General features: G+C 42.6%; 1 protein-coding gene across 2 annotated transcripts; it reads right to left on the bottom strand.

The window, feature by feature from the left end:
• Positions 1–15,669: 15,669 nt before the first annotated feature.
• LOC104911805 (semaphorin-5B-like) lies at positions 15,670–44,391 on the bottom strand. 2 transcript variants are annotated; one of them, XM_019617235.2, is made up of 3 exons: positions 44,189–44,391; positions 30,727–30,826; positions 15,670–15,772 (listed from the first exon to the last, which is right to left on the bottom strand). In XM_019617235.2, the coding sequence occupies exons 1-3, from the start codon at positions 44,340–44,342 to the stop codon at positions 15,685–15,687; spliced, it is 342 nt and encodes a 113-aa protein (XP_019472780.1). In that variant the 5' UTR covers positions 44,343–44,391; the 3' UTR covers positions 15,670–15,684. The 2 variants fall into 2 exon arrangements, with proteins under 2 accessions (XP_019472780.1, XP_031410092.1); XM_031554232.1 differs by lacking the exon at positions 15,670–15,772 and adding an exon at positions 27,885–28,405.
• Positions 44,392–72,089: the final 27,698 nt, after the last annotated feature.

Genomic DNA, 72,089 nt, shown 5'->3' on the forward strand with positions numbered 1-72,089 from the left:
ATAATGAAAGAAAACTGCCTGAAGTTCCAGTAAACATTTCATACCAAGTACTAAAATGGAAATATATTTTGCAAGATAAACAACAAATACAGTCACATCCAGGTTTCAACCTGCTGTTTGCAGCCTTTTGTGAATATTAGTGTACAAAGGACAGCTTATAACAGAGCAGCCATCTCAACCCTGGGAAGGTACAGTCACATTCAAACTCATGTTTGAAGCAAGCGGATTGACTGTCCGGTGCTTTAAGCATAGTTTCAGCAACCCTAGTTTAAAACATTTGTAACTGAATGCTGAATCCCTCCCCAGAGGAGACTTTGAGATTTTTTTAGATTTGCCATCTACATTTGCAGTTTTCAGAGTAGTTGGTAAGTGCCTAAGCCTCCATCGAAGCTCAGGACTCCCTGTGTTAGCCTGTGTATAGCTACAGCATAATCTTGCCAAAATGTGTTATAAGCATAATGAGAGGCATTACGCAGCAGTGGACAACAGTGCACAAAAGTGGACAGGAGAGACAATGGAGCATGACCACACAACAGGGAAAGATTTGAGGTTTTTGTAACCATTTCATTTATCAAGGATGAGATTCTTCCTAGACACAAAGGGAACACTTGGGAGAAAGCAAGATGAGAAGACATGTAACCGAGGGGAGGAGAGACGCTGGCTTCATGAGCTAATTCAAAGTGAGGTTAGCCTCTTATAGGAAGTGATAAGCAGACCTGTGAAATGCCCGTTAATTTAATACAAACATTAAAACAGCACACCAAGGATACAGTCTAAAGAAAGGGGAATCAGCATAAGGTGCAAAGACACTGGTGACCTAGTGACACCAGTTGCTAACAGTGTGAGTTAAAAGATGCTACACCTAGACCAAAAGGCTCAAGGAAGCAAGGAATGATGCCCTGATTACAGGTTTTAGCAACAGATTAGATAGCAGTACTGTCCATAGCAGTAAAGAAAGAAGAAATACATGCTCTGCTGTGGCTGTGTGCTGAGCTTATGCTGACAACTACATATTTATGTAACAATGTTAGATGAACATGCCAAGATCTTATCAAGAAAGATACAGCTATGGAGAACAGAGATAAAAATGGCACTGGATTTCTGTTTCCACTATCTATCTAGTTGTTTATATTTTATCATTCCATGTAAAGAAAAATGTCAGTCTGTGGCAATGATTTCATTTTGCTGATGATCTACTTCACATTGCTTGAAGGTGCTTAACATGGCAGTGATGTATTGCAAGTACAGCATGGGAATACTCACCTTCTCTTTTGAAAACTTAATCCATTGGATATTACTTTTACCTTTAAGCATGCAAAATTATGGATAGGGTCAAATGCAAGCAGACAGTCTTAATTAATTGGGACATTTGGCATGGAAAGTGGAAAAAAAGACCTAAAAGCTCTCATCTGTGGCCAGTCTAAAATGAATGACAACACTCAGAACTGGAGAGCAGCACAGAGGATGTTAGGGAAGGATGGCTTACATTGTTTCCTATTACTGGAGATCAAAAGCATACAGAAACTGAGACAAGACTTTTAGTATACTGAGTAATTAACATTCACAGTGGAATTTGGTTTCTTGCTATGTCACATTCAGTTTATCACTTATGACAACAAACATTTACTAAATATACTGGAGAATACGAAGACATAAGATTACAAGATAAATCAATAAAATAACTAAATAAAGAAGTTAACAATATACTCAGACAAAAACATTTAAAGGAAAATTCCACCACAGACAAGCACAAGTCAGGAGTATATATACAGCCAATGCACATGCAGGTGTGGTTGGACTGGCCAGGTGGGCACTACACAGCACTCCTTCTTACATCTCCAGCACTATTCTGTAAATAGGCTTTTCTATTTTTTCTATTTTTTTTCCTTTCAGTAGCCACCAACAAGGTAGAAGATATTTCTAAGAAACCAGCAAACGAACAGAGTCACAGCAATGGTCGCCCTCGGTAAAATGAAGGCAATTCTTCCTTTGAGGCCCCTCTACTGCCAAAAGATGTCCATCCCCACCCCTTTATGTTCTTTGGCAGAGTCGCCATTCAGAACTAAATCCCTCCTTCCTTTTTGTGGGCTCCACTGATGGATGTGACAAGACTTCTAAGCAGACCCCTCTTAATGTTTTGCACAATGATTTCTGGAATACAGGGTTCAAAAACCCTTCCAATGGACCAGCCCATATTCAGTACAAAATCAATTTACCATGGCTATAGCCTTCTTTGTGCTTCTCCATCAAGCAAGGCAATCTTATTCTCCTTCATTTTTCTGCTCTGGATTTCCTTACCATTGTGTCTCTTTGAGGCTCACTGCTATGTAGAGATGTTAAGGGTTCTCCAATACACAAGCTCTTATTTTTTTCTGCTTCTGAGACAGACTGGACAAATCCTGTACAGTCAACAAAGTGCATTTTCATACATCCACATTAAGAGTTCAACTATGAGAGGTAATCTCCCTATATATGCTTCTAATAAAAAACATAATCATTTAAAGCAGAAATGAAACCTATCTGCATTATCAGCTTTCTCAAATAAGTTGGGAAGTCTTGCATTCTTTATTCCTCTCCAGGTTACTGAACATCTTGTCACTGAATATACTTGTTCAGCATTTACTCCTCAGCTTTGAGTAGGAGAAAAATAAGTTTGAGGAAATGACCCAGCTGGATCTGATTTTCCCCAGAATTATGCTGAGATTCAGGAATCAAAATCAGCACACTGTGCAGTATTTAAGAGACTAATGAAGAACTAAGGAATACCATTTTCACTGTTCTGTGCCTCTGGATTTTCTTTAGATAATCACATCTATTGCATTAGGGGAGGTCTAATACTCTTTCACATAACAAACATTGCAATATATTCTCATTAAAATCGTATAAGAGGTTGAGCACAGGTTGAGTCCTGTCTTGGCCTGAAAAAAGGGGGCAGTGTGCAATTAAACAAATAAAATGTGCATGTGATTCAGCTTATCCTATCAACATTCTTTTCTGGTTGTGCACTTAAGCTTGCTGTAGTGCAACCGAAAGTGGGAGAAAAAAAGGCACTGGAAATCTTTAATTAAGTGAAAGATGCATTAAGACCAAAGGAAAGTGTTGTGATTACTATAATTAGCCAGGGCCAGTTTCATGCAAGCCAGAGAGACTGGGACAGTTTTGCAAGGTACAGAGAAAAGAGGTCCCACCTGAGCCTGAGTCGCGCGAGGATCAGAAGAGAAAACAAACTTTCCATCCTGCTCTTCTCTATTTCAAACAATAGATTCTGAACTTCAAGAATATGGAGAAAACAAATTCTAAATCCTCAGCTAAAAAAAATATAGAGGGAGTGTTTGTACTTTATTCAATTCAGCAGACATATCTGAATTTCCATTTCTTCTGCATATCTGGAGAAAGGATCTACACTACTGCTCCTAGATGGCAGGATATTGACATGCACACTGGTAGCACACAGAAAACTCAACTGCACTCCCTAAGCATTTCTGCTTGTGGTTAACTGGCAATCCTTGCCCTACTGAGCCTCAACCCTCAGGTAAGTGTGAAAGACATCAGGCAGCTGCAAAAACCAGGCAGAAAGAACAGAAGAAAGCAGTGAGATGACCGATACTTGCAGTCAGGGATCATACAAGGTACACAGGCAAGTGTGGTGTGAACTTTCCAGCAAAGGTTTTGACAACACACTTAGATTTTGACCTTTTGACTTTCTGGCTTCTGTGAGGTTTGGTGCTCACAATCACAGCCTGTCAGAAAATATCACTTTTGATAAATCAGTAATAACCAAGAATAAGTAGGAGCCTTTCAGACATTGCCAGACTGGGCTGGGAGAGGAAGCCAGTGATGAAAAGTCCCCCATGCTTCACAAAACAGATTTCAGTATCTTTTTTATTGTTCTCCATCTACACTGTGCATTACAAACCTGCTTTCCTCCACCAGGTGCCTAATGCTCTTGATAAGCTAATTACAGCCTTCTGCTTATTTCATGTCAAGCTTAACTCCCAGTCTGAGCCTAGCCTGCAGTTCTGGCATGTTTTTTCCTTAATCTAAGACCATCTGTGCTCTATCAGCACAGAACACTTAAGTACAAAGAAAGTGAAGAACCAACAGTGTTGAATTCCCCACACATTTCTCCCAACTCCTCTACTACTCAGCAATTCCAATTAATTTTGAAGCCAAAATCCATCCAATCCTAAATACACTGGAAGGCTCCAAGCAAGCTACAGTAATCTATAACTTTACCTCCATGAGATGTAGCAATCCTTTCAGTGATCAATGGGGAAATGGCAAGTCTGACAGGACCTGAAACTCTGTTTTTGTTTACATCTACATCAAAAGCTTCACATTCCAAATACCATTGTATCACTAATAGTACATGCAGCACTTGAATTCCACACTTCATCAATATAAAATCAAATACTTCTCTAGGAAACCAATTTGAATAAAAGCTATGGGATTGATTTATCAAGAGTCTAGAAGATAATTCCCAAGTTTCATCTATTGCCGTAGAATGGGAGCACAGAACGTAGGGATGATGGCTCTCCACCCCTCTCCCATCCCACCATTAAAATTCTAGGTATTTCTAGCCCCTTCCACACTGGGCTAAAAGCAGTTCCCACCTGCTGCTCCTGTAAGTGGCCAGAGCACAACTGCTGTGTGTAGCATCAATCTACCTAGCCTCCTCCAACGGCTTGGGAACAGATGCCTTCAGATTCCCTGCTTGGTCTGTCACAGTTTGCCTTGCTTTTGCCTCCTCTTCTCCAACACCAGACGTCAGCACCTGATGCTGTAGTGAGCTCTGCCAAGCTTCATCTCAACAAGGAATTTACTTGCTCCTTCTCCTGCAAAGAAGACTCTTGATGCAGTGTATTTTATCCCTCCCTCCCAGCTCCTCCACTCTGCTCTCCAGTTTGCACTCTCCTGCCAAACCAGGATTTATTTCCAATTTTCTTCACTTCAAGCCTTGCCGTCACGTTCCCTCTGCCACCTGTCTTTCCTTTCTTCACTTCTACCACGTCTGTATCTGACCTCTACCAAGGTCAAGCATTCTACAAATGAGCCTTGAGAATATAATTATGTTTATAATTAAGTTGAGGAATACCAAATGATTCCCCAACAGGTATAATGCAGCATACTTCTTTGTACCTGTTCTGTCAGACTCCTTTTTGGTAGTTTTCAATGTTTTTACATTTACGTGTTTTGAAAAAAAGGTTTTTTTGCCTTGATCTTAAATCTTGAGCAACTGATTTCATAGCAAAAGCTACTAAATTTGTAACAATTACATTAGCCACAGACATTTTTTTCTCCTGTCACTGTGTTTACCACTAGTATATTCATGAACCATTGATCATTCTTTTCTGTCCCATGCATCAAAACCATCTCTTCTTAGGCAACTGCAGTTTATCTCTTAATACTCCCAAGCTAATTTCAGAACTTTTTTTGTCATTCAGAAGAAAGCTTCTATCTTTTCTCTTTGAGCTACTCTGGAGCCTATTCAAATGGCTGCAGCCCTATTATTCCTTCGTCTTTACTTACAAGGAAATAAAACATTCAAAAACTGAAAGCCATGCCTCGTCTTCTCTCTGAAATGGTTAACTAATAATTAAAGTAATGTACTGAACTTGATCCAATTTTCTGTCAAAAGTATTTCAAATGGAAAAATATCTTTACTAATCCCCCTCCTCCCTGTTCTTTCCAAGCTGATCTCTTATTTTAAAACAAGTTTATAGAATTGTTTATATTTTAAGTATTTTTATCTGAAGGGGTAAGTTCCACAGCCCAACAATTCAATTTTTTACATTAAAAGAGTTTCCTTTAAGAAGTTTACAAAAATATAGTGAAAAATTTGTGGAGACACTCTTAAGTTGGATAATTTCTTATACTGAAAGCAAAGGTGAAGATAACAGCTGCTTAATATTACACATACCATGACACAGAATATAACAACTTTTCAGACTCACAATCAAGACAAATTCACTACATTTGCATATGCATATCACTGTGCATAATACTTAGGTGTTAAACAAAAAGCTGTGTATTTCAAAGAACTTTAAGAGGACAAGCATCATCATTTCTGCTTCAGGTGTGGAGAAAGAAAAACACAGACAGGAGGTGGCTGGAAACCACCTCACCTCACCATAGCTGTCCAAAAGTGAGTTGTTTAGTCTATGCTATCTAGATTCTCCTTATAGTGAGTGGACAGAAATGCTCAATTTTTCTGCAGATCTCCTTCCATTGACTCCCCATGCTTGGTCTCCCCTGTTTCAGAAAAAAATAGTCTCCACTTGGTCAAGCTACCAATAAAAACATACCGGATAGATATAATTACAGGGTGGTAACTTTTAGATGAAGTATTTCAGTGGCAGTAGAATACTTGACAGTATGTTGTTCCTGTGGACCATTCAAGCTGTGGTGGCACTCAGCTACTCTCTCGTACCCCACAGCCAGATTTCCTCACCTCCCCCCCCCCTCTTTTTTGGCACAACTTAACTTTTCTGTCTCACTGACAACACATTAGCAGCCAAATCACAGCAACTACTGCCTGACAGAATACCAGAATGGCTGAGGTGGGAAGGCAACTCTGAGCCTATCTGGCCCAAGCCTGCTCAAAGCAGGGCCACCAAGAGCAGGTTACACAGGCCAGTGTCCAAGCGGCTTTTGAAGCATGTGAACTTTCACTTTCCAATGTGTTGGGAGGACTTTGGCACAGTCAAGTTGGTGCCTGCTTACTCATCTGTTCTCTTAGCACATGGGTGGTGCTTCCTTGAGCTCAGCCCAGGGAAGGCAGGTGAAGCCTTCAAGGCTAAAGTTCTCTGAGGTCGTCAAAGGGCTGAGGGAAGCTGTACTGCACCAGACTTGACTTGCATCTTGTAGGAGTGATGAGCAAACCATTCCTGTCTCTGCTCCCCAGCTCTGGTTTTATGGTAACAGCTGCGCAGTCCATGTAAGTGACTCCACTGCATAGCTCCAGGCTCCAATAATCCCCACTACATTACTCATTCAAAACCATTAACGTTTAAAAGAAGCTGTAAAACAGACATCAGCTAAACTGTTACTAACAGAGAAAGTGGGATTATTTATCCAGGAGAAAAAAAAAACACATGCACTGACATGAAATGTATTTACCATAAAATAATTCTTTTTTTTTCCTTAGATGTCAATGGCTGGTTTTGAAGGAAACGTATGAGGTCATCCATGGGTCCTTTAAGAGAGGTGCAAATCAATAAATGGTGATTTTTTAACGCTCTCTTTATAAATGACTGGATGCTATCAGGGTCAAACTTAATCCTGTGCAGAGAGCCAGCTCAAGGGACATGAATCATTTAAATCTCTCTTAAGCTCTGCTTTGAGTATAAAATGTAGATATTTCCTTGCATTGTCTTGAAAAAATAAAAGGTAATGAAAAAATTGCTGTTTTGCAGTCTATGAGCCATGTGCAGCTCTACAAAGACGCAGAATTGGAGCTGACTGCGAGGTGCGAGTCAGCATGTGAAACTCAACAGATCTCTACTACCACATCCACTGCTCTTAGGCTGAGATTTCATTAAGGCATAGCCCACAGGAGCTGATTAGCCTGCAGGACCAGCCCCAGGGCTGGCTATATCATAGCAGTGGATGAAGACATGGACAGGGCAGGTACCAAAGAGCCACACAAACTCTTCGAGAGACTCCTGGGCACCAAAGGGAGAAGCAGCCCACAGTGGGGAGAAAAAAAAAAGGGAAAAAAAAGGGCAAATAGATGAGCTGAAATACATTTGGTAAAGACACAGAAGCAACACTGGTGGCAAGAAGTGAGAAGTCTGTAGTTTTGTTTGTTTGTTTGTTTTTCATTTTCCTTCTTTTACTTTTCTATATAAGGTATGATCAACGGTTCTGACTGTAAGTTGCAAGGAATAAGAACATTAGTCTTCATTTCTTACACATAAAATGCCTGACAGGGTTTTATCAAATAAAAAGCCCAATATGCCACTGTTATCAGTAAGTGACTTCAGCAGCTAATTAAATTCTCAGTTTCTGAATCCCGCATGTAATATTTGCTGACAAAGACCAAAACTCCTGCAATAACTTTGGCATTTAGGTGAGTTGAGGCAAGGAAGGAGGTAATGACAACTAACATAAATCCAGGTGACAACCCACAGCTGACAACCACATCACCTGCACCTTGTGAGCCTTCCCTGCCTCCAAACAAGCTGTTCAGCTCAACGCCAAGTATGAATGCAAACAGCTATATCTTCTGCAGCTCCTCTACATGCCATACAACCCCATTTGTACGACTCTCATGCATACATATACATGCATATGAGTACAAACATATGTAAATATATATATGTATGAGACCTTCCTAATGCCTAAATACTGACTTTAAAGAGCAATTATGTTGGCCACAACCAGGCAGTTCACTCTGAGCCAGTTTAGCAAATCTATTAATGCACATACTGAAATTATGCTCCCTCAGTGGAGCATGCAACATGTTCTTAACTTCGACAGTTCTCAGAGGAAAATAGGCATTTATTTAAAGCTAAACATGGGCTTAAAAGCTTTGCTGGATATAAACGGACTCCTGAGTTGTGTTCTCTCAGACAGAGGGGATGCTGTGTTCAAAAATCACTTGACATCACGGAGTGTGACAAGTGATAGTTTCCTCTGCTCACTGAATTTCATCTGCTGAGTAACACCGGGACAGAACCAGTCCCTGGTGGCTCATGTCAGAGCAGTCTAGAGATCATGGTTCTCTGCAGTGAGGAGCTAGAGAGGAGTGTCCTTGGAGGATGAAGCACAGCCCTCAGACATGGTCAACTCCTGGTTTTCATCACCCATCTCTCACTCCAGGTAGAAATTTCTTCCTAGATAGATCTGGGAAAGGAACACAACACCTGAAAACTGCAGTCTAGCTCTTGATCTGTCATTTTAAGGAGGGGTGTGTCTGGGGAGTAGATTTGTTTTGGGAATCTGAGACCGTAAGACTAAAAAAGCTGAATATGCCGGAAAGTTTGTTCAGCCAATATAAGCTTTATTACAGAATAGCTTTAAACCTCTAGGCTGAGAGTGAGAGGTTTTAGGTGCAGCTTTAGAAGGTGATTTATGAATAGATTTATATGTTAATCTGCTAATAAAAAATGTAGCATACTGATAAAATATGTGACAATCATAACTCAGCTATGAGCCACATATTAAAGACTGCATCTGCTCTGGTAGAGGTTTTGATTATGTTTTTAAATGAGGGAACTGTATTGGGCTAGAAATAAAGAAATGAATGTTTTATCTAGAAGTATGTACCCTATAATTCAAAGAAGTATCAGTGAATCTGCAAGAAACAAATAATAAACTGTTTTTTAAAGAAATGTCTTGTGGAAAGTGAAGTTTATTTCTGAACATCTCAAAATGGATCTCCTCTCAGGTGATACATCAAGCTACACAAAGTAGTCTCACTCTTTCCCAAAATTGCTTCCCAAACTGGATTTTAAATTGGATAATAATCTTGGCTCTTCAACTAGATTGAACAGATAAATACCTTCAGCAAACTGAGGCCTGCTTTTGAGCACTAACAGGTTTGCACTCTCATATCAACGCACGCTTTCCTCTTGATTTTTGAAAGGATATTTCAAAAAATGGAAACGCCTCTGACTCAAGGATGTGCTTGCAAGTAAATCTGAAATACATTTCCCTCTTTCTATTGACAAAATTTCCAATGCTTTACGAAGAAGCCCTAGAGTCCTTTTTCACAAGGGAACAAACAGTGCGTGGATACAAGGGCAGAGGAAGCAGCAGTGTGAATCAGGCCCTGCAAGCCCATCTGGACGGTGCCTACCCAAGATCTCCTGGGGATGTAGGATTTATCCATCATTTCTCATCATTTCTGATGAGTGCCAGGATTCTGTGAATGTGTTCTGAATCCTTTAAAATACCTAGTGAAGTATTTTCACCAGGAAAGATTACTCAAGAGACGATTTGTACTGTAAACTATATTTCTCACAGCTCCCTGTTGGTGTTGTTTATCATATTTTATTCAACTGCACAGAGAAACCCTAAGTAAAACCCTGCCACCTCTCCTCACACTTTTATACGCTTGCAGAACACTCATCAGCACAGTTTCTCATCAGCACACATAAATGTGGCACTACTGAGCCCTAAATAAGTAGAAAATAATGCATTTAATGGTTGGTTTGTTTGATTCAAAGTGCAAAATACAAAACCCATTCCATTTGTTGCTATGTGACATATTTAGGACTGAAAGGCAAGTTTTGTTATTACTAAACTACATGTTGTTGATGGGTACTGATGATTTACCAGTGATTATGCCACAGAGTTAAAGGTTCCCTGGGGAATAGCAGGGAGAGAAGTGTGACTTCAAGAGCAGCTATTCAGCTTGGGAGCCTCCTTTTCATAGCAGGGAGGTTTCTGCTTCTTAGAACGAGAGAAATAAAACTGGGGTAAATGCCCTGGATATATAGCTGCAGTTCATCTGCTACAGGACCATAAAGAAATATTTCATTCCTATTGTAAGTTGTTTGTCGTTTTATTATTATTTTTTTTAAATATCCATTGCAAAGCCCCATGATATCAACAGAATGAAGTCGACTTCAGTAAGCTTCAGATCAGACCTTCAGACCTACTGCTGCTTTGCCATGTTGCTAACTTTGAGCTTGGGTTTAAGCTTTGTGCTTTCAGTGGGACTGCCCTTGTGACTGGATACATGCAGGGCAGCACCCACAGGAATGATTGTGCTGTCAAATTAATTTGGAGATCTTTTTAACATCCTAATGGTTAGCAGTTGGGCCATCGATGTAGATGCTAACAGCTCTGCTGCTACAGAGCAGCACATAACCCTATGGTAACCCTCCCACATTCAGAGTTACTGCCATATGACATGTAAAATGCTCTCTTCTGGTCTTAGTCCTCACTCATGAGAATGAAAAATTAGATTGCTAATTAAAACATGCTTTAATCCTGAAATTCCAGTGTTGAGATTTTCAGATGAAATAAACTGACTTCCACTTAGTTTTCCAACAGGTGCACTTGTTGATTCTTCCATATTCTGTTGAAATATGGTTTATTTTTAAGAAAGGGACTGGGTAGTCATGAAGTATTTTCAATGCTATTAACCTTATTAAACATAATTTGTTGGCATACAAGCTTCACAGGGCTGGCCAGAAACTTTTTCGTTAAAGATCTCCCATTAAAAGAAATAATTTGAATGACAACATTATATGAAATCCTAACAGTTTCTATTAGAAGAGAGTCCAAAAGGGACCCTTGGGTCCAGATGAAAATTTTTAGATGCAGACTTAAAGGAAAAGAAAAAAATATGTCCCAAACAAAGTTAATCATTTGAGATGAGAGCAATGCCAATTCAAATCCTCTTTCTAGTTCCCTCAGAAAATAACCTGACTCAGAATATTTGTATCCCAAGTAAGCATGTGTCTACCTCCTTCTCTTTCAGATTTCAGAGATGTCAACAAGTCTTGTTTTTATCACAGTACAAAATACGTTGGCGTCTCCAAAAGTTTTTGGAAATGGAAAAGTCATTTCCCACTCGGTTCTATTGAGAGCTCTAGATCCCAGGTAAAATGGGAGGGATTGGGGGTAGGCACCTTGCTGAGATTTATGAATTGCCTGCCAAGCAGCCTGCTTTTAACACACACCAGAGAGTAGCATTCCTTGCTTAGAAGTCCTAATCAGCACTGTGCTTTTTAAGAAAGTTGTTCAAAGGATTATGTTTTTAAAATGACCCTTCCACCCACTCTATTAATTACAACACGCAAACTCCAGCTGAAAGCAGAATTTTCTATGGCCTCGCTGCAAAAGCTGCAGATTAGGAGCTAACCTTGTTTCAGGCCCATACATAAATTAAACAGCATATGCTCCAAGTGCACATCATTTTAAAAATGCATTCCATAAAACGTCTAATATTTACAGCTTATAAAGCATACAGAAGGGGAGTTGAAAGATGGCGATGAAACTTTACATGGATTTTGTTTAACAGAGTTGCTAAAAGATTAAGAGTGGCATCCATTTTAGAACTTTGTTTCTTTATTGCTGCAGGAATTGTATGCTATGTGCCAAACTCTCCAAACTTAACAGGTACTTTTTGGATACGCTGCCTGGGGCACGGTAAGATGCTGATTTTCAGAAATTCTCTAAAAAATGTATCTGAGTGTTGGCAAGAAAGGCTGAGACAAACAAAATCTCAAATGATCCCCAAAATACCTTGGCCCCAGTTTTCTTCTGGATGTTGACATTCAGCCAAACTTCCTTCTCACAAAAAAAAATAACTACCATCAAATTTTCTCCTGCAACTGACACTCGTTTGGTAAAAGGTTTCTCAGACACAGAATAGAATTTTTGAAACACATTTCAGAAACAAAGAGAGGAGGGAGAATCCCAGAAAATTGTTCTGCAGAGCACAAAATGAACTAGTTCTACTTCATTCCATCACCAGCTCCCAAGCAAAAGCTCAGTGCTACAGTTCTCTGCGATGCAACGTCAGCAGCACAAACAGAATATCCAAGTTGGGACCGAGCTTTGCCACACAGCAGAGTAACAGGGACAAAGCATTTGGTTCAGGAGAAGGAATCAAAAAGAAAGAGCTGGGAACTAAGAAAAGAAAAGAAACAATTCCTTCATGAAAATATAACATACGCCAAAAGCTGACATATCCTAAAATTTATCTCTCTTCTCCCCTACCCACTAATAACACTCGTTCTATAGGGTAATCTTTTTTACACAGCTCTTTTTCAGTAACTTGCCCACAGAATGCTAAATTTCACCTTTTGGGTAGAATCATAGAATGGCCTGGGTTGAAAAGGACCACAATGATCATCTAGTTTCAATCCCCCTGCTATGTGCATGGTCACCAACGACCAGACCAGGCTGCCCAGAGCCACATCTAGCCTGGCCTCGAATGCCTCCAGGGATGGGGCATCCACAGCCTCTCTGGGTAATTTGTTCCAGTACATCACCACCCTTTGAGTGAAAAACTGTTCCACTGCAGTTCCAAGACAATAACTTCCTACCCCAGCTCCAGGGAAAGGCTCCGTGGTACTGTAGAATATTCTTCTCTGTAGAGATCACAAAGCTACATTCTTATTAGTGGCAGTCCAATCTGGATTGAAAAGTAATTCCAGAACTTTAGCTTCTGAAACTAAAATGTATTTCCAGGAGTGGTGCTTTCACAAAAAGATCCTTGAACTTGATGGAGAGCTCTTGCTCATTTCATGGATTTTGCACTGGGTTTAAATGAAAGCTACCCACAGTCATTCAACAGGTTGAAGGAAAAAGCAGCCTTTTAAAGACTGGGAACTCAAAACCTTTCTAAAATCAGAGAGTAACTACACAGTTAACACTGGTCTTGCAATATACAATAGACATAAAGGAGATCATAATCCCCCCCAAAGAAGAATTTATTCCCATTGAAAAGCAATGAATAAAATAATATTGTGATGAAAAACTTTATAGCTTGCTTAATGGCAGGAAATATTCATTTTCTTGTTAAAGAAAAGATTTCTGTCAGGAAAAGCACGCATTAAGCAGAGCAAGCTAGTAAATCTACCCATTACAGAATGAGAGACAGAAGTACTGAATTTGCTATGTAAGCAGACACTGGCAAGGGGATTTTGCTCCAGCAAGATATTGTTGCCAGCCTTGCTGAAAAGCTGGTTGGGAGCCATCTACTTCATGGGAGTACTCTGGCCTCCTCTTTTTTGCAGGGCTGCTGCGGGGCTGCAATATGCCCTTGCCTTTTCCCCACAGAGATGGTAAAGCCTAGGGATACAGCAGGTTGCAGGAGAGCACTTGGTGGAAACTACCTTTAAACTTTACCCCATGTTGCTGCAGAGTACATCCCTCCTGCTGCCAGGCTTTGCCCCACAGCCAGCATCATCTGCTGTATATGGAGACATCCCACTCCATCCCACAGAAGTACAAGTGAGCAGATATCTGCCAACAAAATTCTGCACCTTGATTTAGCACCACTGAAGTCCCAAGAGCAGAAATACATCAGACCACAGCCTAAAGAAGAAACTCTACTCCCTGATCAAGTCTGACAAGATCCACGCTGTATTTTAGCTACAAACAAAGAGGAGATAAAAACCAACCCAAATTAGCATTGTGACTACTTCTTAAACTGTGTTCTTGCCCTCCATAGATCTCACTACAGATTCCTTGCATTTTTTGTCTTGCTTTCTGATCTGAACTTTAAAATGATACACGGCGAAGGGAAGGTGGGAGGGGGTGCTTCTAAGCTGCATCATGTGCTTTGTGGATGCGAGCCAAGCAGCTACTTAGGCAACCATTAGGTTGGGAAACAATCACTTCCATCATTCCCAACACGTGTGTCAACATAATTCCATGCTCTCTTTGTCATGCAAAAAGTCTTGGCAAAGTGACCGGATACACCCAGAAAGCAGGAGCAAACTAAGCTCATTATGTTAACCCGGAGGTCCCACAGCATCCTCCAGTGCCATAGAAGGAGACTTCCCATTTTTTGCTGGGTAGGAAAGGAAACTTGGTGCACTGAGAAGAGCTCAAGCCAAGCCTGGCTTCAGAAGTGCATAAAGGAAATTCACAGTAGATTTTCATGGAAAAGAATCCCGTATCTGACAAGCACAAGAGATTGCATGGTGCAGTGTGATCACAGGCATTGCAGAAGGTATAGCACCTCACGTAACTAGAGACTTCCCTCTCCTGTATGATCGCTGGAATCCTTCCAGCCATGCTAATACAGCTCTGCAAAGGGAAACTCCTGCCAAATGGGAGTATCAGCTTCTCTAACTCTTTATTATTGTCATTGGTAACTCTGGACTTTGTTTTCCATTTAAAGGAAGATTCAATGCATTTTACAACCATTAAACATCTTTTCTTCTCTCCATCTATACTTGTACCCCCTACTAACAGCAAAAGGCTTTTGCACAGAAGAAAGGCTGAAAATATTAGCCCAATGGCTTCTTTATAAAGCCATGCAGAGAAAGAAGACCTTTCCATCTGTCTGAAAAATGGTGAATACATCTTTGGTGCACTAACAACTGTAGAATATGGGAAATATTCCTTCCAGAACACAGGTATTCATTTAAAGATAAGCAGTTGGAGTTTTCATCAAAAAATTTTCCAGCATCTTTCAATTCCAGATTCAGTGCAGTGAGAGGAAAGTCCTAACGCTGCTGAGTATTAACAAATCCCTTCAAACTTCAGCTGCTTTGCCTCCACTCTGTCATGCTTAACATATATTTTGCAACACATTTTGCCTGCTGAATGCTTGCAAGTCCAGTTTTGGTTTTAGTAACACATTCAACAAAACACAGCTTCTCAGCAGTCCATGTTCAATGAGGGCCAACAAAAGCTAAAAATGGGGATAGACAAGAACAGTAAATGCTTTTCCTGTGTTGTTGACACCTCCTCTAATGAAAGCCAAGGATTTTATTCCTTGTACTGTTTAAGCCTGTATGTTACACTACATGCTTTGTTCCTTTAAGGTGCCATATTTTTGGCACATCCCCTTACCGCCCAAACACTCAAGAATCAAGAGCAGGAAGTGCTGTCCAAATGGGCAAGTGTAGAAGAGCCTTTCCCCCCAGCATTATTGTTGGAGTGGAAATATGCATTATGTTCTCACTTTGACTTGTCCCTGCTCCACCACTCTGGGCAAATTTACACTCCACAACCTTCAGAAAATGCACAAATACTAGAGAAAATTCATTAGTAAGTCAAATAAAGGAAAAGACAAAACAATGAACATACCTGAATAAGAGAAACGTTGTGTAGACTAAGTCTGAAGAGGTAGTTCCTACATGAGCAAACAGAAAAAAATACAAATTGTTAGGATACCAAAAGAAGAAAGGGAAAAGTTATAAAATCAAGCCATAGTTTTTAGTTATCCATTTCTATGAATAAAGAGTTCTTGTTGGATTCCTCTACACAGAACATGAAAAATACTTATATGCTACTTGTTCGTCTGTATCCTAATGATTCTTGTAGCAAAGCTCTGAGCAGGTCTGGAGTAAAATACTCCAAACATTGTAATGGAGGCCCATGTTGTAATCCCAACAACACAGGGACTGTTTCCACACCCTTGGAATGCTTTGGTTGAAGCCAATATGGGCTGTACTCATGGCTTTTTCTGCATACTGAGAAAACTAGGGTTGGACAGATGCCAGCTGCAACAGAGATGACTCTTGTAGAACATTCCCCCAAAATCCATCCTTGCAAACGAACTTTGTAGAAAAGGAGGAAAAAAGGAAAGATGTTTCTCAGCAGCATCTCTTTTCACAGAAAACCAGCAGGGAAATCAAGGCAGTGACTAGAGTAACTCCCAATCTGCCTCTCATCACATGTCTAAAGGCAAAGCAAGGGAATTCCTGACAGAAGTCACTGTAGTGTGAGATATCACACATCAGCTGAGCTCCTGCAGCCCTCCCTCTGTGTGTTCATATCCATCACAAATAGGAGGGAATGCACATTTACATAAAAATCTACAGAAGAGGCTTAGTTAACACATTTAGTTCACATTTTTGCTTGGTAAGACAATGCAGTTACCAGCAATCACCTGGCATATATTAAGCCATATGGACTTGATTGTGTGCTTGAGGCTGTTGGCCATAGCTAAGTTCATATTTTTGCATTCCATCTGTCAGGGGGTCTGATGAACTTGATCCTTTTCCAACATCTCTGTCACCACAATCTCCCAGAGAAGACATATTTATATTATACCAGGTGAACCATGTTATGCTTTATTTAAACAATAGAAAGTACATCTTTGATGGTAGAGCTTCACCCAGTTTAGAAGCTCTCATCTACAGGCATTCCCTCACATAATAGAAATGCAAGTTTCAGTCTTATGCCAGCGAAATCAAAGCTCCTATAGTGACAAAATGATCCTAAGGACTCTTTTGAAGAGCCTTGTTTAGAGTGTAGTCAGCACATTCTGCCTAAGTAAAGAAAGTTATTCAAACTTCCACACACAAGAAATTCATATGGGGTCAAAACGATCACTAGAAGGCTTGAGAAATTTTGCCTTCTCCTGTTACCTCTCACTTCTATATTATGGAAATCATAATTATAGAGTTTCCTGTATATTTTGTCTATAAATAAATCAAAGGATCTCAAACACTGCAAACTGTCCATAAAGAAGGGTGAGAACAAGGACGATGAAAGACTTTGGAAGTGAAACTCTTGATGCCAGAGCTTCAGACAATGCAGACCTGATTTGCATCATCTCTGCTCTACTCTATAATGGGAATGTTTCCCCAGAGAAGAATGAAATCTATTAGCAATATCTGAACAAAACTTATCAGTAATTATCACACCTCTTGTAAGTATGCAGAGAAACACACACACAAAACTTCCATCTTCTCTCCTAGTCCTATCACCTGAGAGTTCTTTCATATACTGAAACTATACTCTGTCTCTAAGGACTGCACGCTTTCCCAGTTAATTTATTATTAACTCTTTAGCATCAGCTACAGATTTAAATAATACAACCTCCAAGTGCACCTAGCAGGGCAGAGGAACCAAGTACTTTAACATATAGTTAAAGTCTTAAAATGGAGGAAAATTCTCATCCAGTGGCTGATCTGACTTGACTTGCTTAGAGAAGCAAATGCTCACCAAAATATTAATGCACTTCCCGGACATGACTTGTCATGGAATAAGCCTTCACCTGGAGAAGTTTAGCATGTCACTGGCCTCCAGTGTTACAACACCCTAAGGAGAAAGTTCTCATAACCAGGGACTTGAAGTTGCTACCCTGTTGTTAAGCATGCTATTTAAATGCATTGATTTTAGAAGACTTACGTAGCAGACTTCAGCTCCCTGTTTCAGTCTTGTAAAATGCTAGACAGTTTGACTGAGTAATAAATTTTAATATTAGGTGGGTTTCTTTTTTCCACCAATAGCACCACAAAGAAAATTCAACCAAAATATATTTAATGAATAGACAGAACTAAAGGACACGTTTTTCCTTGCACTCAGCCAAAACAGATGCAGAGAGGAATTAGTATCCATTTAAGTAAAGCCAATCTCTGTCCTCTCAGTTACTGCTGAGTAGCACCTGAACAAATCATTAGTGCTGAGATCACTCAGGTGTCTGAGATGTAAACCAGGCAGGAGCACAGTACTAATGTAGCACAAGGAGCTTCCAAAAACTTCACAATAACCTCAACTCTCTAAGCATGACCTTTCAGCTTTCTTACAGAAAGGAGGGTTTCCCTTAATTTTTCATCAGTTTGCTTTACCTGGTGTCTGAAGAGCCACTGGCAGTTTCTTTTCATTTGTTTGATCCTTTCCACATCTCATCAGCAGTAATATGAACACCATTAGGCAGACCAGGCTACCGGAGCCATCAGCTGACCTGCCCTGCTAGAAACAACTAAACCTTAATTTAAAAAAAAAGTTCTTTTAACCCTATTCAACCTGTAAAGCTATACCTTGAGTTAAAAGCCAAGGGAAAGATTTGCTGAATAAGACAGTACCATTTTTATGAATTGCATCCTAACTGCAATTTCGGTCCAAGAATGAATGAGGACTGTGAATGACAAGCATGGTTTATTGTACCCAGAATTGCCCCATTTGTGCCTTTTTTCCTGTTCATATTTGAAGTTATGTCTGTTTAATACCTTGCTAAACTATAATTTAAAGCAGCTGGAAGAGTAGGATTAAGAAATACATGAGAACACTGAGATCTCACTCTGCATGAATAGATGGGTTGCTTTCTTGGTCTTTTTTATTTTTTTCCCCCTCACATTTTTTCTTGTAAGTAAATGTTGACTAACTGCTTTCTCTCTCAAATTAAGCCCTCCTGAACTAGGCCAGAAGAGCAATGGCTTGGTGCAACCAGCTGTTCTAATAACCTCTTTCTCCCATATAAAAAGCTGGTGCACAAACTTGGAGGGATAGGACAACCCTTTTACTCTCTTTCTATCCTAAAGATCTTGCACTTTCACTCTATGGTATTACAACAAAAGCTCTCTTTCATCCCTGTCTTGGCTGCATTTCAGCCACTTTTGTTCTCTAGAGCAAGAGACCACGCTCTTCTGAATATTCTCTTCTAAATATTTTGGGATAAACAATATTATACACATTGTAAGGTACCTCAAACTGCTGATTACTTCTACTATTAACTATTACACACAAATACTCATAACATCAGCACATTTCTGAAAACACCCATGTTAATCAGTAATACCCCAAATTCTCAGAGCAGACTGAGATTTTGCTGCCTCACACAGAGTGGTTGATGGTGGCTCCTCTGGCAATGAAGTCACCAGCAGAAGCCAAATGAAACACCATCAGGATGGCTCTTCTGTCACTCCTTATTGCGGTATTAGCCCCCAGCTCAGGTACACGAAGTTATCTGATGTAAAGATCTTCCTAATCTATGCAACCCAGCCTTGAAGAATTTGCCACCTGAACATATAGAAAAGTAAAAAAAAAATAGAGACATAATTTCCTTTACACTGAAAGCAAAGCGTAAGCAACTCAGCCAGCATCACAGAGCAGCTCAAGCAGGAGCTGGTCTCCTGGTCCATTATTCTGTGCCTGGCTTGGTAGAATAACTTGCCTCCACCCTGGGGAATAGAATTTAAGTGTGTGCTGAAGAACCATTTACACTCATGGAAATTGGGTGCAAACAGAAGTGTTTTACTTTCTGAACAGTGTCTTCTCCACTGATCTGCCTATGGACAGAGCCAAGCCTCAGTAAAAATCCTGTAGAAGAAAGTATTTTTTAATTGGCTTCCTAACTTATATTTGGCTGCCTTGTTACCTGATTAAGCACTCACAGTGCTTGGTACCATGAAGTATAAGTACTACGGCAGCAGGAGAGCAGCTGAGATGTACTTTAAGAAAGGGTGGAAGAATATATCCACTTAAATCCACTTGCCATGATATTCCCAAGTCAAAGTCATTACTAAGTGTTAATTTCACATAGTCAAGGCACCTTGTGGATGAACTTTTAACATTATGCCCATTCACTTGTTCACTCATCCTCTGGGTTAGAAACAACTTTGTTTGCAATGGGAAATGGTCTTTGTCTGCAATGTCACTGAGCAACAGGACTGCAAGACAAACCAGGCTTTTCCAGTGGGAAGCTGCACAACAGGAGCAGTTGAGTAAAAGCTGAGACCCTCCCCCTAAGGAGTTCTGAAACTGTAAGGGTGGCAATGTGTTTCAGACAGAAGACATGAACGGACTTATTTCCAGCTCTGAGCAGAGCCCTCTTTTCAAGCACTGCATCTGCCTGTTTCAAAGAAGCTTCCTTCTAAGTAAAAACAAGCATGCTTTTCAGTTCTACTGTGGGAGACTGAAAGGAACTTCTCCAAGTTCAGAGCCAATGGACTGAACAGGTGTAAATGAAAGGTCACTCTAGCACCTGATTGCTATTTTTATTAAAATGTGAAAGTTTTGTTCACATTTCCCATCTCTGCTCCCTCCACACACACAAGATAAGATAACCCTTCTGTGCTTCAAAACAACCCCAGACAGTACCTTAGCAGCCACAGGACCCCTGATGCTGGCCACAGCCAGGACCTCTTGGGACTTCGATGTGCACACAAGATGCCAACAACTCGCTGCCTTATCTCAGCTGATCTGAACCTCCAAGAGGTACGTGTACCCACTTGCACATTGCACTTTACAGCAGATGTGAGGAACTTCCCCCACCCTCCTTCAGGCTACCTCAAGCCCCCTCTTTGTACACACACCTGCTAGTAGAAATGAAGCCAACAGCAGCTGATATTTTGATCATGTTAAAAATACAGTTAGGGTAAGCTGAAGATGACTACGTGAAGAGTTGTTATGGCCTTTGGGTTTATTGTTGCACAAAACAGGCATCCAGCACAGCCCAGGTAGGATACTGGAGACTTCAAGTACACTTGAGGTGCTCTGGGCAGTTATTTCTTGCCCTCATGCTGCAATTAGGTGCCATGTCTGCAAGAGGGACTTACAACTGTCACAGCATGGATAATAAGATAATTAACAGAGCAGAGTCCTTTGGGCAATGCTAAACAAGACACGGAATTATGCATGGGAAAAATCTCGTGCTCCCTCCCAGCACCCCTAGAAGTCATGTTCTGGGGCTGGGCCTTGGGCAAGGAGCCAGCAGCTCATGTCAGCTCTTCCTATCTTTGCTCCTGGAGGACTTAGACATACTTTGTATTTCCACAGTGCATGGCGAACACAGCTTAGTCATGCTTCACGACTCCCCAGGAGCGGGTTAGTATCATTGCCCCCTTACACTAATGAACAGAATGAGCCAGAGAAAGGTTAAACACCCTTCTTCAAAGCACACAGCAAGGCAGTGATAGAATCGAGTGCAGACCCCAGGGCTCTAGCCTACCAAATCTCATGCTAGATTAATGCACAGTGCCTCCACGCAGGCCCAGCTGTGGCCTTTTCAGATGGTTATCCACATCTCTGAACCAGCCAACCATTCCAAGAAACTCTGCTCCTGAAAGACAATACCAGCCTTTGCTCTCAGAAGGAGTTAATTACGTGCTTGCTCTGGAGTGCAATGGGATGATCCCTTTGCAAATGCTCCTCCAGTGATTCTTTTGAAAGGCCTGACATGCACCTGCTAGAGAAAAGGTGGTGAGCCAGCATCTCCCTTACAGGCTAGATTCCTATTCACCAGTAATTTCATTTCTATTGAAGAAAAACTTGTCTGTTAAATCATTCTTTCTTAAAAATCAATAGATGTTCAACAGAGAACCATACTAAATGGCACACAGTAATATGATGTAGTTGGTGTATGAGCAAGTGCTTTTCCCAAAGCAGCATTTCTCTGTGATAAATCCAGCCAGAGTTAGAGCAGCATCCTCTTAAAAGATGTTCCTTATACAAGCAGTGTATCATTCTAAGCAGCTTCCAAATTAAGCCAGGGTCCCAGACACTGCTTCTGGATTGTCACTGGAGTCCACCTCTCCAATCATCACATTTTATCCCACCTCGAGTCTCTCTTGACATATGACTGTCAGTTCTTCTGTGCCTCTCCCATCCAGCTGGCAGAGTCACAGAGCACTGACAGCACCTTCTGATGCCTCGAGCTGTGTGGGGACCCTTCATCTCCTATTTGCCCATGGCTTTAGTTGTGTTTTCTTAAGCCAAACTGTGAAATTCCTCTTCTTCTGCTGCACTGAATATTGCTAAATGTCCCCGGTGGCCCCCCACTTGTTGTCTTGGGCTGACAAACCCATTCAGTTCTGTCATGTTTTCCTCAAAGTTCCTCAAGTTCAACAAAACTTGAAAGGAAATATGCATAGAATTGACTGGTGAGATTCAGTTATTGCAAACCAGTCCTTTCTCAGGACTTCCCAGGACAGAAGGCTCAGGGGAAACCTTATGGCTCTCTGCATTTCCATAAAAGGAGGTTGTGGTGAGGTGGGGGTTGGCCTTTTCTCTAGATAACAATGATAGGACAAGAAATGATGGCCTCAAATTGCACCAGGGGACGTTCGGATTGTACATTAGGAAAAATTTATTCTCCAAAAGAGTGGTGAGGCATTGGTACAGGCTACTCAAGAGGGTAGTGGAGTCACTGTCCCTGGAGGCATTCGAAAAACGTTTAGAGGCTGTACTAAGGGAGATGGTTTAGTGGGGAAATATTGGTGGTAGGTGGATGGTTGGACTGGATGATCTTAGAGGTCTTTTCCAACCTTAATAATTCTATGATTCTATTCTACGATTCTCCTTGCTGTTTTTTATATCTTTGAAGTGGCACTGAGCAGTAGGCTTCAGCACCTAAACATCTGGATATAAAGCAAAATGCAAGTCACTGTGGTGAGCCCTGCCATATTAAACTGACAGATCACCTTAATCAGAACAAAAGACAACGTTTTCAGCAATGCCAAAGGAAAATGCTCTGCAATCTCAACGCGTGATGCTGTAAAATACATTATCTCCAAGCTTCTAAGACTTTTGCCAAAATATCCTGACCTTATGCTTGTCTGCATCCCACTCTCTCAAACACAATATTGAAAGTTAAGTATTCTCGATGTGTTAGTAAAGCAAGTGGGTCTTTCATGGGTTTCTGCTTTTGTGATAGGCTAACACAAATTTTCCTTTTATCTGTAACACAAGATATTTTTCATGTCAAGCCTGCATTTTGGTCAGTTCATGTCCAGAAGCAAAAGTTATGGCCTTGCAGCTTATGTGAAAAACCATCGCCTCTTCTCCAGGTACACACTCAGGGCAAAGCTGTGTCTTTGCTCTCTTGCAGCTGCACCTTATTCTGTGCAGTAGCCAGACATAGCTACCTGACAGTGCTGCAGTGCAGCATTTTATTTGATGTATTTATTTGGAATAAATTAAAGTTCACATTCTGTTCTCCACAAAAGTACAAATTTTAGCTAAGAAAAAAGTTACACTTTAAACAAAATTTGGACCAGGTTACAAATTTCTTAGAATCCCATGAACAACAAGAATTCTCCTTCCATCCTTTTCCAGTCTATACCTTTTCCCTCTTTCCCAAGGGGTAAGCCACAGAATCACAGAATCACAGAATGGCCAGGGTTGGAAGGGACCTCAAGGATCATGAATCTCCAACCCCCCACCACATGCAGGGCCATCAACCTCCCCATTTAATGCTAGACCAGGCTGCCCAGGACCCCATCCAATCTGGCCTTGAACACCTAGAGACGGGGCATCCACAACCTCTCTGGGCAGCCCATTCCAGCACCTCACCACTCTCTCTGTAAAGAACTTAGCCAGGGACAGCACATCTTTGGAGAGTAGCAAATTCAGACTCCTTGCAGACCAGCAAAGGATAGCAAATCCTATAAAAGCCATGAATCCCTGTGGGGCTTCACCCCTTCACACTGACACAAGGGCTGAGCTGGCATGATATCAGAGAGGAAAATCTCCTGCATTTTAGATCACATTTTTGTTCCCTGCGTAAAGAAACTGTGCACCTCCAATTATGGATTTAACTAGCTGTAATGTCTAATCACAAGTTTCTCACCTTCACTGTATTCTTTCTCACGCAGGTCAGGCAATTTCTTTAAAAAATATCAATGTTCCTTTGGAAGTTTTTGTTATTTTCAGAGAGTGATTCTCCCTCCATTTCCCCCCCTCTCCCTCCCCACAAGGATGCAGCTTTTTGTCTGATTGGAAGAATCACAGTGAGAAAGGATGATATTTGCTGTTTTTTTCCGGTTTCTTCACATCATCCCTTTCAGCTACCCTGCTACAATCTGGATATAATCAAAAACATTATCATGCTCTTTGCTGGCTCACGTCCTCATTAATACCTCAACCAGCAAGGTAATTTCTCAGCCAAACGTGACTTAGAAGGGGGTAAAGCTGGCGTGACACTAATGTGAGCCATCAACATGGCAGTAACTCATCTCAGCCACTTCATCTTAGAAAAGCATTCAGTCAAACTGTAGTCAGTGAGGAATGGCATGTCATACATGGTAGGTATCAGGACAAGCCAGGGTTCTATTTACTTTTGGTTATGCTCATGTGATTGTGACCCATGTTAATTTGTTTGCAAGTTATTCTCTTCATGTTATATGAGACTTCAGAGTGAGCTGAAGTCACACTGTCCCCATACAGGTGTGCAGAACTCACAGGCTTTCACAAGCATTGTGAAAGACTTATGCCTTCCCTGGGGATGCAAGGCTAAGGACAAGTGCCAGGTACTTGCTACTACCAGGCAGAAACACAACAGCAAAGGGAGCAAACTCCACCTTTGCCACAGATTTTTTGTGAGTTAATAAGAAAACTTTGGCCATGCCCATGCTAGCCGTGCAGAATAGTGCAGAGACCTTTAACATTGTGCTGACTTTGGCTGGTACCTTCAAAAAGCACAGTCTTTCTGCAGTAGTTGTGCTGGGTGCAGCAAAGCACACCTTTCAGATTTACTACAAATCCACGTGTCTCAACATTACAAGGTCCTGATCATTTGGCAATAGAAAGTGCTGTATTTAATTAAATTTAGACCCGATACTGATTCTCTAAAGCTTCAAATCCACTCTGCCCCAAAGTTTGCCACTGAACTTCCTTGTTTGCAGAATGCTTTTTGCCCAGGCAGCACCATCTGCCAAGACTTGTTCTCTTCAGGGTTGGTGGCAGCCCAGATCAGGACAGGATTGAAGGTGCCCAAGGGTAAGAGTGATATTTTCTGAGCAACACAGGTTTTGAGGGTTTTACTGCAGTGCTCTTGAGCTTTCTGCCAAGTAGGCAGGAAGGAGCCTGCGTTCAGCCAGAAATCTGCATGAAACCTAGTGTCTGATGGACTAATCTATCACATGCCAGAGAGTTTCAATAAACTCAGGATGCAAAACCTGCTGGTTGGGGATCCAAGATTATATTTACATTTTACCATATTTCTGCAAGCTGCAACTTGAAGCAACTTTTTCTGGACATCAGTCCCTCCCTTCAGTCTTCAGCTCCTAAGCCTGTATGATGCAGAGAAGCTTTTGTGCTCATGAAGTCAAGAGCAAGAAGCTAGGAAGGAGTGCACCCAGGCTTTGCTCCAGCTAAGGCAGCCTGCTCGAAGACAAAAGTGATCCTTCAATACCTGCTCCGCTTTTCTAGAGGAAAATCTTTTGACCTGATCTGTAGCAAGCTTCTTAATTTCACATAGCACCTTTTGTGCTCCCCAAACTACCCACGTCTGCTTTCTTGCTACTATCTACTTGCCGTTAACAGGCATATTCAGTTCAGCTCTAAATCAAGTACAAAAATCACCCTACGCCAAAGCATCCAGATTTGCATCACAAGCAGCTTGGTAGCTCTACCTCCAGAGCAGAAAAGTCTGGCAGGCCAGAATGATGTGCATTTCACCTGACAGTTCTGAGTCCCTAGACAGTGTTTGCTCACTCTACCCTCTCAGTGTTTACCCTCTACCTCCAGGCCCTTCATGGTGATGGCCATTTGTGACAAGGGCCCCTGTGCTTCAGTTTCCTGTGCAACTGCCATGCGAGATGATCCCTTCCCATTTCCTGGTGGAGCTGACAGTCCTCTTGGCAGGCCGAACTATATGGACTTCTGGTCACAGTGCTTTCTGGCTGGATTTCTACAGCAACACCTCCACAGGCTGCAAACGGTTGCCTCTCATTGCCATGCATCACACATCCACAGCCCCAGCAGGCTGCTGCCCCGAGCTGACACCCCCACAGCTTCCTTCTGGGAGAAGTCAAATGTTCCCTTCAGGGTTTCCCAACCACTCTCTGTATAGCCATTTGTTTGGGTACTGTCCTCCTGTTGTCCAAGCTGTTTTCCTTCAGCCCGCTGTTGTACCAGATTGTCACATGGTATCTCAACCATCCTCCTTTAAACCTTTTGTGTACTCCTCGCCAGGGAGTTTTTGTGAAGAACAGTTTTTTGGCTTGACTCCAAGCAGGGTCTTTCATATCAACATCTGGTGATTGGCTCTTCTATCTGCCCAGCCAGTAACAAGTGTTGGGTTAGAACACTCTGCCTACGGCACAGGTGAGAGAGCAGAGCACTGCTTGGATGCTGGCACAGGCTGCCCAGGGAGGTGATGGAGTCTCTGTCCCTGAATGTATTAAAGAACCATGGAAATATGTAACTTAGGGACATGGGTTAGTGAGCAATACTGGTGGTGGGTGCATGGTTGAACTGGATGATCTTAGGGTTTTTTCCAGCCTTAACAGTTCTACAATTCTCTAAAATTCATATGAAGTCATGACTGTGGGGCCTGCCTCTAATATGGACATGGCAGAGAAGAACAGGGGGATAAAGGCAACAGAGTGCGCTGGAGCACTGAGCTGGGACATGCTGCAGGATTGGGATGAAGGCTTCCTCCTGCTCCACCACCATCACCTCCAGCATCCCTGCCAGCACAGGTGGAGGGTTCACAGCCATTCTGCTGCCCAGGCAGGTTGTTACTCTCCATGTCTACTAACAGCATTTAGATCTGACCTTCAGATGTAGCACAGAGACACCCTCAGTTCAAACAGTTGTATTTTTCACGTCACCATTTTTTTAACACAGGTCTCTTTCACTTGCCCATCGAGTTAGGAAATTCAGCTATCTCCTTTGTTAAATCATTTTTTATATCACAGCTCATTTAGGCTGTTCTTCCCAGTCCATTCACCAGCTGTACTGATGACAAGAGAGCAGTGTCCCAGTCTCCCAGCCTTTGTTCTGGTACCAAAATAATCTCTTCTGTGCCTCCTCTGCCGTGGCGGCATATACAACTTGTGTCTATAATTCAAAACTATTGCTCATTACATGACACTAATCTGAGAGAAACTGCCACCCATTTCCTCACCATTAATCTCTGATTTCAGATGTTTTGGTAGAGCAAGTAGACCTTCTGTTAATAAAAGCAAACTACTCGCTAGGAATGCTGTACAGCTGAGTTAAATTTGAAATCTAATAATGGGAAAAAGATTGAAAGTAAAGACAATAAGCATTCCTGATTGCGCCATTAGGGAGGAATGGAAGTTTCTACATAGTCAAGGCTGCAATCAGTTTCCATTTCAGCTCCTTTATTGGCTTTGACTTGGAAGGTCTCTCAGGTCTGAAAAATTCGAGGCTTACTCCTGATGAAAAGAAGAAAGTGTTTAGCAAAAAAAAGCAGGACAATTGGACAAAGTGGCAGTGCAGATAGCTCACACAGAAAAAGCAGGATTCAGGCTCCAAAAACCATCAGTTTTTTTATTGGGATGGGGGAGAGGAGAAGGATTTATGTGTCTTGCTTTTTTGAGCTGTTCAGATCATATTTTCAAGTTTTTTCTCAGTAATAATGAGGTCTAGAAAATTGTTTTTCCTCTCATTAAAATAGGTTCAAATAGTAATCACGTGAGCTCAAGAGCTGAAATAAGCAGCAAATATTTCAAAACAGTCAGTCATTCACAGAAGAAAAAGAGTACATTAGAATACTCATGCTGTGTTTTAAACAAAAAAAACAAACAAAAACAAAAAAAACATGAGTCAAAATGAAGGTTATGAATTTTTGAAACGTGTGTTTTTATACTTAGTGAAATGCGGCTCCTAATACAGGCAGTGTGAGATTTACAGTGCTCTAAACCATTCACATCCTCACTTGCAAGTGTTTGGATTTTACAAATGATGTGACAAGTAAATACGTTGCTTAGGAACCATGGTGGGCTTTTGAAACTAATTCTTTTGTTTCTGGGATTTTGACTTGGCAGGTGCTTGGTGCAGTGGAGTTATCAGACTCCTCTGGTTAGTGCTCAGACACCACCACTCACTCGGGGAGGGCTCTTAGATAAGGATAAAGCTTAAAAATCTGAGGCTCGTGTTATTCCAGCTTCCTGTCTACACAGCGTGCCCTCAATACCTCTTACAGTTTTGGTCACGCTGTGTCCAATTCCTGAAACCAAAATCCCGGTGAGCCCCGGGATCTTCTTTTCTTCTAGGAAACATTTTCCACAAGGCTTTGAACCGCAGGATGAACTAAGCGAAGATATGATGTGGTGAGGTCATACGGCTTTTAAATAGAGACAGAAAGAACTGGTCTGAAATAATTTATAATGCCATCGTCTAAGAGAATGATGTTAACCAGGAAATTGAGAAGTGGGAGCACTTATAAACTCTGCTCTGATCCCAAACTCCTTCCACAACCCCAGAATAGCTGGTGTTACTACTTATATGATCTGCGGCAGCACATTTAAACATGGTTAACATTTAAATTTAGGTTTCATAAATTACACCCTGTAGAGATGGATAGAGACAGCTCCTATCTCTTTGAGGTATTGTTTCATTTGCAAATTCAGGCAGATGGTGCACGAGCAACTAATGACTGAAAAAAAATCACCCCTAAAAATAGTCCAGAACAAGGTGGGGATTTATCAGGGAGGGAACAAAAAAGCCACGACTTCCCATTCCCACTTCTCTGGCACAGCTCTGGGAGCTCCACTGACCCTGAGGACCCACGGTGCTGTGCAGGACAAAGACTCCGTCTGCACCCCACATTTGTGCATCTCTCCCCATTGCCCCATGTAGAATGGGAATGAAATGGCAAGGAGGGAAAGGAATCAGGGCTTTCCACCTTCCTCACACCATGTCTGTATCCAGCCCAAAAACACACCCTGGGAAACTGCATGTGGAAGGGGGGCTATATGAAAGGAGACAGGCTCTTTATCAGGGTTTGTTGTGATATGACAATGAGAAATGGTTTCAAACTAAAAGAGGGGAGGTTTAGACTAGATATAAGGAAGAAGATTTTTACAATGAGGGTGGTGAGGCACTGGCACAGGTTGCCTAGAGAGGTGGTAGATGCCCTGTTCTTGGGGACATCCAAGGGCAGGCTGGATGGGGCTCTGAGCACCTGATGGAGCTATAGGGGTCTCTGCTCATTGCACAGGACTTGGATCAGATGGCCTTCCAATTCAAATGATTCTATGATTAATTCTATCAATAATTGTTCAACAGAACCATGTGGCTCCATCAAAACTTTCAGTCTCCTAGTCAGGCTTGGTCGCACCGAGTGAAAACTGACTTCTCCAAGCAAATTCTATAAATACTTGTCACCGCTTCTGCCTGAAGTAATATATTGCACTATATAGTACTTCCAGCAGGAAACCAAATTTACTGTCATTCTCCTGCTTATAATGATGCTGTAGCCTCACGTCTAGCCACTCTCATACAAACCCTTGTGGAGACAGAGCCTCCCTCCAGGCTATGTGCCAAGGATTTAGCAGGGGCGAGGCATGTCAGCAACAGCAATGGGACACCTGCTGTCCTGCTGAATGATGTAAACCATGCATCCCTCAGAGAGGAGCCTCTGTTTGTACAACGCCTGGCAGAAGGCACTGGCCATGACTGTCCCCAATGCAATGCCATTCCACTAACACACCTTTGTCTTGTCCCAGCCCCTTCCCCCTCCCTGCTCACTGGTGCTGAACAGCCTGGGCTGACAGCAGTCTTTGCCTCCATTTCTCCCATAGCACAGCCTGCCACCATAATGCTATCTGCTTCTAAGCATTATACTGCTGGTGGGGGCTGATTTGTTGTTAGATCATGCTTAGTCCTTTCTTTCGAGGCTGTCTTATCTGTTTATTATGCAATAAAGAATAGTTGCTGTGGGGGCTCATGATTCAGCCACTCCTGACGTATATTATTTCACTGAACCATAGTTCTTTTTCCCCGGTACAAATGCAGCTCTAAATTTGTTAGAGCTTGCCTGTGCTCGCACCGTGTTTGTGTTTCTACGCCTCTCTTATAGCATCCTAAATAAAGATAATGTTTAAAAATAAAAGGATATATATGCTAATTATATACAATGGGCCAGAACAACAACGCTGCACCAAAATGCATTAGGTGGGGATTTGGCTACGTCAGCAAGACGAAGCAAACAGGTTGTGGAGTGAATTCTAAAAGACAAGAAAGCAATCGTATATGCTGCCAAAGTCTCACTACAGTTTATGCAAAGGTGTGTAGATGAACCTAGTACAGATAGAGAGTTTGCCTACAGCAAACACACCAAAAAAAGCCAAATTCCCTGCTGGCAGAGTGATAGTGCAGAATAATTCACTACAACTCTCCTAACGTTAATGATACTGAGGGAGAAGCCAGCATTCTGCTTCATTAACCAGTCATTTTGATTGCATCTTTTTCTTTTTTAATTCTAGTAATTTTCTCTTCTTTGCAATTATATTAGGAGACTAAATCCCTCTACATAAATTACAGCTTTCTCTTTGAAGGGGGAGACTGGCCACATAAGCTGGAAACACACTCACCTCCAAAGTCAGAACCCAAAAGGAAAGAGCTTGGGCATCAACCCTGGTCTAATTAAAAGATTTTCTTTACCTTGCTCCCACAATGAGCTGGTTCCTGTTGGCATCCAGGGCGAGCTGAGAAAAATCATGCACACCTGGATAGGTGAAATTGGACACCCAGGGCTTCAGATCTGCAAGGAAAAGGAGAAAGCAGAACACAATAAGACTGCTCTAGAAGCAGCGAGTTCACCCAGACATCTGCTAATGGATTTCCTACCGAGTTATCTCTCAGGGGAAGGCTAATTAATAATCTATTTAAAGGGTTGCTATTTATTCTCATTCTCGAAAGAATGTGCAATACATGTACATAAACACAGGGCTGTCTCAGCACTTATTTTCACATCCAAGACGGAGCACGAGCAGTGGCTCTGGAGACAATGGCAGGTTGTTCTACTTCTGCTGAACCTGGCAAGTCACGGCCACTGATGAGGCTAAGTGGTGTACAGGGACCAGGCTGCCTGCTGTGACACATCTACTGCCCTGCCTTCTCTGCCAGGCAAAGGAAAGCAGCTCCTCTCCAAAAAGAGAAGGTAGGCTCACCTGACTGAACACCAGGATAGAGTGTGAGTGATTTGAGACCTGGCTGCTCCAATGAAAGGCTTTAGGTTCTGTGCCAGGTTTCACTTTAGCTAACACCTGGGATCCCTATCACTTTATCCCTCTCTCCTGAAAGCCACCTAGATATACTCTGAGGGCTTCTCTTAGTCCTAACTGTTATACTCTGGCTGTTAAATACAGGGAGAATACCAAATATCTGAGGGAGCAGGGCACAAAAGAGACCAAATCATATCAGAATCCCTCTGTGACCTGCTGACAATTAACCCTGCCTCATTCAAGGGCTGGATGCTGAAGATCCATAAGACTCAAAGCTTTGAACACGAAAGGCAAAATCTTCTGGTCTCATGCCAATAGGACATCAAGAGACAGGCCAGTAACCAGGACAAACAACAGCAGTGATGTCCAGAGCAGGTCGAAAGATTTCTGAACAAACATGCCACCTTGTCAATTTATATCCCCGGAAATAAGAAGGCTCATTGAAGGCAGGCAGGTTTGAACATGTTGATGTAAGAGTTAGTTCTCCTCTCCCCGGACTGAAATGATGATACTGACAAGGAACCATGGTGTTTGTAAAGCTTTTGGTGCCTTGGCATGCTCTGTAGCATTACAGACATCTAACAGTTTGAAACTTCTGACATAGGAATATTTGTTGAGCAATCTTAAATCCCTTCTCTTTCTAGGGATGGATGACAGCTAATCAAGTCTTTCAGTTACCAAAACCTTAACAAAACACATGTAAAAGTCCCTTCTCTTTGCTCTACTTGTCCTGCATTGCTTTCCAGGTCAGAACCTTGCCATGGAACTTCTGGTTCTATCCTGAACATCACATTTCCTCACCCTTCCTGAGTCCTAGTGAAATGGGGTTGAGCACCAGGCTTGTCTCTATGCTCCACCTGAGAGAGCCCTGCTGGGACTTTCACCCATACAATCTGAAAACCCCATCACCAGGAGCTGGAAGTTTCCAGCCCTTCCCAGCATTCCTGTCCCACCATATAGCCACATGGAAGACGTGTACCTCATCTGCTCTTTGTTGAAAAGGCATGAGTTAAAGAATAACTCAGCCTACCTAACCTTCAAGCATCCCCACCTCCCACACTCCTCTGGGACCCACAGTGACGTACTGGCACTGAGGAGGCTCTGCAGTTTCACCTCTTGCATTCTCCTAACTAATGGGGCTCTGTCTTCTTTTCTTGTAGCCCTTTAGCTGTTGAGACACTTCTGAGCCAAGCAGCAGAACCAGCAGTAATAACACCTTTCAGGCAGGTTAGCTGGCTGACGTGATGTGGATCTCCTGGCATTTTTCTTGGCTGATGGGGGTGGGACTGCAGGATTACTGTATAACAGTGATACTTTTTAAGAATCCTGCTTTTAGGTCGTAATTTCTCTTGTCATTTTACCTTCTCTCCTACCAACTTTCTCCTACTAGCTAACACACAGTGCAGCGGTAGGAAGAATATTTCTTCATCTGCTGCTCTAAGCAAAAGCTCCTCACTTCACAGAGGCAAACCCATCAGATCTTCTATTTAATGGCAAGCTCTGACAAATTACAGGTAAAAATAATTAAAAAAAAAATTAAAGCAGTAGGTGGCTTGAATCTTTCCATGTTGGCTGAAATGTCAGTCAAGACCAAGAAATAACAGGCAGTGTCTTGATTTCTATTACTACTGCAGGTGGTACAACTTATAAAGAAACCCTTCCTGGTTATTAAATTAAAGGCTTCAAGGCATGCATCCTCATAGCAAAATTAAGCTTTTATAGGCGTATAGTTGGAGATGATTAAACCCAGCATGGTCCCAGCTAAGAATGTCTAAATGCGAGTTGTCAAAATTAATGCCAAATGGCACTTTTTCCTTCCCAACCTTCTTTCTTCCTGTTAGAGGGAAGGGATAAAGTGAAATGGAAATGTAGCCAGGACACGGGTCTTTTTTTATTTGGCACATTCAAATCTACTGCTCAGACCACAGGCATCCCTAGGGACAGTTGTAGCCTTTCATTGTGAAACAAGCTCTGTTATGCAAGGTAAGTGCTGCCCTGGGCCTATTCCATATTAGCTGAAGTTTACACATATGGACCCAATGAACTCCAGAGTTTGTTGTACTTGACCTTTTTCAGACGGCTGATTTTTCCAGTGCTGACTCTTTAATTTGGCTAGAAACCTTCAGTGCTGGGGCATGTTTACATTTGCAAAAGTATCTGTTTAAAAGCAGTATGAAAAATTAAAACCCAAGGCCCTGGCTTTGCATGTCGGCAGCAGGAGCCGGAAAGTGAGGAACCACATAGCTTTGGGGCAAAGTGTTCATCAAGGCCTCCTTTGTGCTCCTCATCTCTGATCATTTCCAAGGGGTTAAAGATCCGTGATCTCACTTCCTCCACATTAGGACAACAAACAGCAGTTTAATAGCCTCCACCACCACCCAGAGCAGCTCAAGGTGGTTCAGGTGTCCAGCTGCAGAGAGCACAGAGCTTCACAGGAAACGTTCACTGGCGTACACAGCTGTGTTCAGGCTTTCAGGCATGCCTAAGACAAAGAGAAAATAGGCCCTGTGCCATTTGGGGTAGTGGTCCCTGTGTCCAGCTGACATGCTGCTGTGCAACAGGTTCCTGAGAGTACAGGAGCACAACAGGGATTAGCCAGCTGCACAAATGCCAGCGTGCCAAATTGCGAGAGCTAGCTCTAAGGGTCTGATGCAAAGGCTCTTCTAGTCATTGGCAGTCTTCCACTGAGCTTGATGAGTTTTGGATCAGCTTCTGAAGACGTGGTAAACCTGGTAATACTTGAGTCTTCATCTCCTCAAAACCAGCTGCTCCCCACCTCACCCTCATCCTGTGTGTTTTGCTGGGAAGAAGTATGTAAACACTGAGCTGACATTTCCTTATCTGAAGGACTGGAGTCGTTTCTTCATCCCACTGGAGGCTGCTCACAGTTCCCTTCTTCAGCAGGCTGTATGCATCCAACACACACCATGTGAGCAGAGAGGTGAAATGTTTGTGCCTTGAATTGCAAAGTTATTGCTAGGTGCATGGAGCACAGCTAACCACATTACTACTCAAGAACTTCTCTTCTGGAATAATTCTCTGCATGATTGCCTAGAAGATCAAGGATTCTTCCTGCAAAATAAGGATATATCCACATAAACAAACTACCCACGTTCCTAATTGTGCTATCTTTGATTACCAGTGAGGCTGCAAGAGCAAAAAGCTCAACTTAAATTACTCATCCATATCTTTCTCCTATGTTTTGGGCAGAGCTTGCAGCCCAATGTGAATCCACACCACCAGCTGCGAAGTCATTAATCTACACCAAAGCTGGAGAGTTGCAAGCAAATTCAGGCATGTCTGCATGAGTCCTTTTTGTTTTTAGAGCAACAGTGTTGTCACGTATTAAGAAGGTCCACACCTGGAGTTATTCTGCAATAGCTCCTTCTGATCAGTGCTGGCTATAGTCACTGGTTATGCTACAATGTAATAACACCAATCTCCTGCCAAAAGGGGAGGATCGCACAGAAAAGCTTCAAGGATCATAAAGAGACCTTAAGGGAGGAAGATAAGGAATTTAAACAAAAAGGAAGACCCAGAGACTACATTCCAGAAAATACAACTTGCTGAATCAGCTTATTTTTCGGGGGCTTTGAGTAATGCCCCTGAAAAATAAGCTGATTCAGCAGGTACAGGTTCATATAATGGGGTGGAGCACTCACAGAGCACTGAGGGCCTGCCAAACTCAATGGGCATAAGTAAATACCTGTTCTGCAGCTATATGGACTTATTTCTGTGCAGCATTAACTCGATCACACATTGAGTGCTTCCCTTATTGCCTCAAGATGGTCTCTTAAAAGTTCTCTTAATCCAGCTTACTACTTCATGGCTTGTTTAACTCCTGTGCGTGCCAGTATTCACGGAGAGGCCCAAATGACAGTGATGAATTCTCTAACTGTACAATCATCTCTCCTTTTAGCTTGCTTGGTTTTGGCACAGGGCAAACATTCACCAACTGGCAGATCCTCCAGTTTGCAAGTGCTCAATCACTGAAATCTTGTCCAATCCATCCACTAGCCTGGAGGACTCTCAGGACTCTCAGCACTGAATCCCAACAAATGACCAACAGATGTAAATCACTTTGTGACATAAAGTCACAGGCTGTCCTTTTGGTATACACTGATGAAATGACCTCTTGTCAGAATTTAACCTATCATTTTAAATCCGTTCACCTACCAAGGCCTGCAATGTTAGACCATCCTCTGCATCATTTATCCTCAGTATTCAGAGCATTTGATGCAGACGGTTGCCTGCTAAGAGTGATATCAGAGTACCCTTTCCATAAGGGTTACTGATCAGAATCCACAAGGAACAAAGCAAGCAAGGCTGCAACCAAAGATCAGATGGCTAATGACTGCGCATGCTACCACGTGGTTTCTGAAACACAGCAAGTGTGGATGCTTCCAAGGATCCATAAAAGTAACTGTCAACTTACAGTGTTATCTTCATTAGACCAACAATGAATCATATTTTAACATCAACCTCATTTTAAATTTTAGCTCTCTGTTGTAGGTCACACCACAGGTTAGTGCAATAGTCTTTGAAAATGTTTCACTCCTATTCCCTGCTGAGATGTTAAAAAAAAGCCTCCACAACACAAAAACACCCCACAATTCAGCAAAATTGTCAGGGGAAAGAGAAATCTTTTGATCTGCAGGCAGAGCTAAGCAAACAAATGTGTCAGCACTCAGAGCTCAACTTTACTCAGGAGGCCAGAAAACTCTAGCTGGCTTTACCCCAAAAATCCTCCTATACATGCATATCACCCTGCTGTCTTGTCTTCCCATCACCACCTCCACCTCATTACTGGTATTCTCTCATTTGTTAACCTGAGCTGTTGAAACCTTTAATTGTACGCTAAATATGCCCTAATCCCAACCGCTGCAATATCTAGCTTCATTGCCTTCCTGAATCTCTGATCTCTGTTCACAGTTATGAGGACTTAGAAAGCTGCTGGCATAGTATATCCATTCTACAAAGTAGGCCAACCCTACACCATGCCCAACTCAGCAGTTTCCCCCTCTCTTCCCTCAGTATCTAAATCCAATTGTTTTACCCAGTTTGCCATCTTACCCAAGCTAACTACCCCTCCTACTCCTGCTTTCTTTTTTACCAGCCTTCACCTTCCAGTCATATTTCTATCTCATTTCTTGCCCACTCACTCAATTACTTTAGTGTTGGCCACCTACAGAATTCTTTCCAAGATGAGAGAAATAAGGATCAGCTAACCCACCAGCCGTATGAGTGTCACCATAATAGATGGCTACAGATAACCTTTTCCTTTCAATGAGACTGAAGAAACACAAGGGTTGCCCTCTCCAAGCTGTCCAAGAGCACATGGATAGGAAATGACTAGAAGAAAAAAGAGTTAGGCTTTTTCTCTCTTGGTATCAAGAGGGAAAAAAGAATTCTGTCTCTCAAATTCTGAGAAAAGGAAGGAGTTGGAAAAAAGGCTTTGCTCTTGCCATCCGGAAGGGAAACATGAACTGAAGACCCAAGTCACATGTCCACATAGCCACAAGAATCATAGTAATCATAGCAACCAAATTGTTACCATTTAAAATTATGTCAAGTATAGATGATTTTATGCTTCTCATACATTTCCTCCATGAACTGACCTTGCTGAGCTTCCATCCTAAGAGAGAAATGTCATCTACAGATGCAGGCAAGGCTCCAAGTGCCCAACAATGCTAACTTTGGAGTCCTCTCTGTCTTGGGCAAATCATGAAACCATTTAGTGTCTCAGGTCTTCAAATAGTTAAACCAGTCCATCCATGCTTCATTATCTGTAAGGCATACAATGTGCAGGATGCACTGTTGCTAATACATACCAAGCATTTGTTTGTTCCCTAAATTTTGATCATTTCTTCAAAACAAGTGTAGTTAATTGTTTCAATATGGAGAAAAAGAACTTAGTCCAAACCTGATTTTTGCAAAAATACAATTATGACTGTTTGTTTATTTACTTTTTTATTATTAATGTGGAGCAGCTGGCAAAACACACCAGTCTGTCAAAAAGAACGCAGGGATTCAACCCCAAATAAAGAAAACAACAGATAATAAGCATGAACTAATGCTCACTCTCAGTAAGGGACGGTGAGCTGTTATGCTACCCTGCTGGTCTCCCAAGGAGGGAGTTTAAAGAACTGAGAATTACATTCCTGCTTCTTCACATTTTACAGTTCTTCCACATTTCTGCTCCATAGAGGCCAGTTTTGCACCATTCTCTCTTTTACTTGGGTTCCTCTGACCTATTCACTCATAGTGAAGGGCAGACAGAAGTTCAGTCAAGAACTACCCCAGGGGAGAGCCAAACAGCACTTGGTGAGTCCCCACTCCAAGGCTGGAGGATTGGGAAAGAAGTCATGGAACATGAAAGAGACTCTTTCTCCTTCAACATGATCCCTGTTCCTCAGAGCTGCACAAGAACACAAATCCCAGCTACCGTACAGTATCAGAGACCCCCCCACCAGGGATGGCTGCTCACTGCAAACATGGCAAGCCAACAGACAAAGAGGAGATGCCACAGTGCTGCAAGAATGGAGAATATGGATGTGTGGCTGTGAGTTGGGAGTTGCCATGTCTGAGGTCATCAGGACCAAAGTCTGCACAGCACAGGACTGCATGGAAGGGATGGAACTAACTTCCCTCAGCAGGCTGTCGACAAGGACAAACGCTGTGCTGCGTCCCACCACACCTTGTGAAATCAAACTAATCAGGGCCATGTGCAGCCCCACTGCCAGCTCACCCAGAGCTCTCTTGTTTGCTTAGGATGTCGCAGAGTGTTAAAGTATCGTGATCCATTGTATACTGAGACAAGCCCTGCAGCTGTCACGCAATCTCCCTCGCTCAGAACGATAAGGTGAGCGCTCATGCATCACTTGCACCTTCCTATGACATCCTGATCGGTATAATCCCTCTTTTCAGACAGGAGCGGGCTGCATCTTGGCTCCTACAGCCATTACGGTCTGATGGAAAAAAAGCACTCCTTTGTCATTGTTCAAACCATCTATTCCACAACTGGCGGCAGACTTTTTTTTTTCCACTATCCTTACAGTTATATGTCTGCACCAGACACCTGTGCCAACAGAGATGGTGCAAGATTCAACGCAATTGTTTTCATGGTGAGAACGCAGGATACTGAAAGAAAGCAGGGAAAATATGACTGAACTCCCCTTGAGTTTCATTCATAGGTCCTCAGATCTGCCACTGAAGAAGATGGGTATGATTTTGATGAACATCCTGAAGTAGAAGCTGACCTCTTTGCCAGCTCACCAGAGGCTGAGTAGCAAAATCTGCGTCAAACATGGAATTTGTACTGTTTAGCTAGTCGAACCTATGAGGACTACAGTTTCCTGTGGATAAAGGCCCCATCATGAATTGATGACACCTATGAATCAGAGCTGAGGCTACAAAATCCTTTAAGAGTTTCAAAATGAACCTCTTCTCATAACCATCAATGTTTTTAAGTTGGAAGCTGGCTAATAATAGCACAGGATTATCAAAGACCAGAGATCGACAGTGACCTCCACCTCTTTTATTAATATGCTGTAAAACAGAACAATCCCCTCACATAAAATACAAATCTGAATTTTGCAGCTCAAGCACTTCCATTAAAAACATTGTCAGGATTGCCCAGTGCTAGTAAAATGAAAGGATGGGTGATATATGAAAAAGTGGAGTTTTAAGCCAAAGCACAGGAGTTCTTCAGGATTTTATCTGCATCTCCCAAAGCCAGAAATGATCAGAAAAACTTCTAGCTTAGTCTGCTGTGCATTACAGACAGAGACTTTCATCCAGTTGCTCCTATATTAAGCCGAGGAACACACTGGTTTCTGAACCACTTGATTCAGCCATCTTAGAAGAACAAGTTGATCAGTTGGACCTGTGGTAGTAGAACTTGCTGGAAACAAAATTATATACTAGGGTTTATATTCACAGCCTTGATATGTCAGTTTCGTGCACCTTGACTGCAGCATTCCCCTGCACATAAGCACACACTTGGTTCCAGTTCCACAAGCACATTGACTTCAAGGTAAACACATATTAAGTGCTTGACCGAGCTGGGACTACTCTTGATTTTCCAGGGCAAGCCCTGCATGATTAAACAAGAATACTTCTACGGGAGTGCTAGTACTAAACTGAACTTTATTAAAACATAATCACATCCTTGAATGGAAGGTTTTAGGAGAACATGATATATTAGCACTCACCAGAAGCAGATACGCTAAATAAACGAGGACTGCCATGCCACTGACGCTCAGATTTACTCGGTTACGAAATCATGCAAAGTAAACTCAAAGTGAGAATCAGGTCTCTGTAATGTTTTTGTTTGCACTGAAGAATAAAAGCACTTTGCTTCTCTTCTCACACTGTTTCCTTTCACCAAAGTATTGCCATCTGGGATCTGAAAGGAGCCAGCCACTGGGCCAGAGGAAGGACCAAGCCCATGCTGCTGCCAGCCTCCATTGCACCAGCGCTACCTCTGGAAAACATAAATAAGCTGCTCTGCTGCTGAGCAGGGATTTTCATGGCTTTGGTCTACGTTATCCTCCTTTGGTGACCTGTGTACCTGAGCACACCCTGCCTCCTGAAGCATCTTCCTTTTCTCTCCTGATTGCCAGCAATTCACTCTGTCTAAAGCATCTTGTGAATGAAGGGCACTTCCAAGACCCCTCCCCTCCTTAAGGCCTCAAGGAACAGCACAATGAATCATTTCTTCAATCAAATCTCATTGCATTGGTTTGTGAGGTACCTGGACATCACTAATGGGGAAATGTCAAAGAACTAGTATTATTACTGTTATAATTATTCTTACAGAATGAAAAATATATTGACAGCTGTTAGGTGTAATTTTTGGAAGTTCGGCCTGAGAGCAAATTAATTCCCTAACCACTGTATATTTATGGCTTTATTAGTCATAATTTTCAAACAAATTCTATATCAACCCTAAGAAAGAAAATATCAGCTTCATTTGCCATAGCTTCATTTTTCAAGATTAAAAAGGAAATCACCACAAGGCTTCCTTAATGGAAACAAAATCTAAACCAAACTGCTCGGAAGGTCAAATATTCCGCAGCATCTCAATTTTATGCACAGGATGCTACCAGTCACGAGTTAACACTCCATCGTCTGTTACATTTGGATTCCTCGTGTGGAGATTCAAGGGCGGCAGGGCTATGAGCTAGAAGTCAGTTCTCCCATAATGTATTTTGCCTTCTCTTTAATGTTTAGCCTGGTATACCTCTCACACTTCCCACAATCCCAACCATTGTTAACTAAAGATTTGGGTTGGATTTTCAAAATCTCACTTGTTCAAGAAAAGTGTAAATCTTTATCAGAATTTCCTAGGGGGCTCTCCGAGCTGACTTGTGGAGCTGACGGATGCTAATGTGCTTTTTTTCCCCATCAGTGTACGGTAAAGGGAACAACGTATTAGTGGCCAAATGAAAAATGGTGGGGGCGTTCAGTAAAATGTCAGGAACCTTCAAAAGAAATAAATCATTTCTTATTATCCTTCAGCCCACAAGCTTTAAACAGCTTTTGCTTTCAATGCAACAAGCAAATACTTAACTGCTCCCCACAGATCTCAGAATTTGAGACTGGCCACATTTCAATAAAATGTTGTTCAAAGAAAGAAAATATTGAGAAAATATATAGCAAGCTACATTCAAGCAACCCAAATCACATTCATCTGATAAAAGGCAATAATTAGTCTGAAGTAAAATCCTAGATTTAAACGCTCTCATACTAATTCACTTTAAAAATCTGGGGCCACAGACAGAGTAACTTGCCTGCATTTAGCAGACACTGAGGACCAGACAACGGTCGGATGCTGTATGCCCAGAACTCACACCAGCCATGATGATACAGTCTGCAAAGCTGAGATTTGCTGTTCTGAGAAGATTTGGGATATAAGCTACTCAACCAGGTCTACCTCTCTCCTGTGCTTCAGCATAAGATCTTCTGGGGACAAAGAAAAGCTGCAGTTATTAAAGCAGAGGAACACAAATGATGTAGTTTCAGCTTATACAAACTGCCATGACCCAGGGCAGAAAGCGCTGCCAGACAGAATAGAGAAGGACATGGAAAGTCTACCACAGTTCTCCTGGGCACAGTGATCTAATGGATAAAACTAAAGAGAAAGAAATAATGAGAGAAACTGCAAGTGAAAACCTGTCTGCAACTTTCCAGTTAAGCTGTGAACATCCAAGTGATTCATATAACACAGATGAGTTTGCAGACTTTTGAGCACTTCCTTGGTAAACAAGCTGAAACCAAACTCTCCATCCATTACAGACATATAAGCACACGTCAGTCATGGCTCTGGCCTCTTGAAATAACAGATCTTATACAGCACTGCCATGGCAGACAGTGTTCCTGGCTTTCCCAAGGGGCATGTTACAAAGGAGCTCCAAATGTCTTTAATGAATAACAATTTAATGAATAACATAGTTTTCTGTCTAAGAGGCAGCTGTATAATAATGATACTGTTGAGAAACTTGTTGGTATGGCAAGGGCATAGCCCAGTTGCAAATGCAGCATCTCTTCTTGAAAGATACACACAAAGACTAGGAAAAAAAAAAAAAATCATAACTGAAAGAAACACGAAACATTTTCTCTGGTTTTAGACTTCCCAGAGTGGCCTATAGTGGAGCTGAGCTGTGATGATGTACTGCTTAGTTAAGGAGGACTTGTATGCATGTGTGCATGCACCAATAAATATAAAAGGACACACTAAGAATATATATGACTTGTTTTACTAATTTCTCAGCTCACTGAAAAACAAACAAGCATGCAAGATCCTTCATGTAGCTACCGATTCACAAACAGATAATAAGACACCATCAACAGACTCCTGGGAAGTAAAAGATCATTTCGTTATTGATCTAACAAGAGAAATCAAACTTCAACAGGATTTCCTATAAGCACAGAGTAGAACAATCTAATTATGAAAATTCCAAACTGGGTATGTTATTACTGCTGGTGAAACCATATGTTGAGCCCCAGGGAAACCGGAGCAGCATTACAGTAGCTTGGTGCTGCACAAACACCCAGGACAACACAGCAGCACAAATGCCTGGCCTACCCTCACAGCCTCTATGTGGTCAGCTAGGAAAAATCATTCAGCTCACAGCCTTTTCCCAGTCCCCATCTCACTTTGCAGTGCAAACTTCAAAATTCATGCCTGATTAAAACAAAGCAAATTGGCAGATCTCAAGTGTAGCCATCATTCCTGCAGAGAAGTACTCATGTTGACTGCCAAAAATGCCCACCTATCCTCAAAATCAAGAATCAGGGCTCCCATGTTCCCTGCAGAATAGTTTGTCTGAGTGCTGGATCCCACAGACATACCCTCAGTAGACTCAAAGTTTGGTGCTCCTGGCTAACAGGAAGAGAACACTTTTCCTTCTTTCTGTATCTAAAACATCTTCATTATTGTATGATCTATTTAAATATCCAACTGAGTTCCAACATGTTTTTAGCTGCAAGGATTTCTCCTTTACCGTCCCCAGTTAAACTGACAGCCAGACTAACTTGGCAATTAAAATAAAGGTGTATTTACCCATTCTACTTGAGCAAGGTTAGAGTCAGTGCCATATCATGTAGGCTTAAAGATTTTGCTAATTTACTTTAATCCATTTAAACTTTTAAAACACAGATAATGGGAAACAGACAAGAAACCTCTCGCACTTTCCAAATGAAGAGACAGTCATTTCCTCCTCTCTAAAGAAGGGTAAGACTCTCTAGAAGAACCCAGAAAAGTCAGCAAAGAAGCCTTTGACTACTTTCTTCCTGGAAACCCTATCTCAAAGGTCACGAAACCACCGCTAAATTACCTTTAGCAAAGAACCTAACCAGAGACACATTGCAACGTACTTAATTGCCTTTAGCAAGAATGTAACAAGAGATGCATGGCAGGGCCTTAAATGGGAACCCAGATCAATACTTCAACATTTAGGAAGAAACCACTTTTAGCAAGGAGATTCAGAAGCTGGTGGTGAGCTTAAGGCTGCGGTGAATGCAGAAACAGCAGCAACAGCAGCATCGTGGGCTAAGTGCCATGTAGGTATGCAGACAGACAGTAGCACAGGGGTACATATGCACTCATGGAAAATCCATCTGGATAAGAACAAGGGTAACCCAGTCTTTCAAAGGAACAGTAAAAAGATTGGCCACATTTTTGTGTGGCATGGCAGGATGCTGAAGTAATAAATCTCAGTACTGTAGAACCATAGAATCTTTTCAGTTGCAGTGGACCCTTAAAGGCTATCTGGTCCAACTCCTCTGCAATAAACAGAAACATCTACAGCTTGATCAGGTGCTCAGAGCCCATTCAACCCAGCCTTCCAAGTGTCCAAGGACGGGCCTTCCACAAATGCCTCTTCTTGCATCTTGTCAAGCTAAGTGTCTAAGTGAAAGACAGAAAAACTACTGGCTGAGGTAATAGATACATTCCCCAAAAAGTCAACAAACAAGATGGCAGCCATGTGGTGCAATTTTAAAGCAGTTTACTTCTCCTGCATTCAGTTATGTCCAAACTCTCTATCGCTTTTCACTTATTACCTCTGTAGTTCCAGCCAGCTGTAAGAGGTATATAAACACATGAAACACAGTTTCAATGTAGCACAAGATCTCAGGGAGACTGTAGCAGAACTGGAAGGAGAGGTTCTTAGACCAGTAGTCCCAGAATGCCCAAAGTGACTGCTATGAAACCTCAGAGGGAAAACCCTGCAGAGCTTCAAAGTGAATGCAATTCACCGGGCCACTTGCACTGACCTGTGGATAGCAGGTGTAAGAAAAACAACACAGACTAAACCCTTCTCCATAACAACACCAGGAAGGACTTCAAAATGAATCATCCTACTGGAACTTGAAACAGAAACAGAAGCTCTTACCTTCAAAAGCAATTGTGGGGTGTTCTTTCCTGACACACTGCTGATGTTCAGCTTCAGAGTATTCAGGTACATTCTGTGATGCTGAGAGATGAAAAGCAAGAAGAAAAAGGCTTGGCAATGACAGGGAAATGGCCTTTAATCTTGAAACAACCATGACTGAAGGGCAGTTGCAGATCTAGCTTCCAAGGTGGGCCCAGGGAGGATACCTGAAATACAAATAATTCCACTTTCAGAAAGATTAATGTTTATCCAAAGTTTGTAGCACAAGTAGGGGGAGGATGGAATTCCCCTTTCATCCCAACCCCGCTTGTGGTAAGTACACATGAAAATAACCCACAAAACAGCATTTAAAAAACAAACGACCCAATTTACGACTATATTTGAGCTTCTAGCTTCAAAGGGAGATGTAGCGCACAGCTTTCTAGATATCTCTGTGTAGCTTTGGGGCACATGCCCTTATACAGTACCCACTGCGCAGTGGGCAACACTGACAACAAGACATCACCAGTGCTCCAGGTGTAAATGTGCCCCAGCGTGGACTCCTCACTCTTTCACTTCACAGGAGGAGTATTTAAATATTGTGTTGCACTCAAGAGATCGCTCTGGGTAGGCCAACATGTGCAATTAATACTGTTCTAACAGGAGGTTTACACATTTTACCACTGCTGTTTTAGATGTCTTGAAACAAGAAAAGCCAATTTAAAGGTGTTGCCAGGAAAGTGCTAATTAAGGCGTAACATAAAAATTAAAAGAGCTTAATGGGGAGAAGGGTGAGAAATGAGTCAATTGCCTGTGTTACCACAGGATGCCACAGCCACATGAGCTAAGGCACAGCTGAGGAGGAGGAGCTCTTCTCTCAGGTAGAAGGGCAAGCCCTGCCTCTCCTACCTGAGCAGTTGGTAACAACAGGAGCACAACAGGTACAGCTCTTTATGCTCCCTGGGGCTACCAGGCCTGAGGCAGGGGATGGAGGATTAATTAGCTCCTGCCACCACTCCCCAAGATGCTGAAGCAGCTTAAGAAAATCTGCATTGCCAAATTTAATCTTCCCGTTGTGCACATTGTTTTCTTCCTACGTAACTCTGTTCAATTAATGCAAACACATGTTTTCAAACAAATGAAGCCTTCTATCATTGAATCTTATCTACTGATAAAGCTGATTCTGATTTAATTCACATATAATGAGATTTTCAATTCCAGTGGGTGCCGTGATTCCTAAAGGTAACACAACAGTCAGCTCCTGCAGTGCCCAGTGCCTCTCTGGTTTTGTTAGCATTCCCCCACCCCCTCCAGTGAGCTGAAGCACTCAGACTGGAGTCCAATAACATAAGACACTGATAAGCAATGGCAGGCTCATGGCAAGGCCAAACTCCAACACATGGGACCATGCTGTGACATCAAGGAGCTGGGAGAAGTTCCTGAAAGTCTTTGGGCATCATGGGAGCAACAACAGACTGCACAGCAGCAGTGGGAGACAGCAGGTTTGAAAGATGGATCCTGTTTTATTCTTAAGTGTATTCTCTGTGATTTTAAACACAGGCATATAGAAGTGCATCCATTATGCATGTCCTCAGCAGTCGCAATGTACCACTGACTGAAAATAACGTTGGCATTCAGAAGCTGGGGACATTACAGAGATTTGGTTTCCTTACTTTCCTTACTGGCAAGAGTGAGAGATTACAGCATTTCACACCATTTTTTTTCACCCTATGTACAGATTTTATGTAGGGCTGTATAAAATCCCCTTCCGTTTCTCCAGTGGAATTTCTAGTGTTTCACTATAGAGCTCCAGATCTTTTTTTGTTTGTTTGTTTTTTAACACAGCATATATGATGTTACATTAAAAACAGGACCGGCAGAAGTCAGAGACCTGAAATCATTCAAAGCCAAAGCCAGAAGAGTGTTCAGTCATTAAGCACAAGCATACTGCAAGGCATACATAAATGGGCACTGTGGCATCTCAGATGATGGAGAAGTTACTCAAGTCACACTATAATGGAAGTTACTGATGATGGAGCACCAGATTATATTTTCAGCCATTGGTTTAAATGACAATTTTTTTTCAGTATAGATCCAGAAATTAAATACAGCACACAGCTGTGGACCCCAGGGAGATGCATTTGTATAGCTCTCAGATCCACAGAAAGTTCCAGCAGAGACAAAGCCAAATTTCCCTTTGATAGGAGATGGCTGTTGTGAGAAATGCAAAAGAAGCAAAAGGATTTCATGTCAGAGATCCTTGCTGGGAACTGGAAGAGACAGGCACAGAAATCTCACTTTATGCATGCTGTACTCCTCCCAGTCCAGCTGTGATTATCTAAGCCCAGAAATAAGGTACTAGGCTAGGCAGACTTTATCTGAGTCAATATGGCTGCTTTCATGTGCTAACCATCCAAAAAAATGACCTCAAGTCAGGTGAACAAAAAATCTTACAAATTAGATAAGAGTGCTTGAGGACACAAAGCAGAGCTCTTCCACAGCCCTCCAATACTCCTCTAAGGCCCCGTGTGGTCCAGAAGCAGCAGATGAGTAAATCCAAGGTTCACACTCAACAGAGTCATGAAACAATAAGTTTCATACAAGAGAGCTTCATAACATCCCACAGATTATTCTGTGCCAAAGCAGAGTACATTTACTAGTGTTTTGTCTGGACTAGTCGTAAAATGTGCCAAGTAGCTGGATTTCTGCCACTTTCCCTGGGAGATTTTACCACAGTCCAAGAGACTTCAGCGTTCCTTAGAAAGCTGTAACCAGTATTTAGGGTAAAGTTCCATCTCCTTTTTCCTTGTTGTCACAAGGAAATCCAAAGTGTGCTTGAAAATCAAAAGTTGATATGAAGTGGAAATATACGACCAAAGAAAGATAAGAAAGAAACAATATAAAAAACCCATATCCTACCCTATGTCAGCTATCTCTTTCATCCAATTGCAACCACCAAATCTATTAAATGAAATCTGTGCTATGTTCAGTCCTGGACTGGTGTCTGTGATCAACGAATCAGCAGGTAAATACCAGCTTGGTCAAAGGCAAAAGAAACCAGAGCTCAGAGCACCAGCTCAGATAGTGGATAGCATCACAAGCAGTTACTCCTCCAATCCATCCCTTCCCAACCTGCCTTGGTCATTTTCTTTCCAATATTTTAAGAGAGTCCCTACCTAAGTCGTTGCTATTTCCAGCTGCTGCACTTTTATTTCCAAAAAACGCCATACTCCCAGACGAACAAGTGCTGTGTGCCCATGGAGAGCAGCTGTAGGCCAAGAGAACTCTCTGGTAGTTAACTGTGAGGGTCTGGCAGCTGACTAGAAGTGTAAATGCTTGAATTCTGCTGGGGATGGCCGGACTCGAGCCTCCATTTTGTCCCAGCTGCAGATGTTCACTGAGAGGGATGGTGGGGGAGGTGCTCAGGATCAGCCCTGTACAGCCACATCCCAACCACATCCCAGCCTCCCTGCTGGAACTTGTCCTAGCCCTAAGCCCTTTAGATACAGTTTAAATATTATAAAAAGAGCTGCTCTTATTAAAGTCTCTCTGCTCAAAATGGCTTAAGGTCTGAGAAATCAGCTGTCAAGGTTTCAGTACAGATGAGAGACAAGAGCTGAAATCCCTGGTTAAACTCAAATCCCAGGCAGGACACATCACTTCAATTCTTTATTTGCTCATCTTTGATTTATCTTTACTACCTTAGCTACTGCCTCCCTCCAAAATGCAGATACATTCAAAAAAAAATACTAATGAAAATGTCCAATAAATTGTGTGCCCAAGCCTTTCTGCCATCTCCCCACTGAGAGCCTGGCAGCCCCAAGCCATGTTGGGGCCCTTCTCTGCCCTCTCCTACCACATACAGAGAATCCTTTCGGCCCTTTGCCACAAAGGTCAGCACATTTGGACTCCACAGAGAGGCATTTCATAGATCATGACTCCTGCCACCATCCTCTCATCTCCTCCATCAGGCTCCTTAGGCTCACGTGCCTCTGGCACAGTGGCACTGGATGGGACAAGAGCTGCTACTCTTGGGGGCATTTCTTGGGCTGAAATGGTAGCCCCAGCATCTCTTTGAGCACAGATATCCCATTTCTCCCCTGGTACCTTTTGTGGCAGCTTAGTAGGGACTTCACCCCTTGCTCCAGCACAGCATTTGGGGCATCCCCTGCCATCCCTCCTGGGGCACGAGCCTATTCCAACTCATCCTGCACTGTATCATTGCAACTCCATTGATTTCATAGGAGCTAATCCTGATTTACAGAGGGTAACTCAGATCAGGCCCCCTTTGACTAAAGCTCCACGTCTAAAAGAAAAATACCTTCAATCAATCTTCAAGGCTTTAAAACAAAGCACACTTTAAAAATGGCTGTACCAGGAATCCATATCCTGCTTTCCTCTGACTGTAACTATCATTTTGACTTAATAAAACGTGACAGTAAAGTTTAAGGATAAAAGAAAATGCTTCATCTTTCATTTTAAAGAAAAGAGATGCCTTTAAAAAAGGCTAAAAAAGGAACCTCCTGAAAAAGCATTAATTCTTCCATTCAGGATCTTTTGTCATTGGCGCTGTTATGATTTTATTAGAATGGAGACCAGAGAGGAGAAGAACAGTGAAAAGAAGTGAAAGCTAAAGTATTCCAAAAAAGCACTGGGAGAATAAAGGAAATAAATAAAAACATTACAAAGCACGACAGCTTGGCAGTGCGGCTGTGATGGGCTGGCACAGGGCAGCAAGGCCTTGGTCCTTCATCCCTGTGCCCCTCCATGCCCTCTCCGCCCATCATCACCTCACGCTTCCCTGCATAACCCCAGGGTTTTACACCAGCCCAGAGGCCAGCAGCAGGGTAGGAGCAAGGCGTGCAGGCTCTCCTGAGGCAAAGCACAAGCTGAAGCTCTGTGCTCACTGCTGGGTGCTCCCCAGCTCCTTCCACATCCACGCCAGCATCACAGAGGGTTTTATGTCAGGAACAAAACAATCAAGATCTCACAGCACAGGTCACTTCGTTGTAACATTTCTGTTACCCAGATCTATCTAAATTATCCAGTTCACTCTTTGCAGAGGAGAAATCAGTTTAACTCAATATGCTGCTACGTTTACAGCACGGTCACCAGCTGCAGGCTCCTGCAACCCAAACAAATCTTCACCTTTGAAGGAGGCCCTTAAGAACTGGAATCTCATAGAAAAAGCCCCCATTAGATAGAGCTGAATCAACAATAAAAGCCTGTGTAACAGAGCAAAATACACTGCGCTGCTGGGATGTGGCCAAAACTGGTGGGCATTAATAAATACCTGTTCTGCTGACACTCGGTCCTGTGAGTGGTGTGAACCTGACCACACATTGAGTCTATCCCCAGCAGCTTCCAGATGCCCTCCTCAAAGGGCTCTACATCTTTCTTTGACTAGCTACACATAATAAAAAGACATGAGGGGTTTTGTGAGGGTTTGTCTGGGAAATGAATTTAGCACTTGTGAAAAGGTGCCTGGGAGTCTGAAGTCCTCTATTTATCCAAAGGTCAGATTTGGCAACAAATGCTTGCACACATTTATTTCCCTGGTGGTACACTTTCACGTTATCCAGAAGACTCCAACAGTGGTCCTGGAAGACTGCCCCTGCACTGGGCACTGTGGGACTGCCCAAGCAGAGGTATTTTGGTGGTTCTGGCACTTCTGTTGTTGCTCAACATGTGATGTAGTCCTCTGCATGGCTGCTGTAAATCCAAGATGCCAGACATGCTGCTGACATGCAGATCAGTGATGTAAGTGCAGTACATCCAGCATCACTCTTACTGCAAATAGCCCACTGGCTGTAAGGCCTCTGTCTGTCTTGAGATTTGGTAATTGAGACCACAGACTTATGCCTTAAGCTGTGGAAACACAGCAGCTTTTCTTCAAGTTGCCTCTTGCACATTTGCAAAGTAGTAGAGCCACAGCTCCTACCACCATGACCAGCCAGTGTCACTCTAATGCTGGCACTCTGATATTGCACAGTCTGGAGATGCTGATCTTTTTGGGAAAACACTAAGAAGATAAAATTTAAAAAAGAAAATCTGATTTCCCCTTTGATCTGAAGTGATCTCAGGATTTGGGTCTACAGCAGACAAAATGCAAGCCATATAATCATCACACCAACAAACCAATGTCTTTCCTGACAGTCAGCCACAAGACATTTCCCCTAAAGCTTTGTTTTTACACTTTCAAGACCCCGGTGCTGGCTCTAAGGCCAAACCTTGCCACATAACACAGACATACAGCTTAATTATAAATCCAGGAGGAGAAGCATATAGCATTCTACACTGCTGGGTCCAAGTTTCAGACTGCTTGGAGAGAACAATATATTATGCTGCAGCATCTTCTTGGCACTGCACAGCACTGGTTATCATATGGAAACCTTTGGCCAGAAGGCAATCAAGTGGTCAATATACCCCAAATCCAAACCTCTGTTCAAATTTTGTGGTACCAAGAGTGTGGCACTATGTTACCTGCTAAGCTGAGCTCTCTAGCACAGGAATTACTACATGGAGTCATGGCGAGATACTTTTAGGGCTTTTCTCAGAATGATATTTAGGCAAGAGAATGTGAAACATGGCAGTGGCACTTCTGGCTGTCTTCCTTTAATGAACTGGAACCCTTATTTTCACTGCCCACAGATTTACATTGCCTAAATAGCCTACAGCATGGTCCCAAACCTGTATGGGAATGTCCCTTCCCCTAAATTCTCAGATTCCAAGACGATGCAGGATTTCATTCAAATCCTATGATCTATAATCCAGAAAAGCAGCTCCATGCTGGAAAGGAAGGGATAAATATCTGACACAATCCCCATGCTCAGGTTTTTGGCAAATCCAAATGTCCAGCCAAAACCTCAGCCCTGATGTAGCCTGCTGATGGCATGCCTTGGCTTCAGAGCAGTGTCCTGCTCCTCTGAAATGCTTTATAAAAGCCAAGCAAGACAGAAATCTCACTGTCATCTTCCAGGAGGCAGGGTCTCAGCACACATTCGGGGGCTGATATCGTTTTAATGCACTCAGAGGCCAGGCTTTCCAGAGATGAATTATTTGTAATGAATTCCAATCACATGGAGTTCCAGCCCCCACACCTTCGCATTGCATATATAACCAAATTAGTTTAGAAGATGTAAGTTATTCAGGGACTTAGCTGTTCAGTCTGGCCTTGGAGGATTTGCTCTCATTATGGCTTTTATGCAAATTCTGTCCTCCAAATCTCTTCTGAATCAATTATTACTAGATTAATTTAAACATGTCCACCTGGGGTGCCTGTATATCATGTGCCTCATGTTAAAAAGTAAAAAGGATGGTAATGAATTCAGGAGGTGACGGAAACAGATTCCTGCTTTGTGGAAATGTGACCTTTTTGCATAATGTCATAAAAGAAAGAAGTTCCCTTAAGAAACATGGCAGATAGGGTCGTTGGTTGGATCAGCTTGGCTTTCAATCACTCTTTGGAAATTAGCATGATACAATAAAAAATTAATAAGAAATTAAAAACAAAATCACTTTAATGCTCCAGACTATTAAAGTCTTCGATGGACTACTAATTGAAATGTAATGCTTAATTTTAAGCAATGCCATTTTATTAATGGTAAAAACTTGAATTAATGTCATTAACCAATGTTAATATTACAAATCCCCTGAGGGATAACAAAGCAATTATGTTATTCACAGCACTGAAAGGGGGAAAAAAATGTAGTCTGTACACGACTTCACTAAGGCAGAAGACACTGCTTCCATCACATCTCCTCTGCTGAGGAAAGGGGTTTGTTTGTTTGTTTTTGAGCAAAGAGGAGGGAGAGGAAGGGAAGAATTTGCACTAAGTTAATTACTGCTGATTTTCAGGCACTTAATAGCTAGGAAATTATTCTGTTACTCAAACACCATACTGTGGGGATTCTGGAAAAATAATTTGGGAATGAGAAATTGATTAAGTATTCTCCTTCTTGGAGTCTCTTCCGTGTGCTTTAGGATGCTTGCACACGCACCAGACTCCTTTCCTGGGTGTAAAGGCTTGAAGCGAATGGACAGCCTGGTAGTAAGTGGCTTTAATGAAGCTGTGCTGTTTTACATCTGCCAGTGACGGGACCCAATCTGATCACCAGAAGAGTCACCTTTTGTGACCCCAAATGCCCCTCAAATCTACACAAGAAGAACTGCTTTTATTTCATATAGTTGAGCAAGTTCAGCATCTTGTCAGATTCACTGATAATCAGCAGGATAAGTGGGGCAGCATTAATTAAAGAACCCAAAACACTACCCTCACCAACTGGCAGAAATTGCATTGCAGAGGGAATGAGAACCTCAGATGGTGCAGGTGTAATACATCTCTTATCCCAGATTAACCATGTGTGAGATAAACCCTCATTTAACTCTGCTTTTGTTGTCTGGCTGATAATGCAGGGACAATGGGGAGATTCAGCAAGCCAAGGACTGCTGACCTCACTGTTATTCCTCAGAATCCCTAAGATTTTTACTTTTTGTTTACACAGTGAGAGTACTCTAATGCACCCAATACACCACTGTCAGAAACCACAGCGAACTCAAGTGCCTCTTCCAGATTGTTCTTTTCAAGGCAACTGGTCCAATGTGTCTAAAATTCACAGGCAGCATTAATACATGGGAAGAGATACAAAAGTGAGTTTCCTGCTTCACATAATGCACCGATGCTCTTCTCTATACCAGTTTTCAGACAGCTCAGGAGACTCTGCCAACACTGTCCAGCCAAGCACTTCTTAAAAATTAAATCCATCACCCTCTTAGGGGGAAAAGAAAACCACTGATGCTATTACTAACTGGCTTCTAATTTGTGTCATGTAAGGTGTAAAACCTCAATACTGATCCAAAAAGAACCACAGAAAAAAGCCCATGGCTTTCCATGGACTGTACCCCTGAAGTTGGCTGGGTACAATGACAGGGACTCACACTTGTGGCTGGAACACCAAGGCGACCTTCTATCTTTGTAGCCCAAGCACAAAGCACAAGTGTTTCTTAATGTTTCCGTTCAGGATATAGATACAGCTGTAAAGCACAGTGAGATTTGGGAATTTTACTTAAGATGATACATTACTGAGCAACTGTATTATAAATGGGAGACTGAGCAAGAGGAAGAATTACTGCGAGGTTTCCACTGTGCCTACCAATGAGGTCCAGCACACAATAGCCCTCAGCCTGTGGAGCCAGTTCTGCCTCTCCTCCTGCAAATCTGCAGATCTGTACTTTCTGTCTTCCAGTAATGGTCTCTCTCTTACCTTTTATCTTCCTCATTTCCTCCAAGAGCAACATTAAACCTCCTGTGAAATATCTCCAAAGTCCACTCTGTCACTCTTTTATTTTCTCTCCCAGCCCCAACTCCCTCTCTCTCTGAAAACAGAGGGAGGGGAACTCAGAAGACACCAAGGTCAAGGCAGAGTGAGACAAAGTCAAATTCCTGCCATCATTTAACACCGCACACCATCAGACCATTACGGCGACGCGAGACGTTATGGATTGCAGCTTAATAGAAGGGTGGTGGGAAGAGAGGAAGAAGAAATGTTCCCTCTGCACTGAGATTTGCTGATTAAAGTGCACAAGTGGGCAGGGGACCGCGACAGCACTTGTGTTCATAAAGCCAAGACTTCTCAATATTAATGGGTGCACCATTGTCGCCAGACGCAATGTTTTGTTATTGCGTGATTAATTGAAAGTCACACGCAATGACATATTACTAGCAGGATGAAGCTGTCACTGGGAAGCAATTCTTCACCGTAATTTCTGCCAGTCTCCACACTCTGAAATTGCATACCCCGCTACAGACGACCCCTCAAGCACAAACGCATTACATATCTTTATATAAATAACAGTGACTAACAACAGCAGGCTGAGGTAATCTCTGCGGGATATGAAATAGAGAAAAAGGTAAGACGGAGAAGTTGTCTTCTAACATTAGTAAGCTTGTCCGTGCTAATCTCCATCAAATGAGCCATTTCTCTTTTCCACTAAAATAAAACCTGTTCCTGCTGGAGACATACAAAGTATGATAAAAGGACACGTTGCAGCATAAATGACAACCCAAAGCCTTTCTTCTTCAAAAGGCCACTGGTTCTAAATCTTAAAAACGTATCTTGATCAAGACTAATTAAACTTCGACACAGTCGCTTTATCACTTACTTAGGTCAGTAAGTAAGTATCAGTATCTGGTCCAGCTCACTTTTCTAAAACCCCCAGATCAAAGACTCTTTTATATTTCCTTTGACAGCAGCAGGAAGATATCAAATCATTAATTTTCTCCACGCATTTTATTTCAGTCAGAATCACTGCATTCAAAGTATAATGTAGGATAAAAAGAATTGACAGCACTCACAGAGAAGGACACAGCCCAGGTTATACAGGTGCCCAGGAAATAGAATCGTAGAATCATTAAGATTGGATAAGACCACTAAGATCATTTAAGTCCATCCATCAACTCATCACCTATGCCCACTAAACCTTGTCACTCAGTGCCACATCCACCCGTTTCTTGTGTACCCCTTTAGGAACAACGCCACATCTCCTACATTTTCTATATGTCAAATTCCCAGATGAATTGCCAGTAATGGCACAGGGTTGGACAACCTTTCGTCGGAGCCTAGTGCTCCGTTTCACACCCACTGGAGTTGTGCAGAGGCTCTATGCCATTCCACATCCCTAGGCACTCCCCATGTGAGGATGGGGGGTGCAGGGCTTTACCTGCTCACTGGTGGCTCTTGTAGGCTCTGGTCCATCGGCTGGGGCAGAAGCAGCAGCACAGGAATAGGGAACACAAAACCAAGCTGTCCTGGGCCCCAATGGCACAGAGTGAGCTCTGCCCAGCTCAAGCCCTGAAACAGAATAAATCTGTGTCCACCAGCCTTTTTAACAGTCGCTTAATGACCGTTAACTTTTTCAGCCAGCCATTGACTCTAATGGCATGTGCATTCACCCACCATAATACCTCTGCTGGCCTTCATTAATTTACCATGCACAATTTCTCTGAAAGCATTTGTCAATAGAATACCCTAAACTGACTCAGTAACTCAGCAAGATAAAGCACTTTTTGTGCAAGACTCTTATGCAGATTCGCAGCAGCATTCTCCCCAAATAAGATAGGCATAGGCATTACTGAGTGTCCACACACAGTCCTGGACACAACAACGTGCCAGAGATGCCAATGCCACCAGAGCACCCATGTGCACATCAATGGGGCCGGGAGCACAAGAGTAACGAGGGCAAAAAGCAACTTGTTTGAACTGTGAAGTTCCTGAAATACCTGGCAAATTTCAAGAACAGGAAGCCCATGTGAAAAGCTATAAAAACAGCAAAGGAAAATCCAGCAATATAGTTTCACCAACCTAGACCCATTCATCAGAGAGAGGAGGGAATCCAGCAAAGCAAGTGGATTAGAAACCAACTATCCCAGAGAACAAAGACTTGGAGCTGTCAGGAACTACAGTGCTGCCCATTAGCGTGGCAATAAATTACCAAACTGTCAGCGTTTTCCCATTATAAATCTTTCAGGTCCCCTCCAATGTACACTGATGCACGGCTCAGACCTTGCCCCCGTGGCGGCAGTGAAGCTGCAGACAAAAGCGGCATGGTCCCCCTAACGGGGTGTAAGGGCCATAAATATAGCCAGTAGTCTTATAAACTTAACAGGATATTGGTTTTAGGGAATAAAGAAGTATTTTTTTTAATTGCAATTTGTTTGGCTTTAAGGAAAGTTCCAGGAGAAATGAGAAGCTGATGGGAAATCCATTGGGTGTGCAGTGCCACCATGACCCAATCTATCTCACGTAAAAATCACTTTCCATACACACAGACCCTTGTTGTACCCTCAAATATTATAAGTGGAGGTACAAGAAGATTAAAACAATTAATCTGAAGCTTAATTTAATCTGTCTAAACTCAGAGTTTAGAGTTCTGAGACCTGAGTTTTGGGTTCCTGTCCATGGGCCACTTGCAAACTTCAGCTGGAGATCAGTAAGATGAAAGCAGTGCTCTCCAAAAAATATCTCAATTAAAAGAAAGCTTTGTATTTTTAAGAATTGGGGGGTTTTGTTGCTATTTCAGAATACAGACTGTAAAAGAAGCAAACATACTTGAGTGCAAAACATATTTCTAATGAAAACTGTCTGCATATGTGAGGGAGATATGCTCACATGGGCATCCTTTTTTGAGTTAAAAACACCATAAGGATTTTGGCAACTGGATTTAGTAAAAGGATGTGAGCCATTATCAGCACAGAGGTAATGAAAACACGACTGCCTGGATTTAGTATCATTAAAGACCATTAATATTGCCACTAATTACACATGCTTAACAATAGTTTTGCCTGCAACTCTAACATCACAAAATTGCCCATAAACATGTCTGCTCGGGAGTAACAGACTTTTGAAGAAGCCCCTAGATTTGTGTTCACAGATGATGTGGGAAAAAAGTACTTGAGCACATCTGAAGAGGAATGCTGCAGCACATGGTGAAGCAAGAAGTGCTTCTCATATATGCGAGGAGGATGTGGGGCGGAGCTGTGTGCCCTGAGCAGAGACCAGCACTGACCCGAACCCAAGCAGAGGACACTGCAGGGTCCCCACAAGGGCAGCAGGGGCAGGGCCAGCCCCTCATTCAGCAGCCATGCCAAATAACCACTTACACTTCTCTAACCTTTAAAGACTGTTTCTTTGCAAGATCACAATTTGCTGTTGGCTTGTATGTGAGAGGAAAAGAAGTAGGAAGATGTTTCTCTTTTTGATTCTTGCTTTTTACATTAATTGTTTTAATGTCTATGTCGGGGGTTGTTTCTTTTTCAACTGAAATTTTGCAGTATATCTTCTCATAAAGTAAACAGCGCAGCACTCTGCCTCAGAGTTTATAACAGCAGAATTAAATTCCATCCATATGTCCGAAGTACAAGAGGTTCACAGTCAAAGCTGGCAAATGGTGCGATTAATCCTGACTGCATTTCAGCAAAGACAAATCTACAAATAATGTACAGTTTCCCTCCTTGTGAATTACCACTTGAGAAAAGCCCTTGCCTCTATCATATACATCCAAACCAATTTTTGAAGATTGTTTACAATAAATCAAATTCGGGACAGCACTTGACTGATGAAATTTCAAACACCATCTCTTTATTCTTTGGGTGCTCCTTTTATAATGTCAAGTTAACAGAAAAAACGCAGCGGTTCCGCAGACGCCAGACACATTCAAAGGTTTCCATCTGGGCTTTAATTACTATCGCAGTTGCCTCACTAAATTGAATACGTTCCTCCCCCTCCTAAGGGCTTCGCCTTGTATCTGATTTAGCTTACTTTGCCTTGATGAATGAAATCTGGTATAATCATTTTCTATAATGCCCCAGAGGAGCATCTTCCCGTGTATAAACTTGCTGTCCCATAAGTCAGTTTTCTACATTTCTCTCTTCAGACGTTGCTCTGAACTTTACTCAGAGAGATTCTTCTTTCCTCCAGGAAATTATTTTGGAAAAGTCCTAGGGCAGTTTTTCTCCGAAGACCACATTTAGATTAGATTAAATCGCTGCTATTACCATAAAGTTAAAAAAGAGGCAAAGATGTTTAAAAAACTTCTTCCAAATGCAGAAGACAAACAAAAAACCCTTTCTCCCCCTCCACACACCGTCACCTGTTCCTGACCCCGCTGACCAGTTCATTATTGCTTTCAGATGTTAATTAGTGAGCCCAGACAGCCTGATCTTTGCCACTACTCCTGACCTATTCATCTTGGCCTCTCGGTTATTATCAGTGTCTTTCTATAGGTGTTCTCAGAGAGTGGTAACAAGCACGCCATCTGTTTTAGCTCTCCTAATTTGAGCCGTTAAATAAAAACACGTAACATCATCTACAAAAATACCTTTGTTAGGGCTCTGCAGTGAGCTCTGAATCCTTTATAATTAACTGCAGACCTACTTGTTGGTTTCCAATAAGGTCACTCTTTCAGTAATCAGAGGTGGTCCCAGGAGGTAGTACATAAATAGCCTATATTGAAGCCGAAATTAGGCTAACTCAGAACTTCCTGTACTCTTCGCTGCAAATAAAGCAAATATTTATAGGCTCTCGCAATCTTTGAGGCTCCTACCTAAGAATTAGAATCAGAAAGCTCTTCTTGCTCACAGTAAATCAGAACACAAGCGAACGTCCCAAAGCTTGGATTCTGCTGTGTATTATCCTCATTTGAAACTCCCCATGGCATTCTTTAGATATCCATTAAAAATTTGAAAATAAAATGAGAACCAAAAGATAAATCAAAAGGAAGGTGAAAAAAGACTTTTAAGGAAAACATCTCCCTGTTAAAACCTATTGTCCCAGACTCAGAACATCTGGCTTCCATTCTGGACTCTGCCACTGACATTTTACACGGCCTCAGGCAAGTCCTTTCCCTTTAAGTCTTCAGCTTTTCTTTCTTTTCAAGCAAATAGGAGTTTTCTTTTCTTCCTTTGATTTCCGTCCTGACCGTCCAAGGATAAGCATAATTTTAAAGATGACAAGTAACATCATCTTCTCACTGGACACCATCACATAAGCAGACACTTATCTGAAGCATGGAGGCTTTGGACTCTAAACGCTTCAGGATAGAGACCATCTACTAGCATTTGTCAAGTCTTCTGTTTTATAGACTATTTAGAGAAGGCTAATGGTATTCTGTAGGAGTTTCTGGAAGCAGCTGGCCGAGTTTCTGCTGGAATCATCACTTTAAACACTGTTGGGATGTCATTGTTTTATTCAGAGGTGTCAGAACGCCTCGAGCTTTGGCCAGCCATCTTTTCTCATTAGTAATTTTCACACAAGTTTAAATAAATGTGTTTGTACTATGCCTAGCGTAACGCAGTTCCTATGTGCCACATTAGCACAGCTAATAAATAAAAAACCCTATTCATGCCATTCTTACACCGGACACTCATCGAGGAAGCAGGGAGCAGTAGTGGCCGGGGCAGCTGGTGTTAGCCAACAGGCTCCAGCTGTAAGCACCAGCATTAAAAGTAACTTTATCACTTCTTTACAACAGCTCACTCAGCATTCCTTTGCCCCTTTACCACCTCACAGAGAGGTCTGGTGAAAAGCACGGTGCCCATTTGCCCTTGGCTAGCTGAGGAGCCAGAACACCCTTTTGTTGCGTTTTGGCCTGGAACCCGGGAGTAGGTCTGAATGATCAATGCTGATCAGCCTCTGCACAGCCCGCAGCGCAGGAAGAGCAGTAACAATGGGCAATGAGAAAAGTGCTTCCCAAAGAGCTGCCACCAACATGCGAGATGCCTTTCAAACGCACAAGGCGCGTACTAAAAGTGCTGTCAAAGAGCTTTCAGACACCACTGGGACACAGAATTGATGTACAGGGGAGGGTCTCTGTGAATAAATCAGTGCAGCTCCATGTCATTTGTTGTGACCGTGCCCAGCTCCTGGCAGCTCTCTGCCACTGTCCATACATCTTACAGGGGGTGATAAAATGATCATGTTTCACAAGGAAATGTTTTAAGAATAGCGACTTGGTTTTGGCGTTGAACATCTTTAATTATCATAGCATGTCTACACATTATTCCCCAGAATCTGGCATTTCAGACTAATCTGATTATTTATTTATTGCATGTAGCATGGTGAATGGTGCTCCTGACCCCCAGAACAAACACATTTCAATGAGCTCCTGCAATCACAGCTTCCCACTGAATTCCCCCCAGGCTGTGGGTTGGGAGAGCAAAGGCTCCCATTGCCCTCAGACAGGAAACCAGCTCTCTCCTTCTAAGACCAGGTCCTACCAATACAAATTGTTCCGTATCGGCTTTCTGAGATTCAGAGCCTTTGACAGCCGCAATTTCATGGGCAGGCTGCAGTTATTCCCCCCCTGCAGCCCCATCTCTTTCCTTCCGCTGCCTTTCTCTTCACCTCTCTGTCCCGCAGATGAGAAGCCCAGCTCCCAGGCTGAGCCAGCTATATTTTTCCAGAACATCGAAGCTAATGTTACTCCGGCAAAATTCAAGAAAGTTACAAGAAATATTCTTGGCCGAGACCCCTGGCCTGTGAAGTAACTTGACAGAGGAGACAGCTGAAGCCTTTCCAGCTGTCAGCCTTGCAATATCCAAGAGAAGAAATCATTTACCTGTGCTCAGAAATAATGGTAGGTAACGTTTTGCTGTTGTGATGTTAGAAATAGAGCAATGCAGATCTGTGAGAGCTCAAGGGAAAGGAATAGTTAGGGATGCTGAGAAGGCGCTGGGTGCCAGCTCCCAACCAGGCTATCAGTTGCCCTAGAAACATCATAAACCGGAGTGAAAGATAACTGGAGTAGATGAGATCCGTCCCCAAAAACACAGTTTGGCAACATCCAACCAATGCTTTGAAAGCATAAAAAATGACTAATTGTCTGTGTTTTCTTCTTTGCACCAGACAAAAGGCTCCCCTGGCAATGAGAGACAGCTCTTCGAGCTGTGTTTTGCCATTCGCTCATCTGTTTGAATTCAGAGTGGAGGATTTAAAGATGAATTCATATGAAAACTAAGTAAATAATGAGCTTGTCATCCTTCCTCTTTTCTTCCAAAGACAAGAGTTTGAATAACCTGAAAAAAAAACTGGTGACCTTTTAGGGTAAAATGTCCTTCCAGCCTTAAGCCTTAACCACCACCATAAAGCTGCCTCACAACTTGTAACAAGTCTCATTTTCCGACAAGGAGCAATCCAGATCAAAGCACTTTCTAGGGTCTGACCTCTGACGACCTGGTTCTAATAGTGATACCAGCACAGGTTAAGCAGTGGTGGGAAGAGGTAATAGGAATCAAGGTTTGGTTGGTAGCACTAGAAGACATTGGTCTTTGCCAGGCTAATTTATTTCTCTCTGATCAACAGTAAATACATCATGTCAAAAAACAAAAAACAAAACAAAACAAAAAAAAAACAGCAACATTAGCTATAATGTTTTTAGACTCACACTCCCTTATTTGGCCTCTTTGTGTATGTTTCTCATTCCCTCTCCCTCACTCTAACTGGCCAGTTGCCCAATAGAGGAGAAAAGAAAAGAACCAAAAATTAATTATAAGCAATAAAAGTCATTTAAAACTCCGTTCTAAGGGCTGGTGCCAGAGCAGGAGGGGAAACTCGGGAACTCTGGATTTGCTGTGCTCTTCTTCATGTGTCCCCAGTGATGCGGGTGTCTGCAACCAGCACACAGCAACCAGCACAGCTGTTTGCATTCTCTCCATGCACTGGGAAGAAATTTTTCCCTTTCATACATTATTCACAACTTGCTGCAGCCATTCTGCAAATTTAGTACATCTCCTTTAGCTCAACGAGAGATTGAGATGCAGATTCTTTCCCTTGTTTTTATTTTTTCCTTGAGTGCTGAGAACACTGGATATGGATTTTCTTTCTATTCAAATTTCTCTTTTCAATTTGAAGCAGGTTTAGACTATGCATAATGCAGACAGGCAACAAGTAAGGATTTCCTGCTCTGATCTGTGACTTCTCGTCGAGTCAAGCCTGCAGAAGCAGCCCTCTCTGGTTGGACACAGCCAAATCCCCTGCAGTTTAGAAAGTGATAAACCCACCTTCAGCACTAACAACCATTACCACTAGTAACTCCGCGCTTCCAAAAATCCCCTAGTCTGCAGCCACCAACATTCATTCTCACTTGACATTAAGATGACAGATTTGCCAACAGACTAGGGAGGTGAAATAACATCACAGAACCACCTGCTCCTATAGAGTTTAGCTTCGGTAATGTAATACAATATCTCGAGCTGAAGTCATTAGATGCACTTGATGCAGGAGGGAAATGCAGATTTTCTCACTTTCTCTGCAAGTTTTGGGTCAGGCGCCAGGGTAAGCTGTACCCTTCTGCTCCCACATCCCCAGGCTGAGCAGAGCAAAGGGTCAGATTCATCCCTGGTGTAAGGCTTGGCTTGACATAGAGCCAAAAAGTAAAAGAAACTGTGATTTTATTGTCATTCCTAAAAGATGCAGCTGAACATGAGCAGCACAGATTTCTTTTCACAGTTCAGGTTTCACAGCCACTTTGCACTCCTTCTCCAGATAAAGTGGAATATCTTTGTTCTCCTTTGAGAATCGCGTTGTGTTATCATCCACAGCTCCTAAAATACTGCACAGCAGCTCTGGAAAACACCCATCTCAAAGCTCAGTGTGGCCAGTTACCTGCTCGCTCACTACAGCTTGCTGCCGTATCTACTTTGTCAGGGCTGCTTGACACAAATTGGATTTAAATTTCAATACTGCACTGATGCCATAGCCTGAACATGAGATACCAATTTCCAAACAGTATTGCAGGAGCCAGATCTGCACCCTTGTAACTCAGCCCAAGAGTCACAAGATGTGGTGTGGATATGAAGGATGCTACAAGTCCGCCGATGGAGGAACTGCAGCGTGGTTCTGCCCTTTGCAACCTGGTGTGGCTGCATGTGGTGTGAAAGATTAAGTTCAAAAGTTGAGTTAATCACACAGTTGGTATTAGCTCAGCCACAGTAACCCACCTGCAACACTCACACTTCCTAGTGGAGATTATCACTTCTATTACATGGATAGATAGTGATATGACAAAGGGAAATGGTTTTAAACTGAAAGAGTGGATATTTAGATTAGATGTTGGGGGAAATTCTCTGAGAAGGTGGTGAGACACTGGCACAAACTGCCCAGAGAGGCTGCAGGTGCTCCATTCCTGAGGCATTCAAGGCCAGGTTGGATGGGGCCAACCTGATTTGCCTGATTTAGTGGCTGGCAATCCTGCCCTTGGCAAGTGGTTGGAACAAGATGATCTCTGAGATCCCTTCCAAACACAGCCATGATTCTACTTATTCTATGATTCACAAGAGGTACCCTGTGTGCCCCTTTTCACACTGATGTTAAATCCTTGTAGGAAAGGTATCTATGCTACAGATTACCTGTATGCTTATGCAGAAAGCATGGGACTCTACCAAAGAAGCATGTATGGCTGGGTACTGTACCATCAGTGAGCAGGGCTTAGATGAAAGCCCTGCTTTTGGTACATAGGCTTACAATTTAAATACAAGGGTCTTGGCAGTGCAGCCAGCCCCAGGTTTAAATTACAAAGCACAAAATTCCTGCATAACTTCAGTAGCCTTGTATTTGCTGAGAAAAAGCTTACACCAAGTTCAGGTCAAACCAGGAGCCTCTTGCATAGGCTGATACAGCACACAGTGAGGCAACAAGCAGGGGGTTCTCTGCAGAAGTGGGTACACATAGAGCTGTTCCCTATGTCTGCAGTGAAGCAATCACTGATCACTTACAGCCATCGATACACTTCAGTGCTGTCCCCAGATCAGGATGCTACCAGCTACAGCGGCTCTTGTTGCTCTTCCTCCTCCACTGAACAGGCTGCTAAATGAACAGACCCAATTTGATCTCACACATCCAACCAGCATATAAAAAAAAGCCCAAGAGCAGCTGCTGCCTACCTACAACTCTCTAATTCTAGCCCAAACAATCTGCTCCCCAGTGGTGAGAGAGCATCCTGCAGAAGGACCCAGCAATCAGAGGAGTCAGCAGAGACGTGACGCCATGCCTTCAGCTCTGGCACACAGCTAATTACAAAGGACAATTATTATAATTAATGCCAGTGGATGTGGCCAAGTCTCCCTGCAACTACTGTGGGGAATTTCCACCCCTACTCCAACCAAAAACCATCTGTCAGACAGGAAAGCACAAAATAAAACCCCTGTGTGCCAAACGCTCTGGGTAAAATGTGCTGTTGCCACTAACCAGGCAGTCACAGGGAAGTCATACAGGTTTCTTATAGAAACCACCACACCATGAAGTGAAAAATCCTCTACTTCACATCCTTCTCTTCACAAGGTAAATAATGCACTGCCTTAGCAGCACAGTAGCATGAGACTACTAATGGGGTCTGCAGAGATGGGCAAGTTACATGCTTCCTTTTGTCCCAAGCTGGTTTGTTTTATTTAATTGGCAGTGGAGACAGCTAGAGAAAATGGACTGGACATGCTCTTACTGCACAGCTCTATCAAGGCAGCGAGTTTTGAAAGAGCCACTTGCTATTGGACATTTGCACATTTAAACTTTCTTGTCCTTATACCTTAGGGACCACCTGACAGGCAGTAGGAATAAGGGCAATTATTAAAGCAGACGTCATGTTCATGACTGATCCATGCACTGACTGCTAAGAAGAAAATTTTGCTATGAGGGAAAGTTGCTGGCTATGTCAAACTACTGTCTGTGCAACTAGGAGATAAAGCCTGCATAATTGTCTGCCATGGTGCCCTGATTTCTTCACATTTCCTCTCCTCTTGCTTCAGCACTGCTGGTGAGCTTTCGTCAAAAAATAACCATGCATGGATCTCTGTACTCACTTGCTCTAGGCATCAGATTCTTGGCTCACAAGTGCAGGGACCTTCACTTACTAAGTACTGGCATCCAGCCTGTGGCAAGGACTTGAGTAGTGGTGCATGGGGATATCTGTGCTGTCACAGACTCAACCACTTCATCCTCCACTAGAAAAAAAAAAAAGGCAACAGCCACAACAAACTGGCAGCAACCCAGATAGAATGCTATTGAGTTTGTTAGGCACTGAATGGCACTGGGGCTCTTTTCTTCCCAAAATTGAGTTTTTATTGGAATACAAAGATAGTATTGTATGAACAGTCAATACCACCTTTTCCTGAGCAGTCCAACCGTGTCTTGCAGTCTCATACACTCAGAGAAGGAGCTCCTCACATTTCAGGGCTCATCTACCCTGGGATCCCTGCTCTGAATCCGTGCTGCTGAAGGAGACACTTTGAAATGAATTCAGTGCCCAAGTCTGTGCCAGACACTTCCAATCACACCATTACAACATACCAGAGAAAGTTAACTGGGGCTAACACAGCTGGAGAACCTGGTTGAGCTTTTAACTCTGCCAGAGGAAGTTTACACAACTTAATGCAAACAGATAGATGACATATAGGTACTATTAAGTACTGCAATGTGCAAAAGCATCAGAGGGTGTGTGCCTATTCATCCCTGCTCCTGAAATAATTATTAAAATAGGCACCTGCTGCCTGCAGAGCCTCGTCGGTCCAAGTTAAGGTGTCTCAGTAGGAGATTTCTGTACAGATGTAATGAATTATGTACACATATTGATCTGAGCTGAATGAAGATTTGTTCTTCTTGTAAGTTCTTGTTGATGTACTGCCATGCAACGTTTGACATAAGTTAATTAAAAACTGCTTAGTAGTCTTCACACATAGGTTAATGGTGAATACATCTGTAAGACTGATGCTGTTACACACGGCAGTTGCTTTGTGCTGGAATGTACACATGTAGGTTTGTGACGTGCTAGATAATGTTGAAATATTATTATTTAGTTTGAACACTTTCACACTCATGACAACTGTATATTTTTCAGCCCATTTAAGCTGCTTTCATTATTTCTCGTCAATATTTAATTCTTTGTTTGATAATGATTAGCCCCAAATGTGAATAAAAAGCTCCAGAGCAATAAGGAAAGCAATTCATAACTTTCAAAAATAATCTATGGCTTCCAGCTAAATAAACCAAGCTCTTCCAGATATAATGTAGACTAGACAATGCATCAGTGAAACATGCCTATTCTAAGGGTTGAGTAAAGGCCTTCAAAAAACCCCAAGTCTTCCTTCTATTTTTGAAATCCCTCCTGCATAGTCCAGGCAGAGAAAATAAGCTCCTCAGCTTTTAAAAACACCATCTGAAGGAAAAGGCTTCTCACCATGCTGCTGCTTCAAATATTGCTGTGTTGTTTTTAATGTCTCAAATGACTTTAATTGTGATTTAGATTTCTGGAACAACAATGAGAAAATAATCTTCATTATCAGTGGTAGGAATACCCCAGACTACCTGAGCCTGCTGAGCAGAGAAAAATAAAGATGTCCAAGCCAAGGGAAGTCGTTTAGTGTAATAACTAAGCATGAGTTGCACCAATTGTTTTTAAACCCGCCTTCTTTTCAGATAACATACTCATAAATCCATCAGCACCAGGTCACTGCTGTGTCCCTCTAGGGCACAAATGTAATTGAAACCTCACAGCTACTTAGAGCTGTATTTTTTTTCCCCTGTTTAAAAGGCTGAGAGGTTAGACACAACTGCAGGAATAGACCAGATCAGGCTGGCATCTATCCCACACTGTCTAACTGAAAAGCTCCTTCTAAGTCTACATGCCAATGTTTTGCTTCCATTTTGCACTAACTTGCAGTACACACACACCTGCATTGCTCTGTCTGAGGGTTGGGGGAAATGAGCCTTTAGAAGAACATAATAAGATGATCACTTCACAGTGCTTAACATCTGTTGCTTAACTGCATTGTGTCTCATCAATCAGTTTTCATTCTGCTTCTCATTGGTATTTTTCTTTAATACTCTATCTTCCTTCGTTATTTCTGTTCAATGGACAAAAGACAGCAGATGAAATGTTAAAACGGCTTAGGATTTTCAACAGCAGAAAGAGTGCACAAGCAACATTAAGAGTCTGATTTCAGCATAAAAGAGGATATCAGGGTAAATCAGAGGTCCAAGATCAATTCAACAGCACAGTATTGTGGAGCAAAGAAAGATCTGCTGTTTTCTTCGAAGAGTGGTGAAAAAACTGCAGCTCTACTAATGCAGGTCCCCCAAAGCTGCTGGAAAATCAGAGCACAGAAGCTAAGCAAAGAGAGCAACAAACATTAACAGAGTTTTCTATTGGGGAGCACTCTGGGTCCACACACAGGAGCGGCACTGAAGCTTTGAACACAACAGAAAAAGATTCAGCCTGCAGGTGAGGTTGCCTGGGCAGTGACAGCTTTGTCCCCACAGCACGACTGTGAAATTGGCCACTGCATCACTGGCAGAGGTGCTTAATGACTTGCTATCCTGCCCCACGACACTACTGGTAGTGCTGGATGAAAACATCCCAGAGAAGGCTCTGGATAGATCTCACTGTTGCTTCCCATTGCTTAAAAGGGGCTTATAATCAGGAGGGGGAGCAACTTTTTATGCTGTCTGACAGCAATAGGACAAGGGGGAATAGTTTTAAACTAAAAGAAAGGAGATTTAGATTAGATGTTAGGAGGAAATTCTTTACTCAGAGGGCAGTGAGGTGCTGGAGGATTCTGCCCAAAGAGCTGTGGGTGCCCCATCCCTGGAGGTGCTCAAGGCTGGGTGGGATGGGGCCCTGGGCAGCCTAAGCTGGCAGGGGGCAACCAGGCCACAGCAGGGATTGGAGCTGGGTGGGCTGTAAGGTCCCTTCCACCCCAAGCCATTCTGTGATTCTATGATAACTCTATGCACACGCATAACTACTGCAGCTCATGCAGGCTCCCTTCAGTAAATGTCCTCTCCAAAACACCAGCTGTGGAGGCTGCATCTTTTCCTCCTGCACTATAAACCCAGCCAGGAGCTCCCCACCTCCTGCCAGACAAGCAAGTAACACCCTGACTGAGTGCATAAGCTCCTTTTAATAAAGTTTTGCACAGTAGAATGAAATCTTGCTTCGCTTCCAGGAGCCACCTGCCAGAACGGACACAGAGCGGTCTCCCTCATAGGTGATGTCAGGGCTGGCAGCGCTTGCATGATGCTCTCCAGGCAGATATTTCAGACCGATGCTGACATCCTACATGCTGAAGTCTTCTAGCCAGGACACCTGTATGAATTCTGTGTTACTTCTCTGTTCAGTAGGTGGTGGTTCATGAAACTACAGGAAGCCGAGTGGCCCCCCATCTCCTTTATTAGATCAAACTGAGTGATCGCTCTGCTGGCTGAAGTATGCAGGGATAAAGAACAAAGTCCCAGCCACACACATAAGTAAAAGCAGCACAACGAAAGCAGAACTAGGTTAGTTAAGTAGCAAGGAAAAAAAGCACACCTATTCTTCATTCAGGCTCTGCGGTAACTCAGAGGCTCACAGATCTTCACTGCTTCATGATAGACCGTAAGAGCTCAATAACAAAGCTATTTTAATTCTGAGCAAATTAAGACGTGCATTATTGTAATATTTGCCCACGGAATTGCACAAATCATTTCCTTAATTTATCCAATTAAAGGAAAAGACTAGACTGCATGGATTGTATGTGCTAAATGTAACGAAAATGGAGAATTTCCACTCTTCCACTTCCATTCACAGTGACCTCCCCTGACACCATGCTTGGCCAAGCCAAAGCAGCAACGTGTGCCTCCTCCTCTGACAACTCACTTCTCACACCAGCCATGAGCAACATGCCATTACCTCAGCTTCTTTGTCCCACTACAGGGCAGCAACCTGCTCCAATGGGCATCAGAAGAGCTTCTTCATGCCACATTGCACTCTCTTTAACTTCCTTAAAGCATCCAACACTAAAAACCATTAAATAACAGCAGTGGATACCAGACGCAGCCACGCTCACTTTTTCATCTGCATGGTATTTGCCTCACTCACAAAGAACCACCACACCCAGCATTGCACAACTTAAGTAGCTCTGGGGAATAGGCTCTGTCCTGCTCAGCCCTGCATATGATGAGCACAGTTATCAGCCAGCTTCCAAACCTGCCTCTGTATTGCTACTGAATGCCTCTGAAAAGCAGGAGGAAAACACATTTTTCCCTCTACATAAAAGAAAGAATTTGAGTTGGTCTGAGGCAGACACACAAAAAAAAAATGTTCTAACTTGGAAACTGGCTGGCTTGAGTGGGTGAGCATTAATCAAGGATAAATGAGAAATATCAAAGTATGCATTGTGCTGTTGGTCTGGATCACGCTTTGATGTTTAATACTGCCAAACATATTCACTAAAATAGGAAATGCCTCAAGGATGTGGATCTCTCAGCACCAAAAGCAGTTAGCCAAGGCAAGAAGAATAAAAGCCTATGACAGAAGAAAAAAACCACGCATACAGAAAATGCAGCAGTTTGAAGAAGTGCTACATTTACTCAGGGGAATAAGGTAGAGTGAAGTCGAGTGCATTTGGGGTCTGTGATGAAAGAATTTCAGTGACTCCCTTCTCCGCTCATCCAGGCCTGACAGACAAGGACAAAGTGAATAAAAATCAAATCCACAGAAGGAAAAGGAGATGCAAGATTCATCATTAGCTTTCATGTCCTTGGAGAAGGGGTGCAGCAGAGTGGCCATCCACGTGCTGGGTGGTAGGGAGAGCTACCCACCAAGTGGGAAACCAAGGTACCAGACAACCAGGCAGGAGCTGAAAGCTTAAAAATCAACCAGCTGCTTTATTGGGAATCAATTCCACTCCTCTAGGAGAGACATAACATAATATAAAGACTTAGATCCAGAGAAGAGCCCTGCTCCTGAATTCTGTACAAGAGGGCAGCATTAAAGGACACCCTCCGGCAGTGACTCAGAATAAAAATGGCCCAAATCAGGCTGAGATGGAATAAAAGCAGGTAGCACATTTTCATGCTGCCACTGAAATGAACACTCTTAATTCCTGTGATCAGTTCATCTGCCTCTCAGACACAGTGTTTCTTTGCTGTCACCCTCTGATCTGAATCAGATCATTTTACTGCCTTCTTTGCAAGAATGCAATTCTGCCCTTCCTTCTGTTTTTCTCACACTTTGTCTTTCGGGCTTTGTCATTGACCTTTTCTAGGCCAGATCCTCCACGATATCCCACTCCATCTTCTCTTGTTTTCCCCCAACAACAGCCATCTATAACCAGTGCTCCTTTAGATTTGGTCATAAAATAACACAGCAAGGAAAGACATGACTTGATGTGACATGGTGAGGTAATGGCACAGGCTGCCCAGAGAAGTTGTGGGTGCTGGCTGGGAGGCAATATGCTCAAGGCCTGGCTGTATGGGGCCCTGGACATCCTGATTTGGTAGTTGACAACCAGCCCATGGTGGAGGGTTGGAACTCGATGGTCTTCCCAATCAAAGCCATTCTATGACTCTAAGATTAGGTGCGTTCACTGAAGACACAGCTTTTCTCTTATTTCCTCCCCCCAACTGCTTTCAGCTCCATCCTGCCTGCTGAAGCTCCACAATGTGTCATCTTGGGCCATGTATCTCTTCCAAGCTGGAAAGCCCTGGTCTGTTCTACTCAATCACCAAAAGTTGGAAACACACCTGGGGACAAGTCTTACCTGTTCTCTTACAACCAAATATTTTCTCCCTGAAACTCTGCCTGGCACACATTGAAGACTGAAACAACACTACCATCCCTCCCAAATTTGGCCAGTGTGGGCAGCCTCAGTGCACGCGATGGCCTACAAACGGCCAGCCCAGCTCATGGGGCAGCAGCATTGCAGGTACTGGCATGCCTTGAAAGCTTCACAGTACAGATGATAAAGGTTTCGCGCTCACATCTGCGGAGCATCATTTTGACTCTGGTTGCAGTGGAGACCTGGGCTTGTTACAGTGCAACAGAATTTCACCAAACACACATGCGGTTCTCTGTGTTCTTTGCCCTTTTTGGCAAGAAAAGACACTTTTGATGGCTGGGCTGTTTAATAAAGAAATTCCTCAGAGGGTCTTTGCTGAGAACATGCAAAAATTCACTGACAGCTGCTGTGACGGTTGTTCATTTTTGGGATAGAATTCATTATTCAGACAGGAAGCATTTGAGGAAAAGGTACAATTCATTAAAAGCAGGCCCGGTTCCAAAATGTACATTATAGTACAACACATGGCACAGAGACAGCACACTTCCATTTCAGCTACCTACATGGACAGGCAACCAATATTCCTGCTGTTGTGTAAGGCAAAGATGTTGCATTGAAACCAAGCCCCACCACTTGCAGTTCTTCAAAACTTCACCATTGTCATACATTCCTCTCTGAAAGACACATCCTGCTTTGGTGCAAAGCCAAGCCAGATCTTTGCATTCCTTGTCCCATCCTTAAAGCAGCTGTCAGACAGAATGCTGTCTCTCTGAAGCGCTCCAGTTGTCCCTCAGCACAGCATCACTGAAATGCAGTCATTGTCACTGTCACTAGGAAAGATCTCCTCCAAGTTATAGCCAGGAAAACTGAATCACAGAGATATGCTAATCACTTCAGAAATTCCTGCTGCCTGAGCAGCGACTATTTTACCTGCTTTACAAAAGCACTGAACCTCCCTTATACCCCTCCTCTTGCCCATGTCAGCAGTCACACCTGAGTGCTCTAACGTGCATCTACATTTGTCTGTCCTCACATCATACTACAGAAACATCTTGTTTGTTTCATGCACTGTATCCCAGAGCTCCATCCCCACTGTAAGGTACCATGCATGGGCATTGGTGAGCAGCCACCAAGCCCCAAAGTCCACCAGCACCTAGGGAAGGGGGAGAACTAATGCAAAGCAATCCTATGCAAGCACACTGACACTCACACATGCCTTTCCTGCTCTTGCTGCCAAGACTTTTTGCCCATCCTAGGCCCGTATGTACCGTATTGTACCGACCTATGAGTCGGTACAATAAATCTGGCAAAATGTCAATGATATGTCACATAGGTTCACATAAGGATGTATGCACCAACACCCTGGTGGTGCAGATTGGGCAGTGGCTGGCTCAGCACCACGCACACTGACAATAAACATCCATGTATGGGTGGAAGAACTGATGGCTGGTCACAGCTGTAACAGAAGTCCCAGGTTTTGTGCACTTGGGAACTGAACCCTGGCTGCTGCGCTGAGCATAGGACCTTCAGAAGGGGAAGAGGGCAATGCCTGCCTGTAAGGGGGAGTGGTCTGCAATTTTTCACAATTAGAATACTCAGCAATGGTTGAATGGGTTTATATCTGAAGTATCAAAAAGAATATTTTTTTCTGCCCTTAGAGAAAATATCATCCTAAGCGCTAATTTTTATTTAAGCAACTGGAGAGAGCAGTCTAGAATGAAATTGCCATCTGAATCTTAATTATACCTTCACATTGAAACACTATATAGCGAACTACATGTAAGATTAAAAAAAAAAAGAAGTGATATTAACACATAATGAGCCTCATCAATTACCATGGAT

This window comes from Meleagris gallopavo, chromosome 7 (genome assembly GCF_000146605.3).
Source record: "Meleagris gallopavo isolate NT-WF06-2002-E0010 breed Aviagen turkey brand Nicholas breeding stock chromosome 7, Turkey_5.1, whole genome shotgun sequence".
Taxonomy (NCBI): domain Eukaryota; kingdom Metazoa; phylum Chordata; class Aves; order Galliformes; family Phasianidae; genus Meleagris; species Meleagris gallopavo.

Coding starts and splice junctions, on each gene's coding strand:
- LOC104911805 (XM_019617235.2), bottom strand. CDS start 44,342: ATGGTTGTTTCAAGATTAAAGGCCATTTCCCTGTCATTGCCAAGCCTT. Junction 30,827..44,188: donor CCCCACAATTGCTTTTGAAG/GTAAGAGCTTCT, acceptor TTTTCCTTGCAG/ATCTGAAGCCCTGGGTGTCC. Junction 15,773..30,726: donor CAGCTCATTGTGGGAGCAAG/GTAAAGAAAATC, acceptor TTGCTCATGTAG/GAACTACCTCTTCAGACTTA.